The following is a 72,089-nucleotide window of genomic DNA, read 5'->3' as shown; positions in this document are numbered from 1 at the left end:
AATATTAATTAAATTTGCTGTAGTAAGAAGTGAGAGGATATCTGTTTTTTTTTAAAAAAATACAGAAGGTATTTGCCTTATTACTATATTCTTATAGCAGGGTTGTGCAAACCTCTACTGGTGTAAAGTATTAGCAGGTAGCAGAGAAAAAATTAACAAGTGGGTAAGAAACAAAAAATAAAAATAGGAACTTTGGAGTCAGATCTCGACTTGAGCTATATAACTTTCACTTATTTCTGTGACTTGAGGAAATTCTTTAAATTTTAGTATCTGCATTTATGAAATAAGTATATTAAAACTTATGATGGCCTGCTTGAAGTGAAAGTATAAGAGATTATGTGAAAAAAATGGAGAGGTTAGACTTTTCTGATCATTAGTACCTCTTATAACTGAGTAAAGAAAGAAAAGGAGAAACTGGGGGAGGCAAACAGAAAACAAATAGAAAAGGGGAAGAAAGATATTTGGTTAAGAACAAGGCTAGCTTGATAAATTGAGATAGCAATTACTGCAGTGGAAGGTGGAACAACCATAAGAAAAACTATAATATGTTGTGCAAAAATCAGTGTCATGTTCTGGCTTTTCGTCTACCTCACCAAATCTGTGTGTTGCCGACATAGCTCCCAATACTTCTGAATGTGACTGGAATTGCAGATGCAGCTGTTAACAGAGTGATATAAATTAATGAGGTTAAATAGGTGTGCCTTAATCTAGTCTGACTGCCTTACTAGAGATATGGACACTGACAACATAAAGAAAGTAGCAACTATATGAATATATATATCTATATCTATATCTATATATAGATATAGATATATATATATATATTTAAAGTGAGAAGACAACCATCTGTAAAACCAGGATGTGCTCTACCTTCAAACCAGAGATGGTCTCCCCAACAAGCCATTGAACTTATCTGAACAATAAGATGCTGGGCTCTATGTTTGGTATATGCTTGCAATGAAAGAATCTCAACTGAACTTGAACTGTGGTAATGCAACAGGGTGGAGGAATCCACCATGGGGGGAGGGTTTGGGGAGGGGTGGGGGGAATCCCAGTACCTATGAAACTGTGTCACATAATGCAGTGTAAAACTGTGTCACATAATGCAATGTAATTAATAATAATAATAATAAAAAAACAGGATGTAGACTAGAGAGAAAACCACACTGTTAACCCATGAACTCCAAGCCTGTAAGGAAATACATTTCAGCCAATCAATTTGGAATATTTAGAGAAGACATGTAACTGCAATGCTTGCATGACTTTTAAAAATAACCTCATGGTAAATGATATATGAAAATACATAGGGGGTAGCAAGATCAGGGCAGGATGCTGTACTCTGAAATGGAGATAGAGAGTGGTGGGACACAGGCAGGTGTTGTGCAAAGTTCGAGAAAGAAAATTGCGACGTTAGGTGAGCAGAGTTCACAGGACTATGGATGGCAGCTAGAGCTATGAGGATGAAGAAAATATTGCTGAAAACGCCCAAAATTGCAGCCCACAGCCCTCAGGCCACAACCTGCAACCCTAGAGAATGATAAGCTGAAAGTGAACTTCAGGGAGGCATCCCAATCCATGGATAATGATCCTGTGGATTTGGAGATGACACAGACTGAGTAGGCAGAATCCTGTGAGAGCCTCACTAACTCATACCCTTTTCAGAGCCTGAGCACTTGGCAAAAACCCACAGGAGCAAAACATTGTCGTTAATACCTGTGGAGGGAGGCAAAACTGAGAGGAAGTCCAAGGGCTTCAGAAAGTCCCAGGTAAGTACTTCCACGTCATTGGGTAGCCAGGGTCACCTGAGGGCAGGATTTAGGAACCTAGGGACACAGAGACTAGAATTAGATTGCTACATGGATCCTGGCAAATAAGCCAGAACTAAAAGTCAAACGCATTTGCATAGGAAGAATTTAGGATTCTATTGCATGGATTCCAACACCTGGAGTGAATGGAGTGAGAACTGAACACTGCCCAGGTAAAAGCAGGCAATCTAAGTGAGATCAGCTTACTCAGGAACAGTCTGGCAGGACCACTTTAGGTGTGCGCACTTGGGCACTACAGCAGGGAGTCAGAGAGTGGTGCAACTGCAGGTGCCTTCAGGACAGATTTGGTAGCAGCCTCAGGAGAGGCAGAAAAGAGTAAAGTTCCTACCTGCAGATGGTTTCACAGGGCCACGAACCACAAGTGGGACGATACAAAGTATATCACTGTATCAGAAATGCAGCTCTATGGCTCGGCAATGGCTTTGACATCTTCTTCAATACCTGTCTCAACGTCTGCAGCCTCAAAGAGAAATCCAGTCCAAAAATTACAGCACCAGGGCCCGGAGTGGTGGCCTAGTGGCTAAAGTCCTTGCCTTGAAAGTGCTGGGATCCCATACGCGCACCGATTCTATTTCCCATCCTTGTGATCTGAGAAAGCAGTAGAGGATGGCCCAAAGCCTTGGGACCCTGCACCCACGTGGGGAGCTGGAAGAGGCTCCTGGCTCCTGGCTTTGGATTGGCGCAACACCGACCGTTGCTGTCAGTTCAGACGGAAGACCCCTTCCTCTCTGTCTCCCCTCCTCTCTGTATATCTGACTTTGTAATAAAAATAAATAAATCTTTAAAAAAATACAGCATCAAATCACTCTCTGTGGAAATTAGCTCTGAACAAAAATGGCTCAAACTCATCAATCAAAAAACATAGGTTAGCAGACTAGATTAAAAAAAAAATAGGACCCTTAAGTAACTGCCCATAACTAACAATAATCTAGTCCTTATTGTACTCTCATTAGTGCCATGCAGGACACATGCTGGTATTTATTCCTACATGAAGATGTTGGATACTGTTTTTCACCAACCTAATGTCAAACTGATACATTTGCTACATGTTCATTGAATTCATGGGGATGAAGGTTTACCGTTTTTTTCTACCCATGGTAGTCTGTACATAAGGGGATGCATAATGGAAGTGTAGTAAAAATTAATGTTATAGGTAGAAACAGAGAGAAGTATGCCTCATGCATGCAGTTCAAGGATGGACCCACAGAGAAATGGCTGATAATCTCCTATGTTGTTGGGAGACACCTCAGTGGCAGCATGATGGATTTGTGAAAATTCACAAAAGTCACCCAATATAAGACTAGAGGAGAGAACAGTGGAGAGGGGAAGGAATTTAAGTAGGGGAAATGGAAATCCCAGTGCCTATTAAACTGTGTCATAAACTACTACTGCTACTACTACTAATAATAATAATAATAATAAGGACCCATCTATCTGTTGCCTACAAAGAGGCACATCTCACCACCAAACGCACACAGAAACTGAAAGTGAAAGTGGATATTTCACAAAAATGGAAAGGAAAAGGGAGCTGGTGTAACCATTGTAATATCAGATGATACAGACTTCAACGTGTAAAGCATTAAAAATAGATTAAAGTAGGCACTGCATAATGATAAAAGGGATCTATCTAGTAAGAAGAAATAACCATAATAAAAATATATGCATTCAGATGATGGACATATGAGTTGGTTCCATCACTTAGCAATTGTTCATTGAGCTGTTGTAAACGTGAGAGTACACTGATTTAATTTGCTTTGGGTGAAGTCCCAGAGTGAAATGGCAGGATCCTCAGACCCATCTGTCTGATTTCTGAGAATTCTGCTGTCTATAGAGATACTTGAGTTCACTCTATTCAGTGTGTGTCCCTTGATTTTTTTCTAGCCTGAATGGCTTTAACTAGGATTTCAAGAATTACATTGAGAAGTAATGGTGAAAGTGGACATCGTTTATGCTTTTGTTTTTATTGTTAGGTCTGGTATTAGGATGGAAAGTCTTACTTGGTTTTAATTTCCATTTGCATAATATAGCTTTTCCCATCCTTTTATTTTTAGTTGGTATGTATTTGTGTGTTTCTTGTAAGAAGTATATATGTTGGTCTTCATTTTAATCCACTCATTTAATCTGTATCTTTTAAATATGTAGCTATTTGAAAGGCATTTTAGATAGAGAGAGAGGAGGGGAGAGAGAGAGAGAGAGAGAGAGAGAGAAACCCACTGGTGCACTCCTGAAATGGCTGCAATGGCAAGGGCTGGGCCAGGACCAAGCCAGGAGCCTCTTCCAGTTTCCCCACATGGATGCCATGTGGTCACATTGGTCATTTCTGTCTGAACTTTGATGGGCACACCAGCTGGGAGCTGGATTGGAAATGGAGCAGCCAGGAATTGAACTGGTGGCTATCTGGGATGCTTCTGTTACAGCTAGTGGCTTAGCCTGTTATATTATAATGCAGGCCCCCAGTCTGAATTTTCAGCTAGAAGAATATAGCCTATTTTTATTCAGAGCTATTATTGATAAATACTGTTTTTTTTCCTGTCATTTTCCTATATTTTAAAATTTTTTTTATTCATGTATTTTTTATTTCATTTTATGACACAGTTTCATAGGCTCTGGGATTCCCCCAACCTCTCCATAAAGCCCTCCCCCCATATTGAGTTCCTCCATATTGTTGCAGTAGTTGATATTCCACTTAACTCCAGTGAGAATGGCCTGTATGGAGAATGCTTATGCAAGTGAAACTTTGATATGCCATATGACCCAATTATCTCACTCCTGGGAATATATCCAAAGGAGTGTGATCTGCATTTCAGAAACCAATATATAATCCTATATATAGCAGCACAATCCACAACAGCGAAAATATGGAAACAACCCAGATGCCTTTTGAAAGAAGAATGGGTAAAGAAACAGTGGTGCACCTACTTCATGGAATTCTATACAGCCATTAAAAAGAATGAAATTCTACCACTTGCAACAAAATGATCCCAAGTGGAGGCCACTGTATTCACTGAAATAAGCTATTCCCAACAGGCAAATAGCATATGCTCTCTCTGTTATAAGTCAACCTTCATACAAAGCAGCTTTCTGTTGCCTAACTGACCTTAGCCTGATTCTCATTCTGTGGATGCAACCAGCAGCTTAGCCATGTCTTCAATGTTACTTTCCCTGTTGCTTGTTGTGGAAAACTCTAATTGACAAAATTAATGTCTTTGTGTTTGCTTTCATTTATCATTGCTATTTAAATTATTATATCATGATATAATATAATGGAAAATGCGATTTTCCATTATACTGTTTTTTAGATATATTACTCCCCCCATTTGTTTTGCATTTTGTAGGAAGTGTACTGTACTTATCAATTGAACCTGTGGAAAGACTGTTTGAAGATAAATTCCAGAGTCTGGGGGGTCAGGGAAATTCTTGTTCCCTCTGTTGATAACTAGCTTTAGAGACCTTCTTTTATCAGGACCACAGACTTTCACCTATAGTAAGAAAAATTTGAGTAAATTAACTTTTTAAAACAATTATAATGAATGATTGAATAGTTGGAAATATTTTATGTACTAAATATGTTACTAATAGCAGTAGCAACCGAATCTTGATCTTCAAATCCACAGAGCATTGCTTTTCTTTCTTGTTATAAATTTTCGGTAATCACAAGAAGTGTTTTTAAGACATTATTTTAAGATTTAGGGGCCAGGAAAAGATAATCTGTGTTCATTCCTCATTAAATGTGTTCAGTAGAAAAAAAAATGTCAGTACATTTGAAATTCCTCTGATTTCAGTACATAAGGTGCTCAGACGTTTGTTGACTGTACTACATTAAGGATTGCTTCAAACTATTAGTTAAAATGAAATCAAGATGTAAAAGAACATGCCATAAGCAAGTCCTGCTCTCTGATTAGAAATTTTCTTCTGTAATTGCATAGCCAAAAGAATGAGAAAAATGTCACTGCTTTGGCCTACTTCTGGTATGGTCAGAGCACGCCAGAAACAAAATTTATATTTTGAATTTATGTTTTCTGGGTGATAAGGCCTCAAGGTCCAGCCTGTGTGCTGTTGCAAGATAAATTGGTGGCCATGTGAGTTTATCCAAAGAAAGGTAATATTTACTTCAATTTTTCAATTTCATCACATAAAATAGTTTAGGGCTATACAGTGATGGCAAAGATTTTACTGAACACAACTTAGAAACATTTGTTAACCTTTGCTTTTGAAACCAACAAATGATAAACAATACACTACATTGCAATTTGCCAATGGGAGCTTAAACTGGAAATACTAAATAATCTTGCATGCTTTATAACTTTGCTTTGTGTGAACCTGATTCAATCTAAATTTCGTTTCTTCAGAATGGCACCAACAGTTAGTCTTCAATTATGTTGCTTTTTAAAAATGATAGTTGCTAATGTTTATGTAATGGTTTATCCAGATACACACAGAAGGCTTTGCTTGTATTAACTTTTTAAATATTCACAGCACATAATACTTAAAACAATATTATGAAAGGAAAGCCGTTATCATCCCTGACTCACAGATAAGAAAGCTCAAGTACATAGGTCTGTTAGTAGCTCAAAGTAACAAAGCTTGTCAGTGGCAGAATTTCAACTTATAACCCAAGTCCATGCCTCTAATTACCCTGTGGCTTGTCTACCCCAAAGGCAACACTTCTAAATTACTAATATCTCACATGCAGTAACTCGGCCTTTTACTTAATTCTTTGATTTTATTTCCTTAAGGCTTAACAGTCCTCAGAAACAGAATGCATTTTCATATTTATCTTTGAAATATAAAGACTATGAGATGGCAGAGAGCATGTTTTACTAGTAATTTTAAAATAATCCTACAAAGCTGATTATTTGGACTTGTCAATATGAATTGACAATGATTCCCAGCAGCCTTGGCTACAACTGGTTTGCTGTAATGCACGAGTTAGGAACTGAGCCCAGGTTCCATATATGAGAAAGCAGGGGATTTGAGACAATGTCCATTTTAACTGCAACCCATGCTTATTGATTTGCACAGAGTGCCTGTATTAAATATATTTGTTGTACCTGTTAGAAATACAATTTAACATACATCTTTGATAATTTGAAGATGGAAAAATCACAGGTCAAAATTGAGATTGTTGAGTTTATTAACTAAAAGTTCTTTTCTTTCCAAAATGGATTTAGTGAATGTCTCAATTCAATTTTCCTAAAAAGATTTCTATCAGTAGATCATCATGAATATTAACATTAAATATTTTATGAAGTAAATGTGTGTTTGTTGCATCAGTGTTATTTTCTAGGCTTTTACATTTTATTATTATTATTATTATTATTATTATACAGTTTCATGGGCTCTGGGATTTCCCTTACCAAATGCCCAAATTTGTTCAACTCCTCCCAGTGATTTCCCCTCAATTACTACAACAGTATGTGTTTTTATAAATAGTCATAAGTCATATGGGGGGAGTCAAGAGCAATCCTGACAACCTCTTAACAGGAGGTCATATGCACAGAGCGGTGGGGGGGGGGACTCCAGAGTGGAGCAGGTGGACAGGAGGAGGCTCATATACCAACCCTGGAGACCCCTGGATCTACACAAAGGACTATCAGTACGGGCACCAAGGACTAAATTCGAACTGCCAAAGAGACCACTGGGATTTGGAGTGCCTTCGGAGGCCGAGGACTCTGAGGTCACCCACCCCCGTTGGGATCTACCACATGGGATGGAAGAAGCCCAAATCCTTCCTCACAGGATCCAAGGTCATTGGAACAATGGCTAAGAGTCCTGAGCGGTCCATAGACACAGAAGAACAGCAAACTTCCTTCGTGACTCGGGAGAGGAGCTTTCTCTGGTCCTTACTTAGTTCCAACTTTGGATCCCCATCCTCTCTGGCAATGACCATCAGGGTCGTTCTAGAGCCCCCCCCCCCCAAACAAACAAACAAGCAAACAAACAAAATCAGAATAGACAAAGAACAATAAGGAAAGCTTAGAACCAGACAGGAAACAGTCAGCGTGCATTCACATATACCTTACTAGGTAGGACACAAAGATTAGTTACTCCTCACTGGGGAATGGAAGAATTCTCTGCACAACCCTCCTAAAATAGTTCTACACCTCAACTGTTGACATATGCCTTGCTAGAGTTATAAGCCAGTCTAGACTATCCTAAAATCTGCCAGGTTCAGTAGAATTATGCTTCAACGCTACAGACTGCTAAATACTAAAATAAAGATAGACACGAGACAGCTGAATAGTACACTATAGCCATTTTAAGGTGTATAGAAACTGGTTGTATATAAACTAAAATCAAAATGTCAATGAAGTAGTCACAGGAGGTGGCTAAGAACTTGCATCTTGAAACATAATGGTTACTCAATACCATGACAATTAATTCCATAATGTTGTAAATTGTCATTGATGGTAGGTTGGGGCTTTAAATTGATCAGGATGATATTCTGCCAGCTCTACCTTCAGACCAGAGATGATCTCCCCAAGAAACCGTTCAATGTACCTGGACAATAAGATGCTGGACTCTTTGCTTGGTATATGCTTGCAATGAAAGAATCTCAACTGAATTTGATCTGTAATACTGCAACAAGGTGGAGGAATCCACATGGGGGGAGGGTTTGGGAGGGGTTGGGAGAAATCCCAGAGCCTATGAAACTGTGTCACATAATACAATGTAATTAATAAAAAAAAAAGGGTTTACAGATACAATAACAAATTTTGTGTTGTAATAAAAAATGAAGGAATTATCAAATATATATATATATATATATATATATATATATATATATATATATACACACATTGCAGAGCCTGGCGCAGTAGCCTAGTGGTTAAAGTCCTAGCTTTGAGCATGCCGGGATCCCATGTGGGCGCCGCTTCACGTCTCAGAGGCCCCAATTCCCATCCAGCTCCCTGCTTGTGGTCTGGGAAATCAGTCGAGGATGGCCCAAAGCCTTGGGGCACTGCACCGGCATGGGAGACCCGGAAGAAGTTCCTGGCTTTTGGCTTCAGATCTGCTCAGCTCCAGTCATTGTAGTTACATGGACAGTGAATCAGCAGATGAAAGATCTTTTTCTCCGACTCTCCTGCTCTCTGTGTATGACTTTCAAATAATAAATAAATCTTTAAAAACAAAAATAAATAAATAAATAAATAAATAGTCATAATTCCATTATTGTGAGCATTGATAATGATAGAGAATCCAGCATCATATTGTCAAGATATGTTTAACAGTTTCATGGGATGTTCATCATTGATCAGGAAGTAGAGGTGCATGCTGCTTTGTATCCTCAAATATGGGTATGATACTTTCCATTACACAGTTACTATACAGCCCCTTAAATGAAAAGCCACAAGACAATATCAACATCAGAAAGAAAAACAGAAATCTATAATGCCATGAAGTTAACTAACATGCTACTGAATGACTAATGTGTCACTAAAGAAATAAAAAAGAAAATCAAGTACCTTCTTGAAGAAAATGTTGCTACGGTAGCAACTGAGTCACTGAATGATTTAATAAGAGAAAAAAACTTTTGAAGAAATGAAAATAAAATCAAAAAGATCAAAATCCATGAGATATAGGTTTTGTTGATCTTTGTTGGAGATATGTGTCTCCTGTAGGCAATGGATAGGTGGGTTTTGTTTTTTGATCCAGTCTACTAATCTATGACTTTTGATTGATGAGTTTAAGCCATTTACATTCAGGGTTAATATGAATAGGTGGTAATTTGGACCTGTCGTTTTAGCAATGGGTTGTTCATTGTTTGAGATAGTCTTCTGTTGTTATTTTACTGGAATGTTCTTAATATTTGACTTTGTTTTGGGTAGTTGCTATTGCTTTTCTCAAGAAAATACCTTGAAGCATTATTTTTAGGGAAGATCTGGAAGAAGTGTATTCGTTGAGCTTTTCATTACTGTGGAAGAACTTTATGTTTAGCTAAAGAGAGCTTGATTATCATGTGTCTTAATGAAGGTCGCTTTTGGTTAACCCTGTTTACAGTTCAGTACCCCTCCTGTATCCATTTTCCAATTCTTTCTCCAGATTAGGAAAATTTTCCTTCATTATTTGCTTGAACGCATCTTTAAGCCTGGCTTCTATTTCTGTGCCTCCTAGAACTCCCATAACTTAAATTTGGACTTTTAATGGTGTCGCTTAATTCTTGAATGCATTTCTTAGTTTGATTCAGACCCTCTTCCAGCTTTTCAATGTTTTAACAAGAAACATCCTCCAATTCTGACATTATTTATTCTGCATTATTCATCCTATTTTGGTGTTTCTCACTGAATTTTTTATTGGAATGTCAGATATACAGAGAGGAAGAGCTTCCATCTGCTGATTCACTCCCCAAGTGACCGCAACAGCCAGAGCTGAGCTCATGATCCCTAAGCCAGGAGCCTGGAGTCTCTTCAAGGCCTCCCATGTGGGTGCAGGGTCCCAAGGCTTTGAGTTGTCCTCAACTGTTTACCCAGGCCACAAGCAGGGAGCTGGATGGGAAGCGGGGCTGCCAGGATTTGAACCACCAGCCATATTGGATCCTGGAGCATACAAGGCTAGGAATTTAACTGCTAGGCTACTGTGCCTTGCCCTGTATTTTTAATTTGCTCCATTGTGTCCTTCATTTCTAGTAATTTGGCTTGATTTTGTTTCAGTGTTCCTATTTCCTGTGCCATATTTCTTAAATTCCTGTGTGTGCTTATGTTTGTTGATAAGAAGCTTTATAACACATTTTAAAAGTTTATTATTCTCTATTTCCCTGATGTATTCATCACTTAACTCTCAGGTTAGCAAAGGCTTTTGCTCCTTTGCATGGGAATCTTCAGTAATATTCATTGTGCCTCTGTGTCTTCTTTTGCTCTTGGTAATTGTACTTCCAGTTAGCACATTCTTATCCTTAGGGTAGGTTCCTAAGCTGTGTCATCCACAGGTCTACAGTTTGATTTTACTGATTGTGCTTGGTACCTGATTCTTTGTTTGGAGTCTCTGGTGCCACTCCTTCAGTGAGTCTTGTGTTAGGCTTATCCCATGGTCTATGTAGCCTAGCTCATGGCTCACCATTTTCTACCTCCTGGGATCTCATGCTGTGGCCACACTATTGTCTGCACAGCCTTTCTCCCACTTCTGGTTCAAAAAGTTCCTAAGGTTAGAGAGACACCAGGTATCTTAAATAATTGAATTGTTGGTGGTGCTTACCTTGCCAGAACATGCTGACCATTAGGTCTGAGGGTCACCCATAAATATTTTGACCCATAGGATAGCAACAGTGTTATTTTTTCCCTGTTGGGCCAGTGCAATGCACTAAGTGGGAAGTGAGTTCACTCCCAGCTCAGCACATAAAGTTTACTATAGTCCCTCCAGTCTCAAACCCTTTGCTACATTGTACAAAATGACACCTGATGTGGCACTGGTGTAGTTCTGGATCTGCTGGTCATTAGGTCTGGGGGGTGCCTGGAGCTATTTCAGTGCCAAGCGTATGGAAATTTAAATGTTTCTTATCATTCCTCTTCTATGTTAGTTTGTTTATATATTTAGAAGTATAATTGTTGGATCATGTGACATTTCTTTGTTTAATATTTTTAATGTGCTACCATTTATCCACATAATTTCCTTTACCTGTTACTTACTTGATAGTAGCAATTCTGAAGGGTTAAAGTGGTATCTCTTAGTAGTTCTGCTTTGCATTTCCCTAATGATAATTATATTAAGCATTGCAACCACCAGCTGATTGGGGTGATGGACTGTGCTGGTCCCTGTACTTGCTAGTGCATACAGGAATCTGATCTGGGAACACCTCAGAAAAAGTTTCTTTGGGAATCTCCCCAGTCAAACTGCTGGACTCAGAACCCTAACAAAGACAGAACAAGTCAATCAACTACCTCAGCCATAGGTTGGTAGTGAAAAACTGGGCAAACGGAGACTCTAAGATGGACTATGTCAATCAGTGGATTCTTCAACGACCTCATCGTGCTTGGAATGGTGAGACTGGCAGCGATTCATAACTGTTGAACTATCAAAACCACTTGAGCAAGACCCTCGGTGCATGCCCTATATCAGGGACCTGGGGTGGGTGGGAAACTGGGTGGGGCTTCTCCCTTAAAATCCCCCTTTACCGCAGATACATGAAGGAAAAAACGTGGAAATAATAATCTTACCCACTTTCCTGTAGCCCTTGAACCATTTTACCTTAATTAACTACCTAAGGATTGCCAAAAATATAATTTAAAAAATGAAAAAAAAGCATTTTTTTTTCATGTTCATTTTGGCCATATGTACATTTTGAAAAAATACACATTCCCATCTTTTTGACCATTTTCAAATTAATTCTCAGTGTTATTTAGCTATGTGAATTCTTCATATACTATGCATATTAATACTTATTTAGATATGTGCTTTGCAAATATTTTCACCTATTCTGTGGGTTACCTCTTCAATGTGATGGTGTCTTCTGGTGAAAAATATTTTTGATTTTTAGGAAGTCTATTATTTCTCTTTTATTGATGTGTTACATCAAGGCATACTTATTATAGTTTAGTAATGTATTTATCTCTTGTGACTCCAGCACTTACTGTTCTCATTATTTTTATAGTAATATTTGAAATAGGTGAGTGTAGTTTATCCAAAAATATTTCAGAATTTATTTATTTAATATGTCTTAAATATATATATATATGTGTGTGTGTGTGCATATGTATGTATTATTAGAAAGACATTGATTCACTCATTTAAGGAGAATAGATTTCATGTATTTTATAATTGAGTTTTTTTTTTTTTATTTGGAAAGCCAGATCAGCTTATGGACAGAAGGAGTGGGGGTGGTAAAGATCTTCCATCCAATGGTTCGCTCCCCAAATGCCTGCAATGGCTGGAGCTGCATCAATTTGAAGCTAGGAGAACAGGGACTCCTCCATGCCTTGCAGGCAGCTTCAAGGATTCAAGGCTTTGGGCAATCCTCCAGTTCTGCCCCAGGTTGTAAGCAGGGAGTTGGATGAGGATTGCAGCAGCTAGGGCATGAATTGGTGCCTAAATTGGATCCCAGCACTTGCAAGGTGAGGATTTAGACATTGAATTGAGCCATCACTTCATGCCCCCAAAACACAGTTTCAAAAACATCATGATACCTTCCATCCCTCTCTCTTTCCCTTGTTTTGATCTTCCTTCTTTAGATTTTTTTTTTAAGATTTATGTTTTTATTTGAAACTCAGAGTCGCTGAGACAAAGAAAGAAGAAGAGAAGTTGTTGGGGGGAGAGGGAAAGATTGAGAAAGAGAATTCTTCCATCTCTTGGTTCACTCCCCAAATAACCGCATCAGATGGAGCTGAGCTGATCTTCAGCCAGGAGCTAGGAGCTTCCTATGTGTCTTTCTCATGGGTGCAGTTGTCCAAAGACTTAGGCTATACTCCATGGCTTTCCCAGGCCACGAGCAGACAGGAATCACAATTCCAGACCTCAAGAGCAGTGATTATCAAAAACAGTCTGGCACTGGTACAGAAACAGAGAAGAAGATCAGTGGAACAGAATAGAAGCACCAGAAGGGAACCCACACATGTATAGTCAATTAATCTTTGACAAGAAAACTGAAAACAATCCATGCAAAAATCCTGGTCTATTCAACAAATGCTGTTGGGAAAATGTGATAGCAGCATGCAGAATTAAGAAGCAAGACCCACACCTGTCATGTTGTTTGAAAATTAGCTCTAACATTGATTAACAGAGTAAGATTCATGTATGATATCTCTAGATTTGACATCATATTATATTATATTAGAGCAAACATATGATATCTGAACATTTGGGATTGGCTCATTTCCCGTGGAATTATTGTCTCTAGTTTGGATCCAGTAGGGATCTCACACATGCACAACTACCTAATCTTTGATAAGAAAACAGAAAACAATCTGGGAAAAAAAGAAGGTCTCTTTAATAGATGCTGTTGGGACAACTGGCTAACAGCATGTAGAAATAAGAAGCAAGACCCACACATTTCACCATACACGAAGATCAAATCTAAATGGATTAAACATCTAAACCTCCACCCAGAGACCATGAAACGTTTGGAAGAAAAAGTTGGACATACTCTACAAGAAAAAGGCATGGGCAAAATCTTCCTAGAAAAAAACACCAAAAGCAAAAGAAGTCAAGACCAAAATAAACAAATGGAACCACATTAAACTAAGAAGTTTCTGAATTATTCTTGTATTCCTGGAATAGACCCTGTTTGATAATAGTCTGAATATTCTGTAATCTTCCTTAATATGCTAACTAATTAACTTTATTAGCATTTTGTTGAGCTTTATAAAATTAATGTTCCTGACAGATTTTGGCCTACAGCTTTCTCTAGTGTATTCTTGTGACATTGGTTTCAAAACAAACATCATAACATCCTACTACTTCTTTGGCCTCCAAGAATTCTGCTAAGACATCGCATATTCCTGAAGCTCATTTGCATATGCCCATTTTCTCTTGATGCTATGAAAATTCAGTTTTTATCTTTGCCTTTTGACAATTTGATTTGAATGTGTCCTACCCTAAATCTCTTCAAATTTTTTTTTCTTTTAACTTGGAGTTTCTGTAGCTTCTTTAATTTGTGCGTACATCTCTTTACTCAACTTAAGAATTTTTCCAACCATTATGTATGGAAATAATTCTCTGGCCCTTTCTATCACAATTCTCATTCTGAGACTCCCAAAATGCTGGTATTAGCCAGCTTGGTCTTGTCTGTTAAGTCCTTTATTCTCTGTTCACTTTCCTTCATCCTTTGTTTTCTTGTTCTTCATATGCTGTAATGTCATGTCTTCCAGTTCATTGAAGATTTCTTTTTCTCTGCTCCAATTTGCTGTTTGAACACTGATATTGCAATTTTCAATATAATAATTACATTTTCACTTAATATTTTTATGGTTCCTTTTTATAATTTCTGTCTGAAATTCTTAATTTTGGTGTGATATTTTCTTTTAGTGTTTGTTCATATTTTCATTTAACTGCTTGACCACATTTAAGATAGCTGTTTCAAATTTGCTTTGTCAAATCTAATCCCATTATTTTATCAGACAGTTTATGCAGACTTAAAAGTTTGCTTTGGATGAGCATATTTCCACTTTGTTTCTAAGTCTTGTGAATGTTTATGTTGTAATGGAGAACTGGTTGCTTAAAAACACCACCACCAACAGCAACAACAACAACACAGGAGCTAGCGTTGTTGCCTAGCACATAAAGCTGCCTCATGTAACTCCTGCACACTGTATGGGCCTGGCTCACGTCCTGGTCACTCCACTTCTGATGTAGTGCTCTGTTTGTAGTCTAGGAAATGAAGTGGAGAATGGCCTAAGTGTTTTGGTTCCTTTCATACATGGAGGACACGAGGACATGGCTCCTGGCTTAGGCCTCTCCCAGTGCTAGCAATTGTAACGATCTGTGGAGTGAAACAGCAGATGGAAGATCTTTTCTGCGTGTAACTGAGTTTCAAAATAAATAAATAAGTATTAAACTCAAAACACAGATATTCCCCACATCTGTGTAGACTGCATTGTACTGAAAAAGTACTGTACTAGATATGTGTGCTTTCTGTTTAGGGTGAACCCCATATGAAGACTTGGGGTATTCTTTGAACATACATATTCCCAGAGACTCTGTATTTGTTTTCCCTTCTAGTATATGCAGAGTTATGCCCAGATATCTGCCTTAACTAAAGAGTCTCCTCCTCCCCATCATTTCCTGGTAGGCTTAGGTGATATATTGTATGTGCTTACCTGTGTTGTCTTTTCATAGCCATCTTTTTGTCTGTAGATTCCCTGTAGCCTGTATGAACAGTTCCTGTAAATTCCAGTCTATTTTTCCAGCCTGAAATCTGAGCTAGGCTACTTTTTACTATTTTAACTTTGTTAGTGGAAGCAAAATAGTTCTTCAGGCTGGTTCCACATGGATTAAGACATTGTGGACACTCTGCCCCAATTCTGGTTTGCTGCTGATTGGGAAACTAGGATTCCATCTTCTCCAGGTCAAGACCCTATCCTGTTGGTGATGGACTGTGAAAAGAAGGAGTGAAAGTGCCTCAAAGTATTTGTATCAATTTGAACATTAGATTTTCTTGATGGGCAACTCACTTGGTTCTACAGACCTTTGACTGATTTCTAAATCACTTTCATTAGTTTAGACAGTCTATGCATCTTTCTTTAATGACAGAATGAAATATTGAATGTGGATATTAGAGCTTTCCAACCAACCAACTGGCTGACCTGACATGAAAAGTCTTATGATAAAAAAAAAATTTATATATTGCTGGAGTTCAGCTCCAGCTGAGTTCGGAGCTCGAGAAGGGTGCATGAAATAGGCATAGAGAGAAGAGAAACAGACTAATGGGGTCCCTCGTCCAGCGAGTGAAGCTCCAACACAGGTGCTTGCTCTTATGAGGATTTATTGAAGGACAAACTAATTATATAACATAACAAAACAAGAAATCCAAGTATAATACAGAAGGACAGTAACTACAGCATATTTACAGGCTTCCTCTTCTACTACTACTACTACTACTACTACTACTACTACTCTATCACTACTCCTCTTTGTTCTTCTTCTCCTTTGTTCTTTCTCAAACTTAGGTTAAAACCCTATCAACAGCCAATTCCAACAGGGCTGCTTGGCCACGCACCAAACACACCAATCACAGCCTTGATCACGCACACACACACCAATCACAACTCTGATCACGCACACCATGCAGACTGCATGAGACCTTGAACCAATCTTCTGCAACTTCCTAAAACTTGTTTACTGCCTTTGTGCCGTGAGAAGACAATAACAAGCGCCATCTTGGGGCAAAGTCCCGCTCTCCACAATTCCCCCTTTTTGTTTTATTAACTAAGGGATCGTGCCTGTCTTAGGTTTTCCAAATTCAGCTTCCCTTACCCGTCATTGGCTAACCACCTGGCTTGTGGCGCCTGTCTTAGGTTGGTAAAGCCTTATTGGATACTTACCCGTCGTTGACTACCGATCCAGCATGTTAAGCCATACCTTAGGGGAATCATTCTTTTGGAGAGCGAGAACGGCTTGAGCCAGGATCTGCTGTTGCAGGAGGTTCTTACGTGATTGATTCTTGGTATACACATACATTCCACAATTGCAAACACACAAAAACACTAAACCACCAAACACACAGCTCAGAAAAATAAACACTCCAGAAAAATGATGCGTGGCAGTAGTGCTAGAGAAGAGAAAAATCCCACCATCTACTATTGGAATCATGTTCTATAGCGGTCTGCACTTGAAGTAACTTGCCACTAGTTATAGTGGTGGCTACTCGATACTCTTCCAACTGTTTTTCATTATGCTTCAGATAATTTTTCAACTGTTCAGAATTTGGAAGGATTTGTGCGATGGGCAAAGAAACAGTAATTGATGACAGGGGCAACACACGAGGCGTCCAAGAAATTTGAACATCCTCCACCAGATCAGGCAACAGATAAAAAATATCACCAAACCAATAAAGAACCTCAAGGTGCTCAATGCACCCAACAAATGGAGAGGGTAATCCCATAAATGGCAATTCATCAGACCTAGCATTAGCTAAGCAAATATACTGAGGCTTAACTTCATACAACACAGAATAATTAGCTGCCGGAAACACAGTAAAATGACATACATTAATAGCATGTGTTAACAAACAAGGCTCTACAGATTGAACAAGACCATTACACACTGGACCTCCATCTGTAGGAACACAATCTTGCAATTGAAATGTAACATTATGTTCATCAATATGAGTTCCATCAATTTGAGGCCTTAGAAAAGTGGAATCAACCAACACAGGTAATACATGAAAGGAACATAGCACTTTGGTAACTTGAGGAAAATAATAAACTGCCATTCCATAACACCACGTCAGGGTACAGGCTTGGCGGTGGCAGAATTAGTCAGCGGGAATCCTGGAGTCCACGCCTCCATCGTCTGAAGAAACATCAGTCCGGTCAGCATTCACCACATCCACAGGTTCATCTTGCTCTGGTTTTCTTATTGTTAGTGTTAAACGTTCTGGCACCCACACTGGTCCGTTCGAGTCCTGCGGAAAAACACAAACCGCACCTCGCGTCCATCGTAGGACAGGATGCGGGCGCTTCCATTGTTTTGTTAATACATCCTTGCACATCACCCAATCCTTACTAAAACCTGGGCCTGCTGCGTGACGCTCAGCAGCAGAACGACCATCCAAATCCAAATTCAAAAAATTAAAAATGTATGTTACTAGAGCCAATTGATGTTTAGGGCTTTTTGGGTATAAGGAGGCTCCAATTCCCCCTTTTTGTTTTATTAACAGGGCCTTAATTACCGCATGAGCTCGTTCCACCACGGCTTGACCTGTAGGATTATATGGGATGCCAGTAGAATGCTTAATTCCAAATTCAGAGCAAAACGTGCTAAATGCTTTAGCTGTGTAGGCAGGACCATTATCAGTTTTATAACACCGTGGAACACCCGAGGCTGCAAAGGCCTGGAGACAATGAGAAATAACATCTTGAACTTTCTCTCCTGTATGAGTTGAGGCAAAAAGAACCCCAGAACAAGTATCAATAGAAACATGGACAAAAGAAAGACGACCAAAACTAGGAACATGGGTAACATCCATCTGCCATACATGATTGGGCAGCCATTAACTTTTCAGAGGTTAGGGGCCACTGTGACACCCATACAGGATCATCCGATACCCATGTGATTTTTAGTGGCTGTCGTTGTCGTTGCGCAGTGGCCCCGGCTGAAAACCCAATCCTGTCCTTTCTGGATGCTGTTTAGTTGGAATTGGCTCTATTCTCCCTTGTTCACTTTTGCCTAGACCTTTTCCTGAATAGCCTATATTCTCCATGATATTCCATGCCTGCTGGCTCCCGGCTTGATGGAACTCATTGCTAAGGTGAAGGCCCATAGCACTTACGACCTCTCGACCCCATAGGGTCATGGGAATGGTGCAGACATAAGGCTGAAAAGAGCCCTTATGACCTTCACGGTCAGTCCAAGGAATAATGGAAGCACTCTGCTGTGGCTGGTCAGCTATTCCCAGCCCACGGAGGGTCTGACTAGATTGCCATAAGGGCCAATCTTTAGGCCAATCGGCCTGCCGGATAATGCTGACATCGGCTCCAGTGTCCAGCAACCCTTCAAAGGAGATCCCCCGCAGCATGAGTGTGGCCAAAGGCCGATCCTTCAGGGAGACAGACAGGTTGACTAAAGCATCACCTGAAGACCCAAAACCTCCATCACCTCGACTTGCACTGCGACTTCTCCAACGTGCATGGCAACTAGGAAGAACTAACAATTGGGCAATGCGCTCCCCTGGAGTAATAACTGTAATACCTCTAGGTGAAGAAAGCATAACTTTGACAATGCCTGTGAAGTCTGAATCTATTACTCCTTGGTGAACAACTAGACCTCGCATAGTTTTTGAGCTCCGTCCAAACACTATTCCTACTCTACCATCAGGGACAGGCCCTTGGAAATCTGTCTCCAGGGCTTGTGGGCCCATCTCTGGAGTCAGTACCAAGTGGGAGGTGGCACAGAGGTCCATTCCCGTGCTGCCAGGTGTGGCTCGGCGAATGACTCCTCCTTCTGTGCCTGTGGGTCCCGTGCACCCCGTAAGCTCTGTAGGGGCCCCGGGATGCTGGGCCCCACTGCCTGTTTTTTGGCCTGTAACTTCTGACCAGGGGGAGGCCAATCACATCAGACATCGACCTACATTCATGTGCCCAATGATTTCCCTTGCCACAATGTTGGCAAAGCCTAGGTCGCGAAGTCAGTCGAGCCGGCCCTCTCTGGTGACAATCCCGTCTAAAATGTCCCAAATTCCCACATTTAAAACAAACGTGAGTACGACTTTCAGCCTGTCTTTCCTGTCGCATAGCATTCATGATGACTTTAGCCTGCTCTTTAGCCTGAATTACTCCTGCAGTAACTTGGTCATGCACATCCCTACAGAGTTTTATCCAAGTATCTAGTGGCTTATGCTTCCATGGGCGTATAGCCTCACGGCACCATCTATTTGCATTCTCACAGGCAAGTTGCTTTACCAGAGGCATGGCTTGTTCTACATCCGGGAATAATTTCCCTGCCACTTCCATGAGACGGCTCACAAAGTCTGCATAAGGCTCATTAGGTCCCTGAGTCACCTTTGCAATGGAATAACGCACATCACCCTTACTCTGTATTGCCTTCCAAGCTCCAGTGGCTATGTTAGCAACCTGTAAATATAATGGCTCAGGGTACTGAATCTGCTGTTGTTGGCCAGCATGAGCACCTTCCCCTAATAATGCCTCCTCATTCCATGTGGGGTTCCCAGCCTGAGAATTACGGCGGGCAATATCTTTTGTCAGCTCTCAGCAAGCAGCTCTCCAAAGCAAGTATTGGCCCGGGGAGAGAGTGGCCTTGGCTACATTCCTCCAGTCCTCAGGAGTCAAAACATCAGCAGCCAACTGATCCAAAACAGCCATAGTGTAAGGCGCATGAACCTCAAATCTTTTATTAGCTTGAAATTTAAGGGGTCATGCAAATGAACTGCAGGGTTCTGGGTCCGGTCCTCTCTAACAGGAAAAACCTGCTTGGCTCTAACAATATCATGCCATGACTGAACCTCCCTGGGCTGGAGCCTTACTGCCTCACTGGGCGCAGACCCCCGAGAGGATCGGAGTGTGGCCAAGGCGGTGTACTGGGTGCTGCTGGAGGATCCCCAGGGGGTGGCACAAGAGTCCGTCGGGCCTTTCTAGGCAGCTTTAAGGCTAGCTTCTCGGTGCCCTTGGCCACAGCATCCAGCTCATCACCCGAATGTTCTTCCTCACTATCCTGACTACTTTCAGGTTCTACTCTCTCACCAACACTACTTGGATGAGAAGCTTCCTCCTGAAGCTCGCGGAGAGCTGCTTCACCTTCTTGTAACAATTCCTTGAATTTATCTGTCTTATCTACTAGACAAGACTTAATCAGAGACCAGAATCCCACAGTACCCGGAGGGAGAGGTTTAAGTTGATCAGCTTTAGATAAATCCCTTCCGAGATGTTCCCACTGTGGCACATGTAGCATACCCTCTTCTAAAAACCAAGGGGCATGCTGCTGCACTGTGTGTAAAAATGAAAGCACTGTTTTTGCCTTTACCGGTGTGCCGTTTTTCTTCAGCAACCTCTGCAAAAGATTCTGCATTTTTACAAAAGACTGCAGGTTCCCCATTCCGTCGCTTATTGCGACCTTGAAAGGACCTTGAAAGGATCGTCGCTTCACCGCGAGCTTCAAAAGAATTTTTGTTTTTGCCGCAAATTTCAAAAAAATTGTCGCTTTCACTGCGATCATTGGTGTGCACACCCCTGCCGATAGGCAGCTCCCTGAGCTCTTCGCTCAGTTATTTTTATTATTATTATTTTTTCCCTTTAGCGGCTTCCTGAGCTATCTGCTCAGTTGCAAACTCCCTGACCAAAGGCTCAGTTGAAAACTAATTGCAGCTGTAAGCAACTCCCTGAGCTATTTGCTCAGCTAATTAACTTCTTGGTACTCACCGGCTGACTTTTATCATCCGAGCCACGGCACCAGATAACGGGGTCCCTCGTCCAGCGAGTGAAGCTCCAACACAGGTGCTTGCTCTTATGAGGATTTATTGAAGGACAAACTAATTATATAACATAACAAAACAAGAAATCCAAGTATAATACAGAAGGACAGTAACTACAGCATATTTACAGGCTTCCTCTTCTACTACTACTACTACTACTCTACCACTATTCCTCTTTGTTCTTCTTCTCCTTTGTTCTCTCTCAAACTTAGGTTAAAACCCTGTCAACAGCCAATTCCAACAGGGCTGCTTGGCCACGCACCAAACACACCAATCACAGCTCTGATCACGCGCACACCATGCAGACTGCATGAGACCTTGAACCAATCTTCTGCAACTTCCTAAAACTTGTTTACTGCCTTTGTGCCATGAGAAGACAATAACAAGCGCCATCTTGGGGCAAAGTCCCGCTCTCCAAAACAGACCACTACAATTCCAAGATCACTGTGGACCATGCCTGAAAGCTGTCCGCTGTATTTATACAGAAGCAGTACAAGGTTTTCTTTTAGGGGCAATTTGACATAGCCTCAGGGGGGCACAATTTACAACTTCCTGAGAGATGAATGAAGGAGGATTCCACATTCCTTGTTTATCTCGGCTTGCCAGTCCCCACCTGCTCTCCTCAAGTTTGGGTTCTATCCTTGGTGCCCCCTGTGACAACCAGGCCCCTATCTTAAATTATGTGTGGGTTAAAAAGTCTGGGGCCTTGGTTTATGGGGGTTGCGGTCATTGACATTAGTTGGCCATTAGGCCTGCAAGCTCAGCCCTTAGGATCATAGTAGCTATATTTTTTTTAATCATAGCAGTTTCAACCCATACTCCCATCATGTCCATTAGTTTGTAAAATTCTTATCAAGCCATTTCCCAGAAGGCAGGCTGTATGTCTGGGCCAGATTTCATGGCAATGGGTAGGCACACAATAAGGTGTCCAGAAACAGCATGGGTTTAATTGTACTTCTGTGCACAGTCAAAGGCCCACTCACCAAGACAGTATCAATAGCATTAACTCTCAAGCTCATGTTGGTTGCAAAAGCCATCTCACAGGAGCAAACAATGCCTCAACAGATTACAGAATTCTTAGTTGGGCATGCAAAAAGGGGGTGAAACTGTGTCAAGGTGGTCAGAAAGAAATCCGCAGGGCCCTGCCAAACAGCTGGAAGCTCCCCCGGGCCCTGCCAAGCAGGGGAGCTGTTCTCTTCACACCTTCCTGTCATCCACACCTACTGCATGGACCCCAGCAATGTATATGTTTAGTACCTCATTCTCCCCCTACCATGGCTCTTTTTAACTATAGAAAGTCTTTGAGATGGTGTATTTTACAAGTTAAATATAAGGCTTTGTTATTTAAACTGGTTTTCATTTAAAGGAGTTTTACAGTTTTTAATTTTTTTCATTTGAAAGAGAAATGGAAACTAATCTCCTACCAGCTTGTTGGGCCAGGCTAAAGCCAAGAGCACAATGCAGATTTCCCACATGTGTGACAGGGAGAAAGTGATTCAGCCATCACCTGCTTCCCCAGGGTACATAATAGCTAGCATTTGGACTTGTGAGCAGAATGGTACTTGAATCCAGCCACTCAGTATGGTATGTGTTGTCAAAACTCGCAACTAATACGCCAAATGTTCACACCTGAAAAGAATGTAAAAATAAGGGCGATCCATGAAAGTTTATAAATTAAGGCCAAAATTCAATCCGGTAAAGAGGCATGAGAATAACTAAAATTTAAAGAAAAACGCAGCATAAAATGCATATGGAAGAATATGGGACAACTGGGACTGGCATTTACTGCTTGTGCAAGCATAAATTGTTCTAAGCACATTTACTAGTGTATAATGAGGCTGAACATATGTGCAATGCCCAGCAATTTCATTCTTACGTAAGAGTTCTTCAAATAATTCATAGAAAGTGCACATATGAAAAATCCATATATGGATTTCAAAATTTTTTTCAATCTAAACTTGTATTTTAATTGTTGTCTATGATTTTTAAAACATATTTATTGGAAAGTCAGATTCACAGAGGGAAGTAGACAGAGAAATATTTTCTGTGTACTGGTTCATTCCCCAAGTGGCCTCAAGAGCTGGAGTTGAGCCAATCTGTAGCAAGAAGCCAAGAGCTTCTTCTGAATCTCCTACATGGGTGCATTGTCCCAAGACATTGGGCTATCCTTGATTGTTTTCCCAGGGCACAAGCATGGAGCTGGATGGGAAGTGGGGCAAGCAAGGAATGAGCCGGCACCCATATGGGACCTTGGCACATGCAAGGAGAAAACCTAGACTCTAGGCTCTCATGTCATACCCTGTACATGAGCTTTTTAAAGCCCTCTCGTATGCCTAATACTAATCCAAACCTTTCCCCCAGATGGCATATATTAGGATATTCAGAGCGGCAGTATTTTCAATGACAAAAACTAGGAAGTACTGTGATAATGAATGTAGAATAGATGATTGGCTCCTGAGTAGGTACGTGGCTCAATGCTCCAGTTCAACAGGAATAAATGTTTATAAGAAGCCACAGTTGTATGAATGATCCTCAGAACTAGGAAGGAAGCCAAACATAAGAGTTGAAACTGGGTGATTTTGTTTAGCCTGAACTCAAGAATAAGTGAAAATAACTTTAGATTCATTATATTTGTAATGGTTTGAACATGTTTCTGAGGATCCATGTGTTTGAAACTTAATCCCTTGTGAAATGGTCTTGAGAGATGGAATCTTTGTTATATGCTCAGGAAACTTCTACTTTCATGAACTGATGAATGTTCTTATTCTAAGGAATATTGTTTGAAAGCAAAAATCATTGCTCTTACTATCTTTCACATGTGTGCTGTCTTGTCTTTTGGCTTCCTGCTGTGGGGTGACACGGCAGGAGACTCTGGCCAGATGCTGCCTCTGGATCTTGGATTTGTTAGCCACTTAGGGTATATGAACAATTTCTGTTTCTTAAAAGCCTCCCATTCCCTGTTATTCTTTTATGATATTACAAGACATGCTAAAATAGCTGTGATAACATTTAGGAGTGAAAGTGGCTCAGCAGTATGAGAAGGGGTTTGGATTTTATACACTGTTTCTTGTTTTGAATTTGTGCACAATTTTAGTTTTCCATTTTTTGTAGGTGTGTTATAAAAGAAGTCTTGAAAGTTTTCAAAACAAATGCATTTTATGAAATGAGTTTCAAAGAGGCTGTTGTTTAAGACTCATGGTCAAGTTGCTTGTGTACCATTTTGGAATATCTGAGTTTATTGTGTGATTTTGGATCTTGACTACAATTCACTACTAATGTAGAGCTAGGAAGGCAACAATGTGTGGCTTAATCAACTAGATTTTTATCACCCACAAGGGAGTATCTGGTTTAAGTTCTTGGCCTCCAACATTTACCTGGCCCAGTTCCTACCACTGTAGGCATTTCAGGAGTACATCTGTGGATTGGAGCGCTTCTTGATTTATGTCTCAATTTCTATCTCATATACAAATATCATATTCAATAAAATATTCAAAACAAATATCTTATTCAAGAAAATAAACTATTAATTTCATGTCCACAAAAATTTCAAGTTTACATGATAGTTCACTAGCAGTCAAAAATTTGAAGTAACAATTTGAAATTACCTAAATTGAAGTCCTAGCTATGCCTTTTCATAGTACTATGAATAGGTTTAGATTTCTTAATTTCTCTAAAAGCCATAATACCCTCATCTGTATGATGATGATAGTGATACTAATGTCCACAATGGGAGGAAGAGAAACTTATGTGACATTACATGCCAAGGAATTTTATTATAATGTTTTCAATTTAATTTGGAAAACTATTTAAATGGGTTATACTCTGATACATGTTCACATAACAAATCAGGAAAAGTAGACATATAGAGATCTTTTAAAAGTCATTCAGACCCAGAATTTACACTTAAGCAGTGTTGCCTGAGTTGTTTTCTTACACAATATGTCCCTCTTAAACAGGTCTAATACAAAGGTGTGTTTTTAAAGAGTTTAGGAATGTGATCAAAGAACCCTATGCTGGATCTCCTTAGTTCTAATGAGTGATACAGCGTTGCTTCTAGTTCAATTCCTCTTGACTACTTGTCACAGCTTCAGTCTGATTGTATGCCACAGGTAACTGTTTTAGAAGTCATTAGCTCAAAACCCTAGAGTTGTCTTTTTGGTTATGAATTGCTACCTGTCTTTACAGACTTGGAGGAAACACAATGAAGAGATTACATGTTTCCTTCTTATGTGTGAAATTTTCCAAAATTGCATATGGATCTTACTGTCTATTCCATGATCTTATTTATTGCAAGGGGACTTTCTGTGTCTCTATTTTTACTGTGTAGCATATGGATTAGCATTTAGGTTCTCAGTTAATTTTGAATTAGAGATTCAGATTTAGAAAATTCAATTTTGGAGACGTAATTATTTCATATATATCAAATGACTTTTCAAATTCTTTTGAAATAAAAATGATTATTAGAAGTCAGTAAGGTAGATTCTTTCTAAAAGGCAGGTTTTTTTTTAATCTCCTCCAAATTAGGCTATTATGATAAAAGTTAGTTGACTTTTATGCTTGATACCAATTTGACTAGCCACCAAAACTTATCAATTTATTGAAATATCATTTTCGGGGGAGTCATCTGAAATTTTGTAATGGAGACTATCAGAAAAAATGCTATTTGTTTTAAATAAGTTGATTTTATAACCATATTTATGGAAACACATCTGTTTAATAAAGAGAAAAAGCCTTGCTTATAATGATAGATTGATCCATGCTATTTGAGTGGCATTATTTCTCCTGTGCTTAATGAAATTTCTTGTTATCTAATTGCCGACTGGATGTAGACATCAGCAATTGAGAATCATGCCTCAAAAACTGATCTCATTACTGTAATGTGATATCCTTGGCTGTATGTGAAAGCGTGATTCATTGTACTTTTTGCCGGCAAGGAGAGTCATAGAACTATTCCAATCTTTGCTGTTGCTACATTTCCTCTGTGTAAGTTTTGGTAGACTGGCTGGTAGCCATCAGTAATATTTGCCTAGCTACTATCAAGTTTTATATCTGCTTATACGTAAGAGTGACTCTACATAAATTCGTAAGTGAAATAGTTCTTTTACTTCTATGATTATATTTATAGCTGTAAAATATTCCACATGATAATTAAACCAAGAAAGGAAATAAATGTGGGAAGGTAGAATACTAGAATAATTCAATACTAATCAAGGAAGTAATCTTGTAATCAGAAATTATTGGTTTGCCTTATCTGTGACTTGTTCGCACCTCTATAATAACTTGAAATGTGGAGGAGAAGATCATCTTTTTTTGGCCTTGGAAGAAAGTCACTTAAAAAAATTAGAGTGAATTGGGCCCAGCGGCGTGACCTAGCGGCTAAAGTCCTCGCCTTGAAAGCCCCGGGATCCCATATGGGCGCCGGTTCTAATCCCAGCAGCTCCACTTCCCATCCAGCTCCCTGCTTGTGGCCTGGGAAAGCAGTTGAGGACGGCCCAATGCATTGGGACCCTGCACCCGTGTGGGAGACCTGGAAGAGGTTCCAGGTTCCTGGCATCGGATCGGCGCGCATCAGCCCGTTGGGGCTCACTTGGGGAGTGAAACATCGGACGGAAGATCTTCCTCTCTGTCTCTCCTCCTCTGTGTATATCTGGCTGTAATAAAATGAATAAATCTTTAAAAAGAATTAGAGTGAAAGCATGGCAAAAACATGACAACAGCTACCCTAATTTAACATAAAAACTCAAGAAAAGTGATTAATGTCTTGTCTTCTCTCAGTATCGGCTGCTTTCTATTATGTTATTTTTTTTCTTTTTATTTATTTATTTTTTTTTTTTGGTGCAATAGCAGCTCCCCTTGGGGGAAGGGACAAACTATAGGTGTTAGAATTGGATCGTAATGGAAACTATGAATTTTACAATTATAAGTTATATGCTGCTAGCAGCTTATCAAATTAGTTTACTATAGCACATAGACAGCAAATATGAAAAGTAAAATTGTTCAAAATATGATAGAAACATTACAGCGTGTCTTATCACAGTGTGTCTTATTACAGTTAAATATCAGTTTTGAGCTTAGTTTCCTATATATATATACGTTAATGTGTACTAGGTCATAATATGAAGCATAATTCTTCATGAGTGTTTATTTTTTCTTAAATCTTATGATTTGGAAATAGTTTAAAAGCCATTATCAACTTTTTGCAATTTTTTTTTCATAATTGGACACACTTCTCTTGGATTCAAGAGGTACTGAAATCTGCCAGTGTTAATGTCAAAATGAGTTAGACATTTTCCATTGGGAATGCTGAAATAGTAGGATGATGTAATACCAAGATTTCCCTAAGCTATCTTCATTATTTCATACATTAGATTTACGTATCTGAGTATATTGATAAGTTTCAAAACATCCATTTCATGAAAACACCATTTTGGAAACAATCAGTTAAGGTCTTGTTAGGTATGAGTCTGTTGGATTACTTCAGATCTGAGATTTTCCAACTTGATAAACATGCTTGAATATAAAAATAAAATATTTTACTCATACACACTTCTCAGTTACCTTGAAGTTTCCAGTTTTTGCTCTTCATTGTCCTGTGCTATTTCTTTGAGTCCTCTTTCATGCCAAGCTGGTACAGTTACTCATACCACAAATCAAGATATTTTGACCTTCAGTTAATTTTGTTTCAATGAGAAAATCGAATAGCCTTTTGATGGTTGATTTGTTTTCGACATCCATGGCCTGAAACCAATTAGATATGTCTTCTCAGTAGAGCCTGTGCTAGCATCCATTTATGCAAGAGCTATTTTTCTAATACATCACTTGAGTTTACATACTAACTGCCTTCCAGATTCAGGCAACTATGATACTAACCAGTGTTTTTTCCTGAATTAAGAAAAATACTTTGATTTTTACCTGCATCATGTCAAATTACCATTGTGAGTAAAATTTTTAACAGCTAATTTACAGAAGTAACCTGAGATGTTTGAGTATGATTATTTTTTTTTAAAGATTTATTCATTTTTATTGGAAAGCCGGATATACAGAGAGGAGGAGAGACAGAGAGGAAGATCTTCCATCCGATGATTCACTCCCCAAGTGAATGCAACGGCCGGTGCCAGCCGGTCCAAAGCCGGGTCTCCCACACGGGTGCAGGGTCCCAAAGCTTTGAGCCATCCTCAACTGCTTTCCCAGGTCACAAGCAGGGAGCTGGATGGGAAGTGGAGCTGCCGGGATTAGAACCGGCGTCCATATGGGATCCCGGAGCGTTCAAGGCGAGGACTTTAGCAGCTAGGCCACGCCGCCGGGCCCAAGTATGGTTATGTTTATATGGCAAAGGATATGTCTGATTTGACAAACGAAAAAATGGCATTTTCAATGGAAAACCATTTGTTTGCTTGCCTTGTTTATTCAGAGGATAAGAGGGAGTGTGATTCTGCCAATACACAAAATAAATGTTCTATGGAAATAACCATTCATTCGTTTTGCATCGCCTCAGTGATCAATGATGATCACCGCTTGATTGATCCTACTATGCTGATTAGAATTATCTAGGAAAGTGCTTGAAGTTAAGTTTGACAGTGCTGTGATAAAAATCGGCTACTACCAAAATTTTGTCATAATCATCAAATAATATTTATTGTTTGTTGAGCTTTACTATTTTTGCTAGGTTGACTGTTAAAACAGGCACATTTGATTAATAGAAATAAGCTCAATCGTGTGGTAAATATAATAATGTGAATATTTTCAATTACATTTGCAATTACAATCAGTTTTCTCCTTTAATTACATTAATTATAGCATTACATACCTTTGCAATTTGGCTGGAATTGGACTCAATTAGGTTCATGTTGCATTTTAATAACAAACTTTTGCTATTGTCATAAATCTTTGAAACACTAAATTGTTGAGATAATTACAACTAAAGATTGATCTGTGGTGTTGGAATTCAGTGAGAAATCATGTCTTATCATTATTGACTACTAAATGAGTCATTAATTTATGGAAGTTGTTTGGAGATATTGGCAAGTTTGGAACTTACTTTAAAATCATTCTCAACCCTGGCCACAGCTATTCATAAGGGGAGGGAGGAAGTGAGAGGAAAGGGAAAACAAACAGAAATTAGAATTTTTAAATTACAATATGATTCTGTGTTGTATTTGACTAAACAAAGTGGGCTGAAGAGTGTATATGTTGTTACATCAAGGTCAGTGGCAACACATTACCAGACCATAGTCAGGATGAGTAATTGGTTTCTGACAATAATCTTTATCCTCTAAGAAATTTAACAGACAGAAAACAACTAGCTTGTCAGTTTAAAGTCAGATGGCAGGCAAAACACAGCGAAGAGTTAGCTCTTTCTTTGCTTTCGAAATGGAAATATTCGGAAGGCACAGTGAGTAATGGTTTACACTAATTAAAATAGCATAAAACATCTAGAACTCGTTTGTAAAGTGAAAAACAACCTCATGGATATCCATTTTAAGGTGTTTCCTTTCAGCTTACCATATGCTATTTGATTTTGATCCTGTGTGCCATGCAATCAAGGTTTTATATATCACTGGTTTCAAATGTAATTTGTATCCTTTCATTTAGGAATTTTGGAATATCTTTCACTAATTATGTAGGCTGACAGATTGGATATAAATAACCCTATCTTCTTTTTCTCTGATTCCATTTTAAATTGTGAAAATGTGTGGAAGAGTATAAGTTATGTAATGACAGGGAATTTTGAGATTTTACCTGAAGTTGGAAGATTTGAACACCAACAATGCAGTGGAGCCAATAAAGAAGGAAACCCAGTATTATTGTTGCTAGATTTTTATTTCTATGGGAACCCTGATGTCACTAGTGCTTGCTGAAAGGACAGAAATGTAAAATGAAAAAACAAATTCAATCAATAAAAAGGAATCACCAGACGCAACGATATAGATAATATTTGGTCGGGACAAGAGAAAAATGCAGTAAAGTGTTCATTAAAAGGAAAAGCAAGGATCATTTAAATACAATGACTATGACATGGATGAAAAGGAGATTTAGAAATACAGTAGCTGTCTATTTGTTGTAGCATTTGTGATTTTTAACTAGTAAAGTAGATTGGAGGAAAAACATGCTTTGAGGATTTACATTTAAATGTCATTCAGAAATGCAGAAAAAAGTGACATGTGTATAACCTAACAGTAAGGTGGCTAAAAAAAATTGTGACATGTTATATGCTTTTGTTACTTAGATTCCCTATCCTAAAGTATCATCTTTTCTTTTCCAGTGATACAGAAAGCTTATTTTTTTAAATTTTATATATATTTTTTGAAAGATTTATTTTTATTGCAAAGTCAGATATACAGAGAGGAGGAGAGACAGAGAGGAAGATCTTCTGTGCAATGACCCACTCCCTAAGTGACCGCACTGGCTGGAGCTGAGCCGATCCAAAGCCAGGAGCCAAGAGCTCTTCTGGGTCTCCCATGCAGGTGCAGGGTCCCAAGGCTTTGGGCTGTCCTCGACTGCTTTCCCAGGCCACAAGCAGGGAGCTGGATGAGAAGTGGGGCCGCCAGGATTAGAGCCAGCCCCCATATGGGATCCCAGCACGCTCAAGGCAAGAACTCTAGCCACTACGCTATCACACCAGGCCCCAGAAATCTTGTTTATACTGATACTATCTTTGACACACAATAGATAAATATTTAGTTCCTGAAAGCTAATCTAGCCTCTTAGGGTGAAGTACTTTCTCTCTCTCTCTCTCTCTCTCTCTCTCTCTCTATCTCTATATCTAGATAGATGTGAAAGGGAGGAAGTCATTTAAGAGAACAATCTCTTATCTGCTGAATCATTCGCTAAATGTTCACAACACTTTGATTTGGCGCACCTCAAAACCTGGAGGCAGGAACTCAATCCAGGTTTTCCATGTTGATCACAGGGACACAAGTACTTTAAGCTATCACCTACTACCTTACAGCATATGTATTTGAAGTTGTAATCAGGAACAGATCCTGGAATGCTGAATCTCAAGTGGGATCTTAATCATTATTGGAAACACCCAGCCATAGAGTAAACTTTTTATTCAGAATGATGGAGATAAGAAGAAAAATCTACATCATGCCTATATTCTAGAGGGGGAATGGGAGAAGGAATATAGTGTTTCCAAATTGTATTGTTGGAAGTTTTATAGGTGAATCTTGAACTCTATTATTATTATTAGTAGTAGTAGTAGTAGTAATAGTAGTAGTAGTAACAACAAAGGTTGGAGACAAAAATGAGAACTTTTTGTGTTCCCTGGATTATATCTATATGCCAAGGTATCGTGGTGTTCCAGTCCAAAAAGAAAGGACTACATCCCCATGCCTACTCCAGTCATAGCTCACTTGGTAGCTCACTCAGTTCAGGTGGAACCGAATGGGAGTGATACACCTGTCGTTTGAGAGGGCAGTGTTTCCCTGGATGTTGTCACCCTGCCTAGCCTCAAAATAACAAAGTTGTCTGGAGTTGCTTTATATGATTCAGAGACTTGAGTTTCTATTTCCTGTGTTGTTTGTATGATGCCACACTGATATAATGCTGGCTGGCTAACATAAATCTTTTAGCTAGTGAGGCTCATTGTTTTAGGTCATGTTTGTAAATACTTTATAAGTATTCCAAAGTCCTAAATGAAGGTACACAGATTACATTTGAAACCAGTGATAGGTAAAGCTTCAATCACATGGCACATAAGATCACCATGAAATAGCACATTGTAAGCTGAAAAAAAAAAAACCTTAAAATGTATATACTCTTCCCCCATCAGATTGATAGAACTTGTCTAGCTGGCTCATATGCCTGGCAGTAGTATTATTTTTCTATGATATCAACTATAGAGATAGTAGAGTGATAAAATTGTGTCTGGTTGACATATAACCTGAAATGCAGCTTACTGTTAGCTCTGTAAATCTCTTCATTATAAAAAAAAACCCTATTCTTGATAGTATATTGTGAGAAAAGGCTAAATAAGAAGGACTCTTTTTACTTCATTGACATTATAAGTTCATTCATGTTTTCATGGGCAAAATGCAATATCTCTATAAAAAAAACATGCTATTTTCATTTCCAGGACAGATGTGGTATGACTTTGCTATTTACATACAGATGTATCATAATCATATGAAAGCTATTTTGGGGCAGAGTTTGCTAATTGTACAATGAAAAAGCTAAATTAATATTACTGAATAAAAGTATCATTTATCATTATACAATTTTAGTTTTCAGGTGTCAGGTGCCTGAGTTTATACATTTTGCAAAATACAGAGAACATCGCATGGTCATAATCTGTGATCACATTGAGAGAGTACCTATAGAAATTCTCACATCATTATCATAAAATATGTACAAATGAAAGTTATAAAGCCTCTTTCATAATAGCTTCTGGTAAATTTAACTGTAAGCTAAGTACTTTATGGTAGATTAACAGGATGCTTTTTAGAGAAAAGACTTGTGGGTTCTGGTACCACCTTTACCCAGATCTTGCAGTTCCACTTTTACATATTTCCAAGGGCAGTTTGAATTTGGCAACATTTTCAGTTACATTCACTCATCTCCATAGAATGAGGACAATTGAGTACCCACATCAGAGCTTTCATACAGGCATTAAATAACACGCATAGATTTCTTTTATGGAATGCCTTGCCTTCAGTTTGTGTTAATAATACTCTTATTACCTTTATCTCTTCTGTTGAATTAACATCACAAATCGGTAAATGATGAGAGGGAAACTGAGGCAAAGAAGGGAAGCAGTACATTGGATTTCACAAATAATGAATTTTGTGAATCAGATCTTAAAGCTTTTTGCTTCTCCCTCTCTGTTTTGTACTGTTAAGCTTCCCAAGTTATTGACCATCCCTAGTCTTAAAATGTTATGCTTCCATCTATAGCTGTTTGTTTCCCTTTGCATAATTCACTCTGACCCGTTCTACTTTGTTCCCACCCCTCAAGAATAGTGGAAGTAAAGCTTGTTTTTCTATCATTTGATCCTTTAATCCATAATTACTTCAGGCAACTCTATTGTTGTGTTACAAACAGTTAAACCATGTAACCATACTGTCATTACTAACTCTTAACGTAATTCTCCAAGAATAATATTTATATTTTGTGTTCATGTCACTGCTTTTTTTGCTAAGTGTGATTTTCATATGGTGTCAAGTGTTTCTATTTATCACTTTGATTAGGCAAATATTTTATGAAAAAAAATTATTCCCATATTTCAAACCTATCAAAAGTGCCAATAAATGTTTTTTTTGTAGTAAAAGTAAATGAGTTGTATTGAGTAGCCACCATGTGTAACAACAGCTGATCCCCAAGAAAGAAGGAAACCTCAGGAGAATCTTATGTATTGTCACATGGGATAAAGATTGATCTTAGATTCCAGATTTCGTTTTTTGAAAGATTTATTTATTTTTATTGGAAAAGCAGATATACAGAGAGGAGAGACAGAGAGAAAGATCCTCCATCCAATGGTTCACTCCCCAAGCGGCCACAGTGGATGGAGCTGAGCTGATCCGAAGCCAGGAGCCAGGAGCTCTTCCGGGTCTCCCTCGCAGGTGCAGGGTCCCAAGGCTTTGGGTTGTCCTTGACTGCTTTCCCAGGCCACAGGCAGGGAACTGGATGGGAAGCAGGGCCACCGCACTAGAACTGGCGCCCATATGGGATCCCAGCGCATGCAAGGTGAGAACCTTAACCACTATGCTATTGTGCCGGGCCCAGATTCCGAATTTAATTTCATTATTTATGGAATTATTTCATATAAATTATCTGCTTTTTGTGAACTTAAGTTGTCAGAGTCTACAAATGCAGATCAGTCTTAGAGTTGTTATAGGCATTAAGTACAATGATTAAGAAACTGCTTTGTATACATTTCTGTACTGTTATTTGCAATGGTGATGACAATAACTTATGCCTTAGCATGCAATGAAAGTGCTATTTCTGTCAGATGTTGACAGGTAGTACCTATATTGTTTAGATGATATTCCACTCATGTACTGATATAAACAAACTTCTCCCCAATGTAATGGCTTAAAATAACAGCAGTAACATTTATTTTGCTCATGAATCTAGAATTTAGACAGGACTTGGTAGGAACACCTCACCTTTGCTCTGTTAGGTGTCAGCTTAGAGAGTTGTAGGCTCAAAACTGGAATAATGTGAATCCCTATTCACATGTGTAGTGGTTGTTTCTGATGATGGGTGAATATCTTGTATAGAACTATTAGTTGCAGTCTGCACAACATGAGTGTATTCCAACAACATTGATTGGGGGGAGAGAGAGAGTGACAGAGGCAGGAAAAAGTTATGCTTGTTATTTATAAACTTAGAAGTCATACATCATTATGGATATAATATTTTATTTGATAGTCTGAGACACAAGGCTAATTCTTTGCAAGTGTCAGATGATTAACTTCTACATTCTGATGGAAGGAGTGTCAGAACATGAGGACCACCATATAAATTACCACTACCACCATACCAGCTGTTTTTTTTTTTTGAGTGTTTACCGTATGCAGGTACTATATTTCACTTCATTTAGACTTCAACAGATATCTGTAAGATAAGTACTATTGTTCTTACAGGAAAACTCTAGAAAATCATGCTCAGAGATACAAATAGCTTGCCCAAAATTACATAAGAGTTGAACTGGAACTAAAATTCAGTCGTGTTATTACTACCATAGTATACTTTTCTTTTCATCGTGCCATTACACTTTTATGATGGCATCAGTGCTTTTTGGAGTGAATAAAGGGTATATGGTTATGGAGTGTAATTATTAAGGAATTAAGCAGTGAGGGGAATGAAATTGACTTAATTGTTCTAAAATAAGAGTGAACCCACCAACTTCAAATAGGTGCCCATTTAGAATTAATTAGAGCCTATTCTACATTGTCTAGGAAGCAAGTCTCTATGAAGACAATGTCAATGGGAAAAGATAAAATAGCTCTTAAAATTGAAGAAAAGCAAGATGGGCAGAATAGGGTAAGGGCACGTTTAGAGAATCATTAGCAAGGGTGCTACAAAGAAGCAGCATTCATGAGAAATAGGACAGGGCAGGCCAATGGCTGAGGGAAACCTGGAGACTCATGGACACAGGGAAGCAGCAAAGACAGCAGAGCAGTATTGCAATGACCAGATACCTCAAGGGTGGTTGGCGATCAATGATCAGAGCTCCACTACTGTCCAGGCTGGAAGAGGAGTTCACCAAGGGTTCATGAGGTAAACCCAAGCATAGAACTTCCCATCCTGTAAATTTGCTTGATTTGACCACAAGAAGAAACAGAGTGGCAGAGCCAAGAAGGCAGGTGCAGGAACAGGATAGATTGCATGTCTCAGACCCCTATCAGTGCCACAACGGCAACATTTTGTGTACTGAGGAAAACACTATGGGGTTAAAGAGACAAAGGTGAGCTGTGTATGCACTAAACCAGGATCAAGCTTATTTCCAGCTCAACACATTGCACTGGTCTCACAGGGAAAACAGTTCTGACTTGGCATTCTATAGGATCCATTCAAAATAAGTTCAGGTGGCCTCCATATGTAATGGCCAGTAGGCTCAAATCCTTACCAATTCCACATGAGGTGACACTTTGTAAACTGAGGAGAAGAATGTGGGTCTGAAGGAACAGCAGGGAGGTGCACAATTGCTGAGCCAGGAGAGAACTCACTTCTGGTTAAGTGCATTGCACTGGTCAAACTAGGGAAACAGTACTGATTTAGCATCTTATGGGTTCCACCCAAAATGGATCCAGGTGGCCTTCAGAAATAGCAGTGAACAGATTACAGCAAGTCCAACACCACTGACAACCCAGTAATTTAGGAGAGCTGGAGTCTCCATAATCCAAAACAGTGCTGGAACTGGGAGTGGGAGAAAGACTGTGCAGGGATGTGGAAAGTGGTGAGCCAATAGCTGGAGATGTAGAGAACATGATGGAAACATAGCACAAGAGCCCAAGACTGAAACTCACTGGAGGGAGTGGCACAAGTGACTGCAAATGAGAAACAGGGTACCAGACACAATCAGTAAAAATGACTATATAAAGTTTAGAAACCTGGTCTAAGAAGATATGTTAATCAGAAGTACAATGACCAACAGCAAAGAAAGTGACAGAGGCACAAAGAATATTACTGATGTCTCCCTTGCAAAGGAGCAAAAGCCTTTTTCAACCTCAGAATTAACTGAAGAAGTCATTGAGGAAATGGGGGATAAAGAATTTTATAAGCTTGTTATAAAGTTTCTTACCAACATTGAGAAACACATGCAGCAGATTAAAAATATAAGGTAGATGTCACAGGAAATAGGAACACTGAAATAAAATCAAGCCAAATTATTAGAAATGAATGGAGCAAATTAAAAATTCAGTGGGAAGCCTATATAATAGAATGAACGAGGCGGAAGAAATAATCTCAAAATCAGAAGACATTTAGTTCAACAATGAGGAGAGGAGTAAAAAAGCTAGAAAATGGGCCTGGCACAGTAGCTTAGCAGCTAAACTCCTCATCTTTCACACACTTGGATCCCATATGGACACCGGTTCCAATCCCAGCAGCCCCTCTTCCCATCCAGCTCCCTGCTTGTGGCCTGGGAAAGCTGTGGAGGACGGCCCAAGGACTTGGGACCCTGCACCTACGTAGAAGACCTGGAAGAAGCTCCTGACTCCTGGCATTGGATCAGCTCAGTTGCGGCAGTTGTGGTTACTTCAGGAGTGAATCACTGCACGGAAGATCTTTTTCTCTGTCTCTCCTCCTATCTGTATATCTGACTATACAATAAAAACAAATAAATGTTTATAAAAATGCTGGAAAAGAAACTGAGTCAAGCTAAGAAAAGTATTCCAGAATTAAAAAAACACTATTTTAAAGGTCAGATGTAAGAGTTATGACAGTTCCAGAAGGCATAGAGTGAGAAGCTGGGTTTAAAGATATATTCAATGAAATAATAAAGATATCTCCCCTAATATGAAGAAAGAATTGGTAAACAACATACAAAAGTGGAACAGAACACCCAACAAGGTTGACAAAAAGCTATCTTTGCTGGGACACATGATATTCAAGTTCCCTTCTGTCAAACATAATGAAAACATTCTGAAATATGCACATGAAAAAAATCAATTTTCATATAGAGGAACCGCAATGAGACTCACAGCTGACCTCTCAAGAGGAAACTCTATAGGCCAGAAGAGAGGAGTGGAGTGACATATTCCAAATTCTAAAAGGAAAAACATTGTCAGCCCAAACTAATCCAGCAAAGCTTTCCTTTGCCTTTGAAAAATGAAATAAAACTCTTCCACATTGAAAAATAAAGCTCAAAGAATTCACCCCTTCCAGACCTTCGCAAAAATGATGCTTTAAGAAGTTCTCTTGGCAGAGAAAAAGTATAGCACCTACCAAACACAAAGGCAAATATAGACAGCATCCCAACAAAGCATCAGAAGTAGATTAAATCAAACAATAAACAACCTATTGCTATAATGACAGGATGATTACTACCTATTAATATCAACCCTGACTGTAAATAGCTTAAACTCATCAATCAACTATAACAGATTAGCAGACTGAAACAATGAAGAAAGCCATCTATGAGTTGCCTACAGGAGACACATCTCACCAACAAAGATATGCAGAAATTGAAAGTGAAAGGATGAAAACTATTTTAGGTTAATTGAAAGAAAAACAAGCTGATATAGCCATTCTTATGTCGGATAATATAGGCTTTGATGTGAAAAATATTAAAAGAGATGGAGAAGGATACCACGTAATGATAAAAGCATCCATTTAGCAAGATGAGGTCACCTTACTAGTTTCTTGGAATGTTTTCTTTTTCATTTCTAATTTAACTTGGTTTTTCTCTTTTGCTTTTTGCTAGTCTGCCTTAAAGTTTATTTTGCTGATCTTAAAAATGGCTATTTCTCATTGCAATTTGTAGTTTTTTAGTTTCAGTTCCATTTATTTTGCTCTGATCTTTATATTTCTTGCTTCCTACTCTTTTTTTATTTCTTAATATATCCTTGAGATACATTATTGGACCATTTATTTGAGATACTTCTATTTTTTGCAAGCACCAGCTGTTATAAATATCCTTTTCAATACTGTGTTTCTACATCTCATGGAGTTTTATATTTTTGTTTTAATTTTTATTTCATCAAAAAAGTCTTTGTTTTTCTTATCGATTCCCTTAGTGAAACATAGATCATATAGTACCATCATTTTCTTCAAGAAGGTTTTGATTCTCTTTTTCATTTTTTTCAGTGACTCATTGCTCATTCAGTAGCATGTTATCTAAATTGTGTTGTACATGTTCTATTTTTTTTCTTCCTGGAATTGATTTTGTTTTATGGTTTTTCATTTAAGGGGTGCAAAGTAACTGTGCAGTAAAGCTATCATATCTGGATGTGAAGATGCAATGTAGTAAGCATTTCTACTTCCAAATCAAACATGGACTCCCAATGAAATCATTAAATATGTCTTGATAAGAAGATGTTGGGCTTTCTGCCATTGTCCTTACCTAAAATGTCAGTATACACTTTAGTATCAGAATAATGGATTTATGACTGTTTATGAATGTTTATACTATTGTAATAATATACAGGAGATCAGTGGGTTTGGAAGGGATTTAGGCAGTGGGCAAGGGAAATTCCACAGCCTATGGAAGTATATCACAAAATAAAATTTAAAAAGTAAAAATCCATTTTCAATAACCTCTATATTTTAATACTAGATGTCTAATATGTCACCATGGAAATATCTTTTGGAGCATGTGGTTTAAAGCACTACAGAAAATTGGAGTGTGTGTCCCATTTTCTTGCTCACTCATTTGATAAAGCAAAGCTTCATCAACTGTTGCAAATAAAACTCTTTCCAGATGATGGCCAGAGATATTGGATGCAGTGACTATGTTTATTTGCATGACCATTGCCAAGGAATGCCTTGTGATTATAGTAATGATTCTGAACCCTGCACAACTTTATTTATAGAGCTATCATGTTGCACACTTACTTCTTGGTTTTTGAAAAATCCAACATTTTAGCCCTTTCCTAAATTGCCTTGATTGGCAGTATGATATCATCAATTTTACTAAATAATTCCACAACCATTTATTTCTTTTTTCTGTTTGTTTTTGTTTTTAATTTTTTGGCTGTGTCAGCATAGTCTTATGGAGGGTGATAATTATATGTGAGAGATAAAGAGCTGTATAGTCGTGTCCTTGAGCATAAAATTAATTTGGGAATAGAAATAGACCCACAGAGGAGAAAAATATGAATTGCTTCAGATATTGTCTGTAATGCATGATGTCAAATGAAATGGGTGAAGTGAGATTGATAGACATTATTTATCCATGTCTTCTGGGACATCCAAAAATGCAAAAAAAAATGGTTGTACATACAAAGTTACACATCTGTATTCATGTCTTTGCCTTATATGGATTCAACTATCTTGTTGCTTCAAGAAATAATCCCCTTGAGGAAGAGCAGAGAGATCTTCCATCTCCCTAGAATGTGTGAGGCAGATGTAAAGCATAACCTATCAAGAACATAACAGGTAACTTATAGACAACAGACTCGAATCACCATTAGACAATAGCAAAACCACAAAGACATGGGGAGTGTTAAGAGCGACCCTGACAACCTCTTAACAGGAGGTCATATGCACAGAGCAGGGGGGATTCCAGAGTGAAGCAGGGGGACAAGAGGTGACTTGTATTCCGACCCTGGAGACTCCCGGATCCTCACCAAGGACTACCAGTATGGGCACCAAGGACTACATCCCAACTGCCAAGGAGACCACGGGGAATTGGAGTGCCATCGGAGGCTAAGTACTCTGAGGTCATCCGCTCCCACTTGAATCTCCCACATGGGATACAAGAAGTCCAAATCCCTCCTCGCAGAGCCCAATGTCACCGGAACAACAGCCAGGATCCCTGAGCGGTCTACAGAAACAGAACAATAAACTCCCTCCGAGAACAGGGAGAGGAGCTTTCTCTGGTCCTTGCTTAGCTCCAGTACTGGATCCCCACCCTCTCTTGCAATGACCATTAGGGTCGCCCTGGAGGCCCCCCCCCCAAAAAAAAAAAACAAAACAAACAACAACAAAAAAAATTAGGATAGACAGAGAGCAACTAGGAAAGCTTAGAACTAGACAGGGAATGATCAGTGGGGTCTCACATATACCTTACTAGGTAGGACATGAAAATAAACTACTCCTAACTAGGGTATGGAGGATTTCTCTGCACACCCCTCCCAACAGTGTTCTATGCCTCAACGGGTGTCACATGCCTTGCTAAAGGTATAAGCCAGTTTAGACTACCCTAAAATCTGCCAAGTTCAGTAAAAATTATGCTTCAACACAATAAACTGCTGAATACTAAAATGAAAATAGCTGAATGGTATCCTATAGCCAATGTAAGATAGGTAGAAGCCAGTTGTATACAAACTATAATTGAAATGTTAAGGAAGTAGTCTCAGGATGTGGTTAAGAACTCGCATTGTCTAACACATCAGCCACTCAAAACAATGTTAATTAACCCCATAATGTTGGAAACTGCTGTTGATGTTATGTAATGGCATTTAATTGGTCCCAATGATATTCTGCCAGCTATGTCTTCAGATCAGAGTTGGTCTCCTAAAGAAACTGTTGAATTCAGCTGGACAATAAGATTCTGGACTGTATGCATGACACATGCTTCCATTCAAAGAAACAAGACTAGATTTGAACTGTAATACTGTAATAAGGTGGAGCAATTCACCATGGGGGGGGCCCGGGGAGGATGGGGGAACATCAGAGCCTATGAAACGTTGTTATAAAATGAAATGCAATAAAAATATGTATAAAAAAAGAAATAATCCCTTTTAAAATTCTGTATGTTAAAATAGGTGAAATATTTAAGCCACAGACCAGATTGAAACTTTTTTTTTGTTTCTGTATATGTGCATGTGAAGTTTGAGTGAAACAAACCAAAACTCTTTCATTTATGTGCATGATATTTTTTATCTGATCAATAAGGATAGATAATTTCTTCAAGACAATGGTTTGTCTTAAAAAAAAATTGCCTGTCCAATCTGGATAGAAACATTCCTAGATTAAAATCATTGAGAACAAAAGCAATGCATGTGCAATGTAGTTAAGATGCTATCTTTATTCATCACTCTTGTTCTTGCTTAAACTGCTGATTTTTGGAAGTATAAAGCCATTGAAATTAAATAGGGCCCAACACAGTAGCATAGTGGTTAAAGTCCTCATCTTGCATGAGCCGGGATCCCATATGGGGGCTGGGTCTAATCCCAGCAGCCACACTTCCCATCCAGTTCCCTGCTTGTGGCCTGGGAAAGAAGTCAAGGACAACCCAAAGCCTTGGGACCCTGCACCCGTGTGGGAAACCCAGAAGAGTTCCTGGCTCCTGGCTTCAGACTGGCTCAGCTCCATCCGTTGTAGTCACTTGGGGAGTGAACCATCAGATGGAAGATCTTCCCCCCTCTGTGTCTCCTCTCCTCTCTGTATATCTGTCTTTCCAATAAAAATAAATAAACCTTTTTAAAAAAGAAATTAAATAGGTAAATGCATTGCTCATAGATCGGTGTTGCTTCTCTCTTTCTTTGCCTCCTCAGCATGAAATATTTTGTTTTTATTCTGTTTGTCAAGTTATGTTGAAAATGGGCAGTTATCCATGAGAATGATACATGTTTTTATTCCATAAAGACAGATATTTAATGGACATTTGATAATTTGGTGAAAATATAATTATATTATAAACATTTATTTGTAATGTGTTCAACAGAAATACTACCTTTAAAAAGCCAAAGAAAGTACATTTTTTGTTCATCAGTTTAAACACATTACTTTATGCCATGATTTAGCTGTCTGTAAAGCTGTAACTATCTATTTCAAGATGGTTTCTTTCTATTTTGATCTTCCACAAACTCACATTCAATTTTTTGTTGAGTCTATATAACTCCAGAATTTGACACTCTTACATTTCAAATTTGGTGTGGAGAATCCAGATTGTGCGTTTAATATGGAAAATCATATGTGTTATTAAATAGCAAGTAGATCTTAAACGTTGTTAAGGTTTATGGGTATGCCAAATGGAAAATGGGGCACAGATCAGATGTTTCTCATGATATACTCTCCATATAAAATTAGCCAAGGCATGTATGGTCATTAAAGCCTTTATTATGCAAATGGCCATCATCAAGGATGGATAAGAAGCTACTCAGTTTGGTTACAGTAGTTAGTTACTTTAGACAGCAGAAAATGAACATTTGAATGACAACTGGGGATTGGAACAAGTTAAAGATCATGGTGTGTCTGATGATACAGAGATATAATGTTATCCTTTGTGTAGCTTTTAGGGGCGCATGAGATGACAAAGTTATCTAGCTGCATGCATCATTCCTGGCTTCACTGACTACAAAGTGTGAATATGAACAAGCTAGTTAATTCCCTGTTTTCTTAAATAAGATACAAGAATAAAGCTAGAGCCCGGCGCCGTGGCCAAGCAGCTAAAGTCCTCACCTTGAACGCGCCCCGGGATCCCATATGGTCACCGGTTCTAATCCCAGCAGCTCCACTTCCCATCCAGCTCCCTGCTTGTGGCCTGGGAAAGCAGTCGAGGACGACCCAAAGCTTTGGGACCCTGCACCCACATGGGAGACCTGGAAGAGGTTCCTGGTTCCCTGCTTCGGATCGGAGCAGCACCGGCCGTTGCGGCTCACTTGGGGAGTGAATCATCGGACGGAAGATCTTCCTATCTGTCTCTCCTCCTCTCTGTATATCTGACTTTGTAATAAAAATAAAATAAATCTTTCAAAAAAAAGAGAATAAAGCTAGTACATATGTCTTGTGAATATCAAAGGAAAAAGAAAGGGATTCAAGTATCATAATGTGGTGTAATATTGAAAAAATTATTAGTAAATACGGAGGGAGGGGACAATAACAGAAAGAAAAGTTAATGTAAAATATGCAAGAATTCTGAGATCTCCAGCATGGGTTGCAATTTTTCTCTAATACAAGCTTATACATTCTTTCATGATATTTTATTGGTTAAGCTTTAGTGAATGATTAAATTAAATTGAATCCAATGTCTCATCTCATATGCTTATGTTTACCTGATGCTATCTTGATATTGAACAGTTCTTCCTCTGTTGATTTTTCCAGAATTGTGAATATCTCTTAACTTGATTCTAAAATATACTTGTGTTGCAAGCTTAGGATGAAACTATGAGAATTAAAGGGTGACAAAATAATATCACTGTCAAATTTTCAGCTGATAGATTGAAATTTTGCAAAGAGTCTTCCAGAGGCAAAAAGACTTACATCAATTGCCTTTTGATAATTTATATTCTATCAGGCTTTTAAATGACAAGATAATGACGTTGATTACTTGTGAGAATTTTAGATTTCACTTAAGCTTTTTGAACTTACTTAGATACATTTGCTAATAAGCTGATACAGATCTGCAAGAAAGCTATTTGTAGGAAAGTAGATAGCTTTTTCTACCCTTCGCAGGCGTGAGAAATTGCTTTTCTGCCAAGGGCCATTTGGATATTTAATATGTTCTTCGCAGGCATGAAAAACTGTCAATGCAAAAGTAACTTGTTCTAAATTAGTGAAATTCAAAGTCGAATCTCCAGTTGTTTTGGTAGGGCCAAGTTAAATTATTTCATGGGCCTTATATACCCATTTACCGGAGTTCCCCACCCTTCCAAAAATATCGTATACCTAATTCTCTGTATCACATTTTTCTTGGCATACCAATCAAAAAATCTACATTCTCTGTTGAAAACATGTGGCTTTCCAGATGCATTAGCTTTGTGCATATCAACATTGAGGTGTTTATGTACAATGGTATGTTTATTTCAAAATCGGAGAAGCAGAGCAATAGCATCTTATATTTGTTACCTCACTCTTCAAATTCTGTTCCCAACAAACAGCCCTAATTCCCTCCTTTGGCTCCCCCACTCCCAGCTGGGACTGGGCTAGGCTGTGAAGCGATTTACAAAGTTGGTCTGAGTTTCCCCAATGGATGGAAGGAAACCAAGTACTTAGTACTTTTGCCATGAAGTTTTTTTTAGCAGGAACCTAGAATCAGAAAGTAGAACCAGAATCCAAGCCTAGGAACTTGGACATAGGATATAGATGTTCTATGTGGTATGTTAAAAGCTGCACTGAAAGCCTCCCCCGAAATGTATTTACTTAGAAAGTGTATTTGGATGGTTTCACAAGCATTTACATGTATGAATACGTCATCATGGATATTATAGAAAACTTGAACATCCCAGGTTCTTTCATGCTTTTTTACGTTGCAGTCTTCACCCAACCATCGATTCCAGGCAGCGGTTGATCTGCTTTGTATCATTATGTATCTGCTTATATTTTCTAGATTTTATTTCCAGGAATCATGCATACTATCTGTAATTTTTCTCCTCTGAGCTTAATTGTTTTGAGATGTGTTCATTTCATATTCCAGTAATTGATGTTTATTGATGAGTAAATATTACCCTTGCTTATTCACTTATTGATGGACATATGGGTAGTTGCTAGACGTAGGCACTATGAATAAAGATTGCATGAAAATTCATGTAAAACTTTCTGTAGGCATGTTTTGATTTCTCTTTGATGAATATGAAATAGTAGAATAGTTATTTTTCTGGGTAACCATGAGGGTACTTAAAAAATACACATGTGATTTATTTGGGTATAAGAAACCTTTGAAATCCATGCTTGGTGTTTTTTTTTCTTTTTTAATTTTTCATTTTATACATTTTCTGAACTTTGTACAGACTTAACAATTATGGATTCAATATTTCTTATACCACAGTATATTGATGTTTTAATTCCATTTTGCTTAACTTTTTTTTAGGTGTCCTTGTGTATTTAAAGTTACTCAATTGCGTTCCTATTTGCATAGCATGTAAAATAGCTGCAGTCAATCCCCATGTCCTTGCCAATATTTGATATTATGCTTCTCTCTGTCTCTGTATCTGTCTCTCTCTCGCTCTCTTTCCTTACAATTTATTCTTTACTGGAAAACCAGAGCCCAAGGAGAGGAGAGACAGGATAGATCTCTCGCACAGTCAGGTTCTGGTTCACTCTGCAAATGGCCGCATGGCTGGGACAGGCCAGGGTGATGCCAGGAGCCTGCAACTTGATCTGGATCTCTCACATGGGTGGCAGGTGCCCAGGTACTTTTGTTGTTCTCTACAACTATCCCAAGCTTGTTGTGTTATTAAGAAGCTGGATCATACAATAACTAGGACTGGTAGAATGCTGGCTTCACAAACAGTGGCTTGCTCTGCTGAACTGCTGGGCCCTATCTTTTCTTTTCAATATTTTAAGGTTTTTAAAGGAGTTACAACGATACCTCTTTATTATTTTAATGTCCAAATCCATGGTGATGGGCCTCTTTCGATGTGCAAATGGGGGCCTCTATTTCGGCATAGTGCATTAAGCTGCCACCTGGCATGCTAGCATCCTTCATGAACACTAGTTCATGTTCAGGGTACTCTACTGATCTAGCTCTCTGCGAATTGCATGGGAACAGAAGCAAAAGATGGCACAATTGCTTGGGCCTCTGACACTCACTTGGGAGACTCAATGGGGCTCCTAGATTCTGCCTGTTGAGGCCAACTCGGGAGTGAACCAGTGGACAGAAAACCACCCCCTCCCTGGTTTAACTCTGCCTTTCAAATCAGTGCTTTCTCGTTCTCATTAATATTTCTTTTTTGCCTTATGTAATGCCACCACCCTCCATTCCCTTATGCTCACAGATACTATGTTTCAGTAAAGATTCTGAGACCTGTGGTAGATGCCTGAGTAGCAGCTAATATCAAACCCCTAATTACAGTGTTTTTCCTGTACAGTTTTACGTCCTTTAATGATAATGAAACATCTTAGTGCAATAGTTTAATTTGTCCTTTTTTGTTAAATACATTTTTAAAATTTTTATTTGAAAGTCAGATACACAGAGAGGAGAGATGGATAGAACGAACTTCTGTCCAATGATTCACTCCCAAAGCAGCTACAAAGGCAGGAGCTGAGCCGATCCAAAGGCAGGACCTCTTTCAGGTCTCCAAAGCAGGTGCAGGGTAACAAGGCTTTGGAGCATTCTCCACTGCTTTCCCAGGTCACAAACAGGGAGCTGAATGGGAAATGGGGCTGCCAGGATTAGGACCAGCTCCCGTATGGGATCCCAGTGCATTCAAGGCAAGGACTTTAGCAGCTAGGCTACTACACTGGGCCCTGTAAAAATATTTTAACATTTTTGACTTAGTACATTGACTAGAATCTTGACAACAGTGCTAAATAGAAGGTATATGCTGTCACTTCCCTGACTTGTTTCAAATTTTAACAAGAAAACATGTAGTTTGTCACCAGTAAGTGTATTGTTAGTTGTAAGATTTTTTTTTTTGATAGACATTACAATGGTGAGGAAATATGTCTCTACTGTTAAGTGATTTAGAATTTTAATAGCGAATGTTGCATTTGTCAAGTTGTTTTTTCACACTGATATAATCATGACCTTTGTGGGTATCTTGATGGGCTAGATTACATTATTAGAAATGTGAATGTTTCACTAGGCTTCTGTAGGTGGGACAAAAACCAGTGATATTTTACGATTGTTTTTACTCATTTTGGATTTGATTTGCTAAAATTTGCTGAATTTTTTTTTATTAATTATTTTGCATTATGTTACAGTTTCATAGGCTCTGGGAATCCCCTCCACGCCCCTCCCCCCTGGTGGCTTCCTCCACCTTGATGCAGTATTACAGTTCAAATTCAATCAAGATTCTTTCCTTGTAAACATATACCAAGTATAAAGTCCAGCTATTTATTGTCCAGATGGGTTGAACAGTCTCTTGGGGAGACCATTTCTGGTACGTTGTTAGAACTGGCAGAATATCATCCCATTCAACCAAGAGTCCCGACATAACATCAACAGCAATTTGCAACATTATGGAATTGACATGGTTGTGAGTAACCAGTGTGTTACAAAAAAAAAAAAAAAAAGAAAGCAAGCAAGTTCTTAACCACAACCTATGATTTAGCCCATTGACATTTCAGTTTTAGTTTTATATACAGAACCGACTGCTATATACCTTAAAATGGCTATAAGGTACCATTCAGCTGTCTCATGTCTATTTCTTTTTAGTATTTAGCCATTTGTTGTGTTGAAGTATAATTTTGCTGATCTTGGCAGATTTTAGGGTAATCTAGACTGACTTGTAACTCTAACAAGACATTTGTCGACAATTAAGGTGCTGAACATTTTTTTGTTTGTTTGTTTTGGGGGGGTGTGCAGGGAAATCCCCAACACCATGGTGAGGAGTGACTAATCTTTGTGTCCCACCCAGCGAGGCATGAGCCAATCCACGCCAGCTCTTTCCTGTCAGATTTCAGGCTCGACTTTTGGTTGTTTGTCTATTTATTTTAGGTTTTTTTAGTTTGTATGATTGTTTGTTCGCTGTGAGGGGTTTTCGGAGCGATCCTGATGGTCATTGCGAGAGAGGGTAGGGGTCCAGAGGTGGAGCCAGGTTCAGACCAGAGAAAGCTCTCCTCCCTGGTCCCGAAGGACGTTTATCGTTCTTCTGTTTCTGCGGACCGCTCAGGGCTTCTGGTTGTCTTTCCGATGATGTTGGCTTCCGCACGGTAGTGTTTGGACTTCTTCCATCCCCAGCGGAAGCTCCGGTTGGGGTGGGTGACCTCAGAGTACTCGGCCTCCGAGGGCATCCAATTCCCTGTGGCCTCCTTGGCAGTTGGGATATAGTCCTTGTTGCTCGTATTAATAGTTTGTGGTGAAGGTCTGGGAGTCTTCATGGTTGGGATCCAAGCTTCCTCCTTACCACCTGCTCCACTCTGGAGTGCCCCCCTGCTCCACGCACATGACCTCCTGTTAAGAGGTTGTCAGGATCACACCCGATTCCCCCCTCATGCATTGGTATAGTAGTTTTACTATTGTTTAGAGCCGCTTTGAGTCTGTTGTCTATGAATTACCAGATTTGATCTTGATAGGCTATATTGTACTTTTTCCTCACTCTTTTTATGGTCCTGAAAGACTTCCCTGCATTCCCCCCATCACGGATTAACGTAGCGTATTGAGGGTAAAGTAGGTGTTACAGATTTTCAATGTAGATCTTAAGTATTTTGACATTAATTGCTGGTTTATAGTTTACATTGCATTATCTTATTGTATTTGATACAGGTTGTTAGAGATTGCACTATTATTACAATATACAGGTACTATCTTCCAAGTTGTCATCTTATCATCTCAGATTAAGGCAAACATGTGGTATTTAACCTTTTGGGATTGGTTCATTTCTCTTAGCATGATGGATTCCAGTTGGGCCCATTTGTCCACAATTTTTATATTTATATGTTCATTAGACCAGTAATTTGATTTGAACTCTCCTTTTCTTAATTTGGTATGTGCTCACTGTGGTTTTACTTTCTTCAGGAGATTGGTATCATTTTTTTAACATTAAAATGTTTAACAAAATTCACGCATGAAACTGCTTTAATTTTGTTTCTGTTTTCATTATTAATTGAAGCTTCTAATGGATATTTGCAAACCATGAAATCAATTTTCCTTGTGTGTGTTTTGTTAAATTATGTCTTTGGACAAAGTGCACAATTGTATGTAATATGTCAACTTTGTGACTACAATGACTTTAAAGTCCATGAGATTGGCAGTGAGTGACAATTTCTCTTTATTCCTGACATCAGTAATAAGTAATAATGTTTTTTTAAAATATATTAATCTGGCTAGTACTTACTCAATTTTGTATGTATTTTCAAACAATCATCTTTTGATTTCACTAATTTTTCTTGAGTCTCATGTTTCTCGGTTCATTTATTTTCTTTCTGTTTGTTGTTTTAAATTAATTTTCCATTTCTATCTCTAATTTCCTAAAAGAGATACTTACATTATTGATTTAAATTCTTACTGCCTAATGCATTTGTTGTGATAAATTGTCCACTAAACATTGTTCTGGATTCCTCTTAATCATTTTGGTCAGTCTGTATCTTCATTTTTCATTTAGCTTAATGGTTCTTTTGCAATTTCTTACTTGATCTGTGTATTACTTAGAGGGACATCATTTAATATTATGGTATTTTGAGAATTCCCTGCTATGTTACTCTTCATCTGTATTAGTTTAATTATGTGGTGATCTGAAAGAATATTTTGAATGTAGCTCATCTTCTTAAACTGGGTAATATATATTTTATGGCCCAAAATTAGTTTCTCTTTGTGACTATTGCACTTTCAGGTGAGACTGAGAAGAGTAAGTATTCTAGTGGAAATATTCTATAAGTAATTCAATATAATTCTTTCAGAGACAGTTAATTGATGATTCTTTCAGTTCATTTTTTTTTTCTTTACTGGCTACTCAATGTATCATTCAATTTTCAATATGTAATAGTAGTGAACTTGTTTATTTTTTCCTGCATTCTTGTCTAATTTTATCCTCTCTTGTTAGTCACATATGCATTTCTGGTTATTATGTCTTTTTGTTAAATTGAGCCCTTTATCTAGTGTACTTGTATGTCCATGATTATAATGCTTTTTCTTTTTTATTATTATTATTTGCATTGCATTATGTGACATAGTTTTATAGGTACTGGGATTCTCCCCACCTCTCACCAAATCCTCCCCCCATGGTGGATTCCTCCACCTTGTTGCATTACCACAGTTCAAGTTCAGTTGAGAGTCCCCCATTGCAAGCATATACCAAGCATAGAGTCCAGCATCTTATTGTCCAGACAAATTCAACGGCTTGTTGGGGAGACCATCTCTGTTCTGAAGGTAGAGCCGGCAGAGTGTCATCCCGATATGATGTTTTTTTCTGATGTCCATTTTTCTGAGATTAAAATAGGTACTCTACCCCTTTCCCGTTACTAATAGTGTGTTATGTCTTTCTCCATTCTTTACTTTAAATCTGATTAAAATGCAATATTTTAAAGTGGTGTAAAAATAGATGTGAACTCATGACCTGAGATTTGACTATTTTAGTTTATATACATAACTGACCAATGTGATTTATCTTTGTATTTATGTAGTTTTGTAACGTGACTTTGCTACTGCTTTATCAAGAGATTCACTGTATTCCTATTCCTCTTTACATCTAAGCTGACCTTTAAACTTGTTTTGATGTTTAAAATATGCTTTTGGCTCAAATATGGAATCCAAATTTGGAAGTCAAATATGGAAATCATAGTTTCCATTAAAGGAATATCTAAAAAATTATCTACACAGTGGAATATTATTCAAGTATAAAAGATTGAAATCCTATACTTTGTGGCAAAATGAATAGAACTCAATGATGTTGTATTGAATGATATAAGGCAGAAACAAAAAGATAAATACTGCATGTCATGCTTTGTATATGAGAACTAATAGAGCATTCCAGTAATGTGAGCCATTACAAAATTGATGCATAAATTAATAACTTTTATATATTAGGGAAGAGTTTATTTCAAGAAACTGGCATTTTGGTGAAAGAGTGATCTCTTGATCCAAAATATGCTGTTGCCACACACGGGTTTTAAGGGGCCCGGGGTAGTGGCAGGGCCAGATTGGAAATAGCACAATAAGACTATTCAATTGACAGCTATGCAGATACTCAGGCTTTGTACTGATGTGGTTCCATCCAGCTTCTATGGGGAAGTCCAGGGCAAGTTCAGATTGTCAACCTGGTGGAGCACTCTTGATTGTGTGGCTCAGCTTGCCTTGGGTGGAGACTCAACAGTAGTTGTGTCAAAGCAGCCATTCCAAGCGGTCTTTCCTCAGGAGACTTCTGAAATTCTCAGGCAAATGCTACTATTCACTAGACTAGGCAAACGAGTAATTCACAATATCTGTAGCTGTTTCCTTATGTCTGAAATATGAAAAGAGGAGAAAGAAAGATAAACTGCCTTAATTCTGGATTCAACTTTCCCACTGTCAAATGTTCTATTCCTTATCTACAGAATGTCTGTGTTGACTCCATTCTAGACAATTCCTGCTGATTGGAGAAGGAAAAGGAGAATTTTAGTATGGAAACTTCTGATATGGTAGAGACACCTTTCTTGATTTGCCCTTCATAGGGACAGCAAATTCAAATTTTCCCAGTCTCCACATGTTTAACACAATGAATTTACACCAAAAGTAAATCTCCAGTACAATGCTACTTTTGAAAGTATTCTAATTTTAAAATTCCTTCAAAATTGGACATGATTGAAGATGGAACCCAGTAAAATAAATTCCAAAACCAGCCTCTAACTCTTATATCCAAAATTTAATGAGAGCAACAGTTGTCACTAAGGACTTTCAATCTCAAATTTATAGAGCCATTGATTAATTCAGTGTGTATCACATATAGTATTAAAATTGATGGGCACAAATAAGAGTTTGATGAATATTCCCCGAGTAGTAAAGTTGTGTATACACCATCCTGGTTTGATGAAGGCACAGGTTTCCCTTCTTCATGGTTATCAGGATATTTTAAGTCACTTGACATTGATGTCTTGTCTTTGTAGTAAATCCAGAACAATCACTCTTTTGTCCATGTAGACCAATAGGGACATAACAGAAAAAGGTGTGGACACATCTTTTTTTATTTCATTAAGTCTTCTAAGAAAATCTTTCTATTTTTCTCTGTTGATTTTGTTTTATGACTCTTCATTTATGGGGTAACTGTATAGTAGAGGCAATGACATGGAGATGTGAAAACATAATGCAATGTGAGTCTCTACTTCTCAATCATTAATGGATGTCAAGTGAAACTGTTGAAAGTATCTTCACAATAGGATGCTGGACTATTTGCCATTGGCCATACCTACAATGTCAAGATAAAATTAAAATGGCAGAATGATGGACTTAAGACTGATTGTGAAGGATTATACTATTGTAATGACATTGGAAAATTAAGGGGGGACGTGGGAAAGGAGAAAAAGGTAATCCCAGTGCCTATAAAACTGATTCATGGAATAATAAAATAAGTAAGCAAGTTTAAAACAATATTTAACACATGGACATGAACCAATTAAGACTTTTCATCAGTGTCAATAATACACTGTAATTTTAGGACAAGCTCCCATTCACAAAAATGTCAACAACCCAGCATGGGTATGAATATCTCCAAAATAGTAAATAAATTAAAATCTGATGTAGCTAGAATACACCTAAAATGCTATTAAAAGAAATGTGTCATATTCTTTAGCAATATGTGGTATGGCAACCACATCAATTTGTGAGACTTACAAAATTAGTGTAATACTTAAAATTGCTTTAAAATTAAGTTTGAAGAAGCAATGAAGAAAACCTAAGGGTACCTTGACAACCAAGTGTAAAACAGACACATGTCTTGTTCTATAACATGAAACATTTTTAAAATATACCTGATATAATGCTGCATTCTCCAGTCAGATAAATAGAATACAAGCAATGACTCTAACAGACTGCAGAAATGATACGACTCTAACATAGGCTAAAGGAATTATCATAAACAGTTTTAAGATTAGTTGAGAGTCGAAGTGTGGCTACGTATTTGAACATTAGCAAAGAAATCCAGGAGAATATCCGCTTTACTCTGTAATATTAAAAAATTCCCTGGCCCGGCGCCGCGTGGCCTAGCAGCTAAAGTCCTCGCCTTGAACGCGCCAGGATCCCATATGGACACCGGTTCTAATCCCGGCAGCTCCACTTCCCATCCAGCTCCCTGCTTATGGCCTGGGGAAGCAGTCGAGGACGGCCCAAAGCTTTGGGACCATGCATCCACGTGGGATAGCTGGGAGAGGTTCCTGGTTCCCGGCTTCGGATCGGCACAGAACTGGCTGCTGCGCTCACTTGGGGAGTGAATCATCGGACAGAAGATCTTCCTCTCTGACTCTTCTCTTCTCTGTATATCTGACTTTGTAATAAAAAAATAAATAAATCTCAAAGAAAAATTCCCCAAAGTGAAAACTCTTTAAAAATGCAGGTAATTTTAAAAATGGATAGGAACTTTTTACATGAAAGCCATGTGAAAATTTTCAGTTATTTATAAAATTATTTGTGTAAATTGTTACAAATGCCTGAATATCATACTAAGCAATAGAAAGCATAAAGGGGGGCCTATGAAGGGTTAATATGTATTAAATCGACAACAACTCATATAGTTTAAGGGGAATGAAGAAGCCCATAACATTCTCCTTGAAGAGTAGACCTTGTGTACAAGCAGATAATATATGAAATGCCTTGTAAAATATTGAGATGGCAAGGGTTTATTGTCTTTGACTCATTAATTGGATTTTAAAAGCTTTTAGTCATATTAGTGCCTTGTACTCTGTGAGTAGTGTTTTGAAGTAAATTATGAGGTTACTCAGGGATCAATTTGAAAATCTGTATGAAGTTTTTCAAAAGCTTATATACCACTTAACCAACTATTGCTTTGCTAAGAATATATCATGAAGAAGTAATATATGCTGGTGGAAATGATTTATATTCAGAGTTGTTCATGACAATAATATGCAAGTATTATAAACAACGATTTGCATATTTAGCACTGAAGGTTTCATTAATAATGGGAGACCTATGGTCTCCATTTGTGATTTTGTAATTTTTCAGGGTAAGGGAAATATCAAGAAGATACATTACCTGAAATTCTGAAATGGGTCATAGTGTCATACATTTAACAAATTTATAAATTCTGGAAGGAACCACACCAAAATGTTGATAGCAATCACTTTTTGGGTCTGTGATTAATATAATTTAATCAAGTGATTAAGCATTTTTATATCATTTAGCTCTATTACTTATATACTTCTTCCATTAACAGGAGGACTTAAATTTTTATTTATTTTGGCTACAGTGATAAAATAATTGAGAGACAAAGTAATAGCCAAGATCTCATAATTTCTAAGGAGAGATCTTTTATATTTTCTAGTATGTGCGCTGCCGAAGCCAGCACTGTCTTTTATGTTTTCTAATGTAGCTGATAAAAACAGTATTCATTGTATTTCTGCTTAATTGATAAGTACATGTTTCCATACTTCAGGTTTTCTGATTTTTTTTTAGTTTAAAACCTACATATCTGTACGGCCATCTTTATTCTGACTCGAACTTGTGAAGCATTGTGTTTTGGGTCTTCACTGATTGTATGATTCTGTCCGCTCTTAATGGTAATTTAAAATACTTTACTGGTAATCACATAGTTTTTAACTAGAACTAGTCATACTGAATGCCATTATGTTTATCAATTTGATTTTGTGTTATAAGATTTTAGTGATTTATAAAGTAATTCCGGCAATATCAGATACTGCATATTTTCTATCTCCAGGTCTTTACAGTTACACAATTTGCTGCGGTATATTCAATCTTGTAGCTACGATTATGTTAATGACCGTTTCTATGGTAGTCCACCATTACTGAATATGCTTTGATGTGATACAATTGCTAAAATGCACCAAAATTCCTGCTTGGCTGTGCCTTGGTACATTATTTTTGGGACGTAAGAGGTATCCTGTAAAGCATTTAATGTAATTCCTTGAGTATTTGCACAACCTATGTTACAAAGGGCAAAACAAACTTAAACACAATTGAGTCTTTTGTTTTTTTATTAGTACTGCTCTGAAAACCGAAGGGCATATATATGATATCACAAAATCTCTTTAATTTCCATCTTGAGAAATCCCAATTCAAAGTTAAACTAAGTCTAATCTTCATTTTTTTTTTGTTTTGTGTGTTTGTGTGTGTTTTTCATTTTCATGGAGACATGCTATATTGGCTTTCTTTTGTTTTCTAGCCTGGTCCCTATTGAGTTTTACAGAACTTCCTGTTTTCATAATTTTCTATATGGTAGAGTTTGTAATATAGTTTGTCCACATTTCTAAATTACCATGAGTATTTTTTTTTAAAGATTTATTTTATTTTTATTACAAAGTCAGATATACTGAGAGGCGGAGAGACAGAGAGGAAGTGGAGCTGCCGGGATTAGAACCAGCGGCCACATGGGATCAAGGCGAGGACCTTAGCCACTAGGCCATGCTGCCGAGCCCACCATGAGTATTTAATGCAATATTCATATCAAAATATTTACTGTCAAAATGCTATGTGTGCTAAAAAAATGTTACAGTGATTTTATTCTTTAATACAAAAGATGGTTCTTCAACATTTTATATTACACTTCTTACATGGGTGACTGTGAAAAGACAGATACAGCAGTTAGAAAAGCAGTATGTCAGAAATTTAGCCTAACACCAGAAAGCACAAGTCACAAAACTAATGATGTGCCCATCTAGGATATTGTAGACTGAATCATTTCCCATTCCCATATTCTTATGTTGAAATGCTAATCTCTGATTTAATTGTATTTGAACATAGTGCATTTAAAGAGATAATTCAGCCTAAACAAGCTTTAAAGGGCAAGATCCTTTTCTGAGAGCACATGTCTCACTGCTTTGGATAAGAAGGATGTTTGAGAAATCTCTGTGCACACACAAAGAAATCTAAATGATGAATCCGAAGACAAGCAACTGGGATTCAGAAAGAACTAAAACCAACCCTTTGGCATTTTGATTTTGAACTTCAAGCATGCAAAACTGTGAGAAAAGAAATGTCTGCAGAAGACAACGATCTTTTTGTGACAATATGAATTGACAGAATTTTTCATATATAAAATTATCACGCGCCTGCTAATTTTTGTGGGGGGGCAACGAAAAGAGAGTGTCTCATTGCTTATAGAAGGCTGAAAGCATCTCAGAAAAAAATCTAGATATTATTTTCAAGAGAGACATAAACACAATTTGTTGACATGGTATATCACATTTATTGATTTGTGAATGTTAAACTATCCCTGCATGCCAAGGATAAATCCCACCTGGTCTGGCTGAATGATCTGCATGATGCATTGTTGGATCCTGTTGCCCACTATTTTGTTGAGGATCTTTGGGTATATGTTCATCAGGATCTTCTGATTTTCTGGTGTATAGTCACTTGTAATAGTAATATTTCCTAATAATTCTATGTGTGTCTGATGTATCTTTTTTGTATTTCTTTTTTCAACTCTGATCCTATTGATTTGTATGTTATCCATCCCCCCCTTTTTTCGATTAGTCGGGCTAGTGGGCAATCTATCTATTAATTTTCTCAAAGAACCACATCTTTGATTCACTGATCTTATGTATTGGGTTTTGCTTTTTGATTCAGTCAGCTAATCTATGATGTTTAATTGATGAGTTAAAGGCATTTACATTCAGAGTTAATGCTGATAAGTAGTAATCTGTTCCTTTCATTGTAGCAATGGTTTATTCATTGTTTGATTTAGTCTTATGTTGTCGTTTTACTGGAATGTTCTCCATATTGGCTTTAGTTTTGGTAAGTGCTTTTCCTTTTCTCTCTCAAGAGAACATCTTTAAGCATCATTTATAGGGCAGGTCTGGAAGCAGTCAATGAATACTTTGACCATTTCTTTACTGTAAAATAATTTTATTTCATTTTCAAAGGTAAAGGAAAGATTTCCTGGGTAAGTTTGTCTGGGTTGACAATATTTCTCCTTTTCGAATCTGGAATATGTCACTGCATTCTTTTTTTAATGTCTATTTTTCATGACTTTTTCATAAATGATTAATGTGCAAAGAGGCAAGGGCTACAGGAAAGTGGGTGAGACCATTGCTTCCACATTCTCTCTCTCTCTCTCTCTCTCTTTTTTTTTTTTGTTTTATTTTTGTTTCCTTCCTGCCTCTGGAGGAATCAGGGAGACAAGAGAAGCCACACCCAGCCTCCCAAATGCCTCTGTGCCCTGGGATGGAGAACAGCTAACCGAAGCCATCCCAGAGTCCTCGATGTGGGGTAAGATCCAAGGGTCCTGCTCAACATGCTTTGATAGTTCCACAGTTCTGAGTTACTGCTGATCTTACCACTCAAAACACGATGAAATTTTTTGAGAATCCATTGATTGACATACTTCACCTTAGAGTCTCTGTTTGCCCAGATATTTACTGCCAACACTTGGTTGTGGTAGTTGATCAATTTGTTCTGTCTTTTGTCCTCTGTTATTATACCAGGTGTCCCATGCAGGCTCCAATGCACTGCCATATTCCCCATATTCACCTGGATATGCCATTCACTGCTCCGTTTAAGTCACTGAGGAGGCAGCTCTGACACATGCACTCCACGGTCAGACCATGGAATCTGCAATTTTCTCCACGGTTGCAGTTCTGAGTCCAGTGATTCAGTTGGGAGAATCCCCACAAAAACTTCATCTGAGGTAATCCCAGATCTGATTCTTATGTGTGCTTGCCAATACAGGGTTTCCACAGTCTGTTTCACACATTGGTAGTTGCAGTTGCTGGGTCAATTCTGTCTACAGCCCTGATTTCAAGGCAAATCAATGAGTGCTGGAGCCCATCCTGATCCTGCCCACCCCACACTCTGCCCTCATGCAAACCAGTGGAAGTTGCAGCCTAGTCAGAGTGACCTGCAGTAACCCCCACCAGGGATGCTCTCTGGCCTGGTTCCCATACTTGACAGTATGTACAGTAGACTGCTCCAGTCTGTCTCCCATCCCATTCAGCTCTCACACATGGCAATAGGCATTGAAGCCAAATTCAACCCAACCAGCCCAACTATCCAACCCACACTCCTGCCTGCGGGTGCCACTCTCTGTCTAGCCGTGCCTGCCCCAGTCCTGGTTCTCATACTCATCAGCCTGAGTGACAACCCAAGAGAGAGGTGCCACTATTTCCCTAATGGTCCCGCTCCCACTCCTGGACCTTATACTCTCCAGGTGGTTCTGCAGTTTAACTTGACAAAATTTGCCCCCATGCCTGCATCTGCCAACTGATGCTGCAGCAAAACCCAGACAACCCACACCCTCTCTGGTTTGTGTATGCACCAGTAGGAACAATCAACCCAGCATGGCTTTCCCCTGATCCAGCTCACATGCATGCCAACAATTGTTGTGGCCCTGCTTGGCCTGCTCTGCCCCCATCCCAGGTCTCACGCTCTCCAGTGGGAGTGGTGGTTCAGCAGGGGAGCCCCACACAACCCCTTACCAGGTTCATTCCCTCCCACAGGGGTCTCACATGTGTTGGTTGGGTGCTGTGACCCAATCTGCCATGGCGTGCCTCATCTTCGGATTTGCCAGTGACTGCTGTAGCTTGGCCAGACCTAGCCCAACCCAATTCTAGTTCACCTGGCGTGGTCTGAGCTGCTCCCTGTCATGTTTCTTGTGCTCACTGGCAGGGACTGTGTCCTCACAGAGGAGTTCCCCAAGCTCCTCCATCAGAATGCCTCCCATGCCAAATCTCACACCCACTGGTGGGTCCATGGTCCAGCCCTAATTAGTCCACCTTCTGTCCTAGCAGAAATAGTGCCCTTTCTTGACAAGCCCTCACCCATTCTGATTTTTACAGTTGGGAGTTATATACCAGCCCAGCCTGACCTGCACCCAGACACATCTTACACATAGCTCAGCAGAGGCAGACACCTAATGTAGCTTGTCCTACACTCACCCTGGTTCTCACAAGCAGCAGTGGGTACTATAGTCTGGCCCAGCCTGGCACACCCCAGAGCCAGTTCACATTTGTGCCAAGGGACACTGCAGCCATGTCCAGACCAGAAAACAGTGCCACTCTGGCCCTCACACTCAACAGTGGGAGCCACAACCCAGTCAGGGTGTCCTCTTAGCTCCCTAATCATTCCTATCCCCAGACATAGATCTTGTGTGTTCCAGTAGTTGCTCTGACCCAGCTTGATGCAGTCCCTCACCTGTCTTGGCTTATGCCTTAGATGCTGCACCCTGGCCTGACCTGACGTGCCTAAGTCCCAACTCTCGCTAACATGTGCTGGAACATGGCCCTATTCTGTCTGTTCTCATCCATGGCTCATGCAAACCATCACGTGTGACAGCCTACTCAAGGATGATCTACATTCCTGCCTTGTTTCTGTACTCACCAGTGGGCTAAGGTTTACTTGGCCCTGCCCAGTCTGCCCCCTTCCAAAAGCAACCCACACACTTTCCAACAAATGAAACTAACTTGTCCAGCTTGCCTGAAACCTAGGTCTTGACCACATGCTCACCAGCAGGAACTAAGACCCCAAAGGGGTGTTTCCCAGGTCCCTCCACTCGGCCCACTCCCAGGTCCGGATCTCACATGTGCCAGCAGGTGCTAGGCTCTTGCCCAGCATAGCCTGTCCCTCCAACTTGGCATTTGTATGAGCTGGTGGATGTTGAGTTCCGGCCCAGCTCACCCTACACCCTGTTTTAGGATGCACATGCAGGTCCTGCAGCCTGGATCTACCCAACATATTCTCGGTCCAATACCCATGACTGTTGGCGAGTTCCATGATCACCCCTAGTTCAGTCCATTACCACCTCAAATCTTGAGCTAACCAGTGGGAGTTGTATTTCCACAGGGTTTGGCCCACATATCCCCTGAAAAATCCATCCCTGGACCTGGTTCCCTTGCATGCTGCTTAGTGTCATGACCCTGCCTAATGTGACCTGTCCCCTGTTCCAACGTTCAGTCATGTACTAGGATCCAGCCCTGCTAGACAGGCCCATAGATCTAGCTTTTGTGTGGCCTGGAATGTGGTGGTCAGCAATGTTCTGTGCTTACAAGCCCATCTCAGGACTCTTATGTGGGCTAATAATCAGTCTGACCCATACAGATCTTCCAGTCTCTCCCCTCCAAACCACCAGGTCTCAGTCCCCTTGCTTACCTACAAGTACAGCGGCCCCGTTGTTTTTTGTCTCTCAAGATTCATTGCTCACCCGCATGTATGATGGCCTTTTTCATGGATGTTCCTAGGCAGTGATTCTTCAACCCCAATTCTGTAGACCTCATCAGCAGGCAATCAGTGATTAGAACCCCGTGCTGATAGATGCCCTGGCTGCCTGAGCTAAGATAGAGCCAGCTGCTTTTTTAAGTAGTCATGCCAGGCCATACCCCCTACCCCCACCAATCAACTGAAAGTGGTTGATGCAGCAGAGGTTCTGGTTCGCATGCATGGCCTGAGCTAAGATGGAGCCAGCTGCTTTTTAAGCAGTCATGCCAAGCTGAGCCCCCCGCCGATTAACCAAAAGCAGCCCATGGTGTGGAAGTTCCAGTTTGCATGTTTGTCCCAGTCACTGCATTCCATTGTGACCTGTAGAATTTCCTCTGAGAGGTCAGCTGTGAGTCTGATTGCCATCCTTCTATATGGCAATGGATATTTTCACGTGTATATTTAAGTGTCTTTTCCTAATTTTCCACTGAAGAGACCTTGATTATCATGTGTCCTGGCGAAGATCATTTTTTTTTGTCAACACTACTGGGAATTCTTTTCCCCTTCTGTACATTGTTTTCCAGTTTTTAAAATGTATTTGGGGAATTTTTATTTGTTGATTCATTGAATATATCTTTTTCAAAGATTTATTTATTTTTATATGAAAATCCAATCTACAGAGAGAAGCTTATATAGAAAGAACTTCCTTCTGCTGGTTCAGTCCCCAAGTGGCCACAATGGTAAGAGCTGAATGGATTCAAAGCCAGAAGCCAGGAGCTTCTTCTGAGTCCCCCATGTGGGTGCAGGGTACCAAGGCTTTAGGTTGTCCTCTACTACTTTCCCAGACCACAAGTATGAAAGTAGGAAGCTGGAAGGGAAGTAGAGCAGCTGGGATATAAATTGGTACCCATATCAGTTACTGGTGCATGAGAAGCAAGGACTTAAGTCACAAGGCTGGCATGCTGGGCCATATTTAACACAACTTTAAACACAGCTTCTTGTTCGGTGACTTCTGAAACTTCCATAATTCTTACATGTGGCCTATTATACTGTCTCTTAATTCTTGATTTTTTTTATTGTCTTGATTCTTTTTCTTTTCCAGCTTTTCCTTTTTTCTCCCATTGTGGCAAAAAAAATCTTCAAATTCTAAAAATCTTTCTTCTTCCTCATCCATTCTATTATTCAGGTTTTCCACTGAATTTCTATTTGATCCACTGTGTTCTTTGATAATTCAGCTTGATTTTATTTCAGTGTTCGTATTTCCTATGACAATATTCCTTAAATTCTTAAACTGCTGCATGTGTTTCTCATTGTTGATAAGAAGCTTTATAACAAGTTTATAAAATTCTGCATTCCCCATTTTCTTGATGCCTTCTTCAGTTAACTGAGTTTGACAAAGGCTTTTGCGACTTTCCAGGGAAGGCGTCAGTGATACTCATTGTGCCCCTTTCTCTTGTTTTGTTTGTGGTCACTTGTGACTAGCATATTTTCTCTTTAAGGCTGATCGCTGAGCTTTATCATCTACAAGTCTACAAATCAATTTTACGGATTGTGTCAGGTATCCAGTTTTATTTTGTTTGTTTGCAGTAATTTGTACCACCCCCTCCAGTGAGTTTCAGTCCTGGGCTCTTGTGCTAGGCTGTCACCATGGTCTCTGTATCCTGGCTAATCACGTCCCACCCCCAGTGATCCTGTGCTGTGACCACACCTCTTAAAGCACAGCCCCTTGGGTCCGGCGGCGTGGCCTAGCAGCTGAAGTCCTCGCCTTGAACGCGCCGAGATCCCATATGGGCGCCGGTTCTATTCCCGGAAGCTCCACTTCCCATCCAGCTCCCTACTTATGGCCTGGGAAAGCAGTCGAGGATGGCCCAATGCGTTGGGACATTGCACCCGCGTGGGAGACCTGGAGGAGGTTCCTGGCTCCTGGCTTTGGATCGGCACGCATTGGCCCTTTGCGGCTCACTTGGGGAGTGAATCATCGGACTTAAGATCTTCATCTCTGTCTCTCCTCCTCTCTCTGTATATCTGACTTTGCAATAAAAATAAATCTTCAAAAAAAAAAAAAAAAAAAAAAAAAAGCACAGCCCCTTTCCGCGCTCCCGGCGAGGGCTCCATACGTTGTCTTTGATTCCCAGCGTAACTTTACAGGGAAGCTATCAAATGTCCGGATGAAGGAGGAGGGTGTCCTCAAGTTCCTGGCTGCAGGAACCCACCTGGGAGGCACCAACTTCGACTTCCAGATGGAGCAGTACATCTACAAAAGGAAAAGTGATGGCATCTACATCATCCACCTCAAAAGGACCTGAGAGAAGCTCCTGCTGGCGGCGCGGGCCATCGTGGCCATCGAGAACCCTGCGGACGTCAGCGTGATCTCTCGGAACACTGGCCAAGGGGTTTTCTGAAGTTTGCTGCTGCCACTGGAGCTACTCCCGTCGCTGGCCGCTTCACTCCTGGCACATTCACTAACCAGATCCAGGCCGCCTTCCGGGAGCCGCGGCTCCTGGTGGTGACAGCTCCCAAGGCTGACCACCAACTCCTCACGGAGGCTTCGTACATGAACCTGCCCACCATCGCTCTGTGCAACACGGACTCTCCTCTGCGCTACGTGGACATTGCTATCCCGTGCAACAAAAAGGGAGCCCACTCCGTGGGTTTGATGTGGTGGATGCTGGCCCGGGAGGTTCTGTGCATGAGTGGCACCATCTCCCGTGAACACACGTGGGAGGTCATGCCTGATCTCTACTTCTACCGTGATCCTGAAGAGATTGAAAAAGAAGAGCAGGCTGCGGCTGAAAAGGCTGTGACCAAGGAGGAGTTCCAGGGTGAATGGACCGCGCCCACTCTTGAGTTCACAGCTACCCAACCCGAGGTTGCAGACTGGTCTGAGGGTGTGCAGGTGCCCTCTGTGCCCATCCAGTAGTTCCCCACTGATGACTGGAGCGCCCAGCCTGCCACTGAAGACTGGTCTGCAGCCCCCCACGGCTCAGGCCACTGAATGGGTAGGAACAACAACCGAATGGTCTTGAGTGATCTGCAGTCTTTGAAGCAGAGGTGGAGTGAAGTTGACGGAAAATAAACACCAGTTTCTAAAGAAAAGAATAAAAAAGCACAGCCTTTCTCCCACTCCTTGCTTCAGCAATGACCATAATCAGAAATATATTAACTATCCTAAACTTTTGGGTTTTGGTGGTACTGTTCTTTCTGGACCTCTTAACCGTTAACTCTAAGGTCATCTGAACCTATGTTGGGTGAACTTTGTAGGATGACAAGTTGGAACTGATTTCCTTGTGGGAGCAGTGAAATGTGCTATATTGCAAGTGATTTCACTCCTGGCTTAGAATATGCACAGCTTGCTAGTCTCTCAGATCCCACATACTTTGTCTTAGTACACAAAATGGGATCTGACATGGCACTGGTAGGCATCTTGGCCACTAAATCCAACCTGCTCCTGTGCTGCTTGCTTGGGGTCTGTTGCTCTGTCTCTGCTTGTGTTCAAACAAACCAGCATGATGGGCAATTCTTTCCCTGGATTCACCTCCTGAACTCTGGGCGAACCCCCCCTGCCCACCTGAACACTGGCGAAGCTCCAATTGCTGAATGCCAACCACTGTTTTGGTATCTAGTCACTGCAACGTTGCTTTGCTGTCGCTGCTGCTTCCCTATGTCCATGAGTTTCCAGGTACCTTATTGTTAATTCAGAAGTTTTCATGTTTGTGGTAAAACAAACTGAACTACAGCACATGATGTTGAGTGGAATAAGGCAGCTCCAGAAAGACAAATGCCTCTTGTTCTTCCATATATTTGATAGTTCTTTCTCTTGGATTCTCTGTTGTACTTTCCATCTGCTTTCAAGTCTCTGTTTATGAGTGCTGCTTGCTTGTTGTCTGGTAGCAATGGCTTGATGCATGGACAGATAATCAAACATGTGGACTACTAACGGATGGTCAATAGTCTGAGGACAGCATTTTTTATTTTTATTTTTATTGGAAAGGCAGATGTACAGAGAAGAGGAGAGACAGAGAGGAAGATCTTCCATCTGCAACAGCCGGTGCTACACAAACTTGAAGCCAGCAGCCAGGAACTTCTTTCCAAGTCTCCCATCCGGGTACAGGGTTCCAAGGCTTTGGGCCGTCCTTCACTGCTTTCCCAGGCCACAAGCAGGGAGCTGGATGGGAAGTGGAACTGCCTGGATTAGAACCGGTGCCCATATGGGATCCCGGGGCTTTCAAGGCAAGTACCGTAACCGCTACACTAAAGCGCTGGGCCAGAGAACAGCATTTTTAAATTAAATAGCTCCGCAATAGTTTTTGAAAATGAATGCAGACATAGTATCTGATCTAAATTTTTAAAAACCATTAACTCAAAATTTATGGAGTGATAATATATGTAAGACCCTGGGTTAAGTACCTCTAATGATAATTAAGTCTTAGTACCCACCCTGAAGGAATTCATGGTTAGTATAATGATGATTAAAAAATGGTGATGATTTGTTAACTGCTGGATAATCATGCCAAAAATGGTTGGCTTTCTTCATTAATAGTAATACAAATCTAAGCCTTTCTTGGCTGTAGACATGAAAAGAAAAACAGCACCCATGAACTAATAAAAACCAGAAATGCAATTTCTCATATATATTTTAAATTTTTCTGATAGCTGCAAGCTTTAAATTTATTTAAATGATATATTTTGTTTACTTATCAGAGTTATTTGAAAATATTGATACTAGATATTAGCAAAATATTTTACATTCTGTCTTGTATTGTAATTGAAACCATATGTATGTTTTACTTACTAACTTATATATTTCCACTAGCTGCAAGTACTTAAAAAACATATAATCATTGTGACTACTAAACTAGACAGTACAGGTCTAGTCCATATTCTTCCTGTCATGTTCTGGATATTTGATTGTGCTGTGTTCTTTCTGATGCTTGCCCTTGTTGTTACCTCAATGATGAACTTATTTTCAGATGCCAGAATGAGTTTGTTAGTTCAGTTGGATGATGTCTGCAGATCTGATTCCAGTGAGAGCTTCCTATGAAGAAATGCTCTTCTAGCCCTTCAGAATCACTTGGAATTCCCAAGACTCTTCTTTTGAAAGACAACTGTTTCATCATGCCCTAGTGGATATATTTCTCTTGTGGCCTTCCTCCAACTTGAGTCATTTATTGAGTAAATATATCTCCCTTAGTATGACTCATCATAAGAAGGCAAAGAGCTCCCAATCAAATACACCTGATTTCAATAAAATTTGAATCAGACTTGCTGCTTGGGAAGTTTCCAAAACATTATACTCTCAACATATTTGCAATGAAATTAAATAGGATATCTATCTTACAATATTTCTGTAAAAGATATGAAAATAATGTGCAAATATACATGAAACATTAAAGTACATCAGCTGTTAATGAAAAACATTTCAAAAATTGTATCTTCTGTTTATAGTAATATTTAAAGTATGATGTCATTTTAATATTAATCATGCCTAGCATAACAGGTTTTTTTCTTTTTATTAAAATTCGCCAGAAGAGTTAGTGCATAAACTTGCTGAAACTTTGGACTTGCCGTGAAATGGAACCATCAGAATTATACCTGTCATGCAATTGAATTGAAAAAGTCTTGCCTTAAAGTCTAAAATTAGTGCTAGATATTATTATTTCTCTAAACCTCAGCAAACAATTTTAGGACTGACTTTTCCAAAGAAAGCAAGTAAAATATCTGGAATTCTCTGGGCCTGCTGTAGTCTTATTTGTGTATTCACAAGCACTTGTAGTTTTTATCTTTTCCTATTGTGTTACAGGGGAAAAAAAGGTTTTTTATTAATGAAGCAAACAACTCGTCAAAGCAAAAGACTCAGAACAAAAAATCAAATATAAATTGTTCAGCTTTGTAAAGAGTATTCTGGTTTCTTAGATATGAAGTCTTAATGGGAGAATGGGGTTTAGAATCAATGGAGGCTGCCAGAATCTTTTAGAAAGAAACATACATTCTCAGAAATTGATATATATATATTAATTAGAATCATATATACACAATTGTAATCATGTACACAGAAAGGCTGACAGATCTCGCTGGGTTATTTAATGGTTTTTGGTAATATTAATCTGTCAGGGACTTAGACCAATTTGTTATTTTAGGGGTTTCACATTCCAAATTCTGCCACTGTTAAGTTATTTCAGTCTCAATTTGATTGTCTCAACAGTCTATTCTATAGTTGCAAACTCAGAACTGCTGTTAGCACTGTTAATACAGTAGGTTGTTAGGTGTTATTCTGAAAATAGGCTTATTTTAATGAACTAGTCTAGGATCAAGGAATTGGAAATTGGTTGAAGCTCACAATCAAAATGGTTGTGCTCAAATAGGAAAATGTGAATGTTCCAATTTTCATTTTTTAAAGGATGTAAGTGCACAATATTAGAACTTTTAACAAAAATGACATTGCTTTAAATTATACCTTTTTATTTTATTCTGATTATCAGAAAAGCACATTTGCCTCTGAGGTTTTCATATCACATTATACAGTCCTTAAGAATATGGAAGGGATTCCTACATTGAGGTCTAACTCATGGGCGCTCACTGACAGAGGAATATTATGCCTTATCAGATCTGAGAAGTGGAAATAGTCAGTGTATTTGAAATCCAGCTTTAGTTGCATACCTGAATTTGAATTCTGACTAAACAGCTTACTAGGTTTAATACTTCAGGTTATTCATCTGTAACCTGAACAAAATAATATTTATTTTTTCAGGCTGTTAGAATTATTTGATACGTAAATTACTTTTGCCATTGCTGCATGAATCAACTAATTCCTAAAAATTAGACAATATGTTATGATAAATTATGGCTTTAGGCAACTGGTAAAGCCTTGGATGCCATTTCCAAAGCAGCTTCAGATGATGAAAAGCAGATCATAACAATTAATGACTACATGAAGGGTGTATTAGAGTTTTTTTTTTTTGTCAGTTTGTGATAAAATCACAAGAAATCACAAGGTTGCCTAAACATATGCCTTTGAATTCCTACATGATGTTTTCCTATAGGCAGTAACCTAGGAGTGATGGTAACGGAATTTGTGGATCATTTTTGTCTATAGTTGTGTATGAATATAATGCCTTTGTTGGGTTTTATGGTTGCTAAAATAATTATCTTACTGATGAGTCTACTAATACCAAAGGAATGGAGATTGTTAAAACCTTTAAAGTGCGTTAATACAAAAAAAGTTGGTACCAGCCTTCATGTTTAGAGGATGATATCAGCCCAGAAACCATTTTTGTGGTGAGCGGTCTGTCTGAAGCCTGGGTGTCTATTCTACCCTGGTAGCTCTTGGGAATATTTGATTGTGCTGTGTTCTTTCTGATGCTTGCCCTTGTTGTTACCTCAATGATGAACTTATTTTCAGATGCCAGAATGAGTTTGTTAGTTCAGTTGGATGATGTCTGCAGATCTGATTCCAGTGAGAGCTTCCTATGAAGAAATGCTCTTCTGGACCTTCAGAATCACTGCCTTTAGTTCAGTCCAAGCTTCCCAATAAAAAGACTGAGCATTGCACTGGCCTTTTTCCAGCCTCACTGTCAGCTTGAGAAACATTGATTTTTTTCCAAATAAATTCCATTCTGGCCTAGAACTCTTTGCCTAGAGAAGCTGTATAATCTATTATAGAGTTTTAAGAGTAAATCTGAAAAAGAACCATGGTAGTGACTTTACATTGCAAAGAAAGCCTTGGGTAAACTACTCATGTGCTTCCAAATTCCCTTTCCTCAATAAATCAGGTAAGGGCTTTGAAGGTTCACCTATATGTCAAGGCAAACTTTGTTGGTTTGATTTCATTTTCGAACTTAAAATGGGATCATCCTTGTACAGAAAGGCCAAATTCCAGATAAAAGATGTTTTGAAATAATCTCAGAACAGCAGTGTTGTGAACTTGATTATAAGAAAAAGAATTGTTACTTTTTTACTATGTTAGTTCTTGTGAATACATACTTAGTCGGTTGGATCATTTTTATTTGGAAAGTATAATCAGACTTGTGCTTTGTTTGGAACTTCTGCGAGGACAGAGGCTATAAAAATCTTTGGATATTTGCTTTTAAAGCTGTATATTTGAATTTAAAAGCACCAAAAGTATTTGAAGCCTTTATAGGACTTGGTACAAGTGAAGTTGATACAAATGTATAGGAAACTTTCATGTAGGTACTGCTTCTTGACAAGGACACTCCTTCCATTTCTGTTGGAAGCTTCACAGTTCTATTATTATTTTGTTCACTGGGAGTAGAAAGAAATGCTTTGGTGTTCTCTTTTTGAAAAGGGAAACTAGTATTTATTAAAAAAATTCTTCAGTTTTAAGATACCATTCCTTAGGCTCAGGGATTTCCCCTTCCGTCTTCCACCATCTCCCCCCATGATCATGCCGTTTTCCCCTAAATTGTAGCAATAGTGTAGTCCCTCCAAAACAGGCATGTCATTCTACTTAAGTGTAACTTGACAGTGAGATTTAGAAGCATACTAATACTTCTCAACCTACCTTCTCTTCTGCCTGCATTCCTGATTCCCTACCCATCATTCTCTCTTTCCCTTTCTCTCTCTTTCATAGATTTTTACATTTATTTACTTATTTTAGTATTCCATGATACCGATCAATAGGCTCTGGGATTTCCTTTCTTCCCTCCACAAATCTGTGCCTCTCCCACACACTAATTTTCCTCATATCATTGCAAGAATTCAATCCTTCACGATCAGGCATAAGTCCGTCACTGTACTATTGAAGTGTATCCTGACATTGTAGGCACAGACATTGACAGAGTCCAGCATCCTATCATCAAGATACATTCAAAAGTTTCACTGGGAGTCTGTCTCTGATTTGGAAGTTGAGATACACACTGCATTGTATCTTCACATCTGTATGTGGTAGTCTCTAGGACACAGTTACTATGTGTTTCTTTCAATAATCAGCCATTAAAAAAGCAACAACGGAGAGAATAATACAAAATTTACAACTACATGAAGTTAACAGCATGCTACGAAATGACCACACTTTAATTTCATTTTGCAATTTCAGGTTTAACATGTCATTAGATAAAGATATTAATACATGGCAAGTAGAAATTAATAAAGGACACAAACATTAAACAAACCCAAAACCTTATTCCTCAGGAGTTTTACATTTATAGTACATTATATTTTTTATTATTTATTTATTTATTATATTTATCATTTATTTATAGCACATAAATCTCCCTGGTCATAAACACTGGTACCTAGGCTACATGAATTTATTGCTATATTAACTCAGCACTTCATCATATGCTAATATGAGTTAGCAATGTAAAGGCATAAACATATACAATTTGCTTCCAAGGTCTTTGGTCATCATATTACATTGCTAACAGGTAGCATAATTTGAAGCTTGGTTCAGGACTTCTGGGTTCTATACACTTTGTTTTATTTCTTACTTGGAAAGAAAAAAAATGGGACCTCAATCCTGTAAACACTGCCTATGAACATAACGTACAATATGTTTTAATAGCTTTTTAAATAATATCCATTTTTATTAATGCATCCTACATATGCTTTGCTTTTTATTGTGAGTAACCAATAAAAATACTTGTAAAAATAGTCATAATGTTATACTATTTACGTCCATACTTTTTACCGCCCACTGTAAACTTCTGTGCTTCTATGAAATGCAATTAAAATAAAGTAAACTCACAAATAAAGCATTTAGGTTATGGCAATGTAACAACAGCCAGTTCAGCTACCTATGGCATCTTTGAAAACTGGTTGTCTTAATGGCACAAGTTTGCTTGGTATTTTTTTCTCTATATGCTTTTCATTTTATGTAGTTACCTAAAACCATTGAATAAAAATTGAATTTAGAACTTGAACACATGCATTTCATAAGTATCTTAAGAGCCTAGTTAATATTAGTTTTTGTGGAGAGACTAAAGTTGATTTTGAGGGGAAAAAAAATTGATGTTTGATTCAATCATTTGAGTTGTAGGAAGACGCTGTTTTATCTTTCAAGATTTATTTTTGTATTTAAAAAGGAGTGACAGAGAGAGGGACAAATGGTGTGTGGGGGTGGGGTGGAATAGAAGAATGGGCACATTCATGCTTCTAGTTGCTGTTACATTCCTGAAATGCCCACAAACATCCAGGTCTGGGCCAGGCCAAGGCTATGAGGCAGGAGCTCCTTCCAAATTTCCAATGTGAGTGGCAAAGGCCCACGTATAAATGTCCCCTGCTCTGTTAGGCACATTAGTGGGAAGCTGGACTGAGAGCAGAGTTTCACAAATGGAAGAAAAAAAATTTTTTTCTACCTCTGTTGCTCTACTCCTTGAGATAGAAAAAGCAATAACCTCTGTGAGAGATTTTTGACTGTTTGGCTTTTTTTGTTGAAGACTGCTGCCACAGATTAACAAAGGTAATAGAAAAGACTTCAAAATCTTTCTTCAAGAGGTATGATTAACTAGCTGTTGTTTTAGTTAAATAATTCCTAGTACTGCTTATTTGGTGCATTCTGGATTCTTTGCATATTCCTATTGCTGATTCCGTATGAATTTATGAACTAGCATGATACTCAAAATGATTAAACAGGGGCCCAAACTACAGTGTAGTAGGCTAAACCTTGACTGCCAGCATTTCATATAGGCATCTGTTTGAATCCCGGATTCACTTCCCATCCAGCTCCCTGCTAATGTGCCTGGGAAAACAGAAGAGGACAACCCAAGTCCTTGTTCGCTTGCACCCATGAAGGAGACCTGTAAAAAGCCCCAGGATCTTGGCTTCTGACCAGCTCAGAAAATGCTGTTGTGACAATTTGGGACGTGAACCAATCTACAGAAAATCTCTGACTTCATCTTTCTCAGTAAGTCTGCCATTCAAATAAAAATGAATGAATCTTTTTAAAACATCAAGTAATTAGTATCCTTCTATGTGTGGGTCAGTCTTAGTTTCTGAATGTGGTCTGTCCCTTAAAAATCTACATTTTGAACGCTATAGTCCCAGTGTGCTGATGTGAGAGGCGGTGGAATCTTTAACAGGTAGAGGAGATTAGTTTAAGGCGCTGACCTCACTGGGAGTCCTGCTCTTGACAGGGATTAAGTCTGGTGTCAAGGGTGGTCATGGGGTGTAAGAAAAAAGCAAGACTGGTTTCTACCCATGGATTCTTTTCTCACCATGTGAACTTTTTCCCTTGTATGTGTGCCTGCCAAGATGATGTCCACCATGAGGCCCAGTCCTGGACTGAGTAGCACCAAGTGTGAGAATCTAATGTTATGGGGCACACCATATAAAAGACCACTGAAGCCAATTTACATTTTGAGGAGCCTTTATTAGCCAGCTGGCAACTGACCCCACTCAGAATATGTCTGAAGGAGACAGCCCTGAGATCTCAGCACAGTGTGCTTTTAAAGAAATACAAACCGGCTTCCTGATGGCCTTTTTGCTGGCAAGCAAACAAGGGTATAGAAGCAGGTTAGAGCCAAAATGAGCAAATCCATAGTTACACTTACAGTTTAACTTCTTGGAAATGGGTTCCACTATTTATGGGCCCAGTTCCCAGCACCTCGTTCTTTTTTAGGGGAGGAGGGTCAATCTGACCTGACCTGTACTCATTGGATGCACTCTAATTTTTCACCCTGTCACATTTGTGCATAAAGAACTAGACGGTAGATAAGCTTTTATTAAAAAAAATCAATCTTGAACTATATAGTCTGAACCATAAAATGAACTAACAAAGTAGGTCTATATGTTTAGACATTGAATGAAAAAATTTTGGACTTTTATAAGTAAGTAAACACTTTCTGATTAACTGTTCTCAAAGATAAAAACTGTAGCCTTATTTAAAATAGTTTTAACTTTCTATATTCATTAATCAAAATTAATATTTATAAACCTAATAGCTCAGAATAACTGAAAATATATGAATTTAATTATAACTTACCATTTTTACCTTTTTAAAAGGTTTATTTAT

General features: G+C 38.9%; 1 pseudogene; it reads left to right on the top strand.

Annotated features, from left to right (window-relative positions):
* The first annotated feature begins 35,464 nt into the window (after positions 1–35,464).
* LOC101536434 (small ribosomal subunit protein uS2-like) lies at positions 35,465–63,162 on the top strand (annotated as a pseudogene).
* Positions 63,163–72,089: the final 8,927 nt, after the last annotated feature.

Source organism: Ochotona princeps, chromosome X (genome assembly GCF_030435755.1).
Source record: "Ochotona princeps isolate mOchPri1 chromosome X, mOchPri1.hap1, whole genome shotgun sequence".
NCBI lineage: Eukaryota > Metazoa > Chordata > Mammalia > Lagomorpha > Ochotonidae > Ochotona > Ochotona princeps.
Note: the sequence above shows the minus strand (reverse complement) of the source record. Positions and strands in the feature narration are given on the sequence as shown.